Source organism: Dipodomys merriami, unplaced genomic scaffold, assembly GCF_024711535.1.
Source record: "Dipodomys merriami isolate MVZ:Mamm:240054 unplaced genomic scaffold, mDipMer1.0.p SCAF_143, whole genome shotgun sequence".
Classification (NCBI taxonomy): Eukaryota; Metazoa; Chordata; class Mammalia; order Rodentia; family Heteromyidae; genus Dipodomys; species Dipodomys merriami.
The window spans coordinates 3,310,407-3,372,696 of record NW_027202749.1 but is presented as its reverse complement, the minus strand read 5'-3'; the positions used below and the strand labels follow the sequence as shown (position 1 = coordinate 3,372,696).

Below are 62,290 nucleotides of genomic sequence, written 5' to 3'. Positions count from 1 at the left end.
ATGGTCTTCAAGGCCCTGCATGGTCGGCCTCTCCCTCCTCTCCTCTACAGTTACCACAGGACCTTTGCACTGCTAAGACAGTCTTTCCCCAGAATTCACAGGGCTCCTCTTGGATCTTTGCACAAATGCAGCCAGACCAAAAGGCTTCCACATCCCTGTGACTACCCTGCCCCATCTCCCTCCCTCCTCACCATTCCCCTAGGCATTCTGTTTACATCTCCCTGGCTTCCCTCTAGAGTGGAAGCTTCATGGGGGTCTGGGGTTGGGGTCTTCTGTCCCCCACTGTAGCCCACAGCCCCCCTCACAGAAAACACTGCTTGTTAAGTGAGTCTACCTGCATGTATCTGGTAACAAACGCAAACCAAACTACCACAAGTGTCGGGTCCAACACTACCAAACACTACCCAGCCACCCTCCATATGTAAAGCTGACCTGACTAGGGTCACTGGAAGTCCCACGCCTATGCAGCTGCGGGCTGACAGCAATGGTAACCCCACGCAACGCCCGGGCAGTCTTCCAGGCTCCCTGTCATCTCCCCCCAACTCCAAGCCCCTGATGGGCCAACCTTGTTTCTGATAAACACTGCTAATTGCCCAGCCTCTGGGGACAGCCCTGTGTTTGCTGACTGGCGCCCTGGGCCACCAGGAGGCCCCTGGAAGCCTCTGGGTCACATTCCTGGCAGGCAGTCCACACTCAGTGTGGGGCTCCGTCACCCACATGTCAGCACAGATTGCCAGGAGGCTCAGGAGCAACAGCAACCTGCCAATCGCATTCGGAAGCCCCGTGGGACTCATTGTAGAACCCCAATAGCTTGTGGTGGTAACTGTGGATGCTGGCCAAGCTGCCTCTGTATACAGCCTACCCAGAGCCAGGCGGAGCCTCAGGCAGTGGACTGGGGCGGGGGGGGGGGGGGGGGGAGGGGAGAGGGGGAGGGTCCTGGGAGCCCAAGACCACTGAGACCCACACAGCGTGGACAGAGCGGGAAGCACCTGAAGCCACTTAGAGGCACAAACCTGACACAAACCCAACACAGAAGTGCTCTGCACCTTGGTAACAAGGAGGAAGCTGGGCAGCACAGCCAGCACCAGTGCACAGCAGCCAGGAGCAGCGGGATCCAGTGCCCATCTGGCTTTACCACAGCCCAGCCGGTCAGTGTGTCTCCTGAGTGACGCACACTAGCAAAGCCCATCTGTAATGTATCTGCCTGTGCTTTCCAGACACAAAACAGAAAAATCTCCTTCCTGTTTGACAAACACAGTGGCCATCTTCTTCCAAGACAAGGCAATTTGGACACACACACACACACACACACACACACACACACACACACACACACATGAATGGGCTTGGAACTGGGCACTGGTGGCTCATGCCTATAACCTTAGCTACTCAGAGATCTGAGGATCACTGTTCAAAGCCAGTTCAGGCAGGAAAGGATGGGAGGTACTCTTATCTCCATTAACAATTAGAAAACCAGAAGTGGCGCTGTGGCTCAAAGTGGTAGAGCGCTAGCCTTGAGCAAAAAAGCTCAGGGACAGTGCCCAGGCCCTGAGTTCAAGCCCCATGACCAACAAAACAAAAGAAAAGAGAAAGAAGACTGGGCTTGCGCCAATGCCCAGCATGAGAAGCTGTCAAGTTTCCTGCATCTCTATTCCTCTAGATCCCCCTGTGCTCTCCGCCAAGATGCTCAGGCATGGGAACCGAGGCCTGGGCCTGGGCCACGTGAGCAGGGCACACCGCCATGCCTCCCCTCTCCTTGAGAGCCACAGCCACCAGCAGGCTTTTTTGTAAATGAATCCAGATATGTAAAATGTAGGCTGGGCCTAATGGACTTCAGAGAAACTTTCCTTCCTCCTGGACAGTTCCCAGCGGGCTGAAGGGGACAGAGGGGAAGCAAGGACTCTCACTTAGTCCCACCATACACACATGTGCACACAGAGCCCCTCCATGGAGTCAGCCTCAACCTGCCAACTCGCTTCTCAGTTCCTCAGCAATTCATCAGAATCTCCTGGAAAATGCAGCAACTTCTGAGCCCTGCTGGGAACTCTCAAAGAACCACCCACCCCACCCCCCGTCCTCAGCCAGCCCTGTACCTTCATGCTTATAGGTCATCTCCTGGCAGCCGGAGAAGTAGAGGCACACGAGGGTGCAGAGACACAGGAAGAAGGAGAAGTACAGCACAAACAGGATGTACTCCATGACGCGCCGGCCACACGCAGCGCTGCTATCTGGTGGGGGCAGGCTGGGCTCCCTCTCCAGTCCCCAGTCCCAACCAGGCGCTGACCCTCCAGAAAGCTTCCTCCTGTCCCTCACACCTGCCCCTGTCACCATGGCTTCCTGAGAACTCATTGGCTGCAGAGGCCTGAGGGCGGGGAGGCCCCAAAGGTGCCCTCTTGGTAACGGGTGTTGCACTGGGACAGCGCAGCACCTAGATGCCAGTGATGCCAGCTGAGAGCGGAGAGGAGCCCGTCTCCAGGGTGGCACACTGCGCTCGTCACAGAGGACAGCTTCCGAGCCAGCCTGACCCCTGGGACCTGCTTGGAAGGACTCAGCCTCCCTGAGCCTGGAGCTGGTGTCAATGGCCCAGCATAGGTCCTGGTACCCGGGGTGATGAGGCCCCCAGGTACAGCAGTGGCAAAAGAAGCTGGGAGAAAAACCTTCTGCTTCAGGACCAGAGCCCTAGAATGAGAAGGTGGCTCCAACCTCCATGCCTGGGAAAGGTCCTGGCAGATCCGAGACCACCATGCACACACCCTGGGCGCACCCACGCCATTGGCTCTCCTGCAATTGTTTACACAGACGAGGATCACCGCTGAACAAGCATCACCCATCCAACAGAGCCCCCAGGCCTCCAGCTAGGCCCACATCTGCTGGGGAGGGTCCAAGGCCTGACATAAAGAGCAAAGACCCTCATCCCAGGAAAAGTGCAAGTCTTCTACCACAAGAGAGCAAAGCTTCTGTGCTGTGGCAGACAGCAAAGCCACATCAAAAGTGCTGTCCAGGCACTAGTACCTCATGCCTATAAACCCAGCTATTGAGGATGAAATCTGAGGATCATGATTTGAAGCCAGCCCTGGAAATTCCACAACTTTTAGCACCAATAAATCACAAAATCAAGCTAGAAGTAGAGCTGTGGCTCAAGTGGTACAGTACTAGCCTTGAGCAAAGGAAGACCCAGGAACAGCACACACACAAAAAACAAAAACAAAGAGACTGCTCAGCAATTGGTCTCCTGAACACTCTACTGGGAGTTTTATGGGGTGCATCATGCCAACCATATCTAGTCAATAGGACAGGCTCTATCCATTCCCTTTAGATGTTAATGTCTGGGGTGAAATGGTACTCACTACAGGCTGCTGTACAAAATGACACAACTCTTCCATACATCAGTAGGGGGCGCTGGTGCCCTGGTCAAAGTCTGTTTCTCCCCATCCCTCCTCATTCCAGACACTCAGCATGCCATCCGTGGGAACAACCCAGCTAAAGGGACACAGCTTTCTGCACAAAGGACTTTGCTTTGGTGATATTTACAGATGCAAAAAGAGCAACACTGGTAAAGGGTAGCTAAATTATTGAATGATCAGTACGTAAAATGTCCCACAGTCAAGGCATAAAATATAGCTGGCCCCCAAAGGCCAGCTGTGTGGGCAGACACGCTTATTATAGCATTATTCCCAGCCCTGAGGAGCTGCAGGCAAACATGCCCTGCGGCTGCAGGACGGAAATCAAATCTAATGGCCCATCTACTCAGCACATTATACAGCCGTAAAAATTGGTATTTACGATGAAGGGCATATAGCACACTAAGTACTTAAGAGTCTAGTGTTAACCAGCAACTCAGGGTATCACAATGTCTTCTCCAGTCACAGCAGGGGGGATGCATCCAAACGCCAACACCCAGTGCCCAGTGGAGGCACGGGGTGGGGTTGGGGCACTTTTATCTCCCAGGTCTGGCTGTTATGGCCATGAGAAAAGCACAGAATTCAATAGACACTTCTGCCAGAACAACTTCCTGTTTCTGAGATGCCAAGGTTATTAGTATAGGTAGACCGGTTTCTACCTGGGTGTGGTAGACCCTGGGCCTTTCACTTTAAGTCTACACCTTAGTCTTCTGAGTGGGTCTTGCATTGCACACACCTGTGTCTCCTGAAACTGGTGCTGTGGACACTACAGTGGCAAGCTTACAAGGCAGCAGCAAGGATTAAACGGAATGAGGTAAACAGCCGGCCATTCGAGCACTGGGGACACCAAAAACCTCTGAGGGCTGACTTCTTCCTAGCAGCCCCAACCCCAACATGCCTCAGGAGCAGAAGGGGGCACCCGTGGGCAACATGTACCTCGCAGATACATTGTATTTGGCTCACAGTATTTGAGATGTTGGCACCAACATTTAAAAATCCTGAGATCGGGGCTGGGAAGGTGGTTCAGTGGTAGAGCGCTTGCCTTGCATGCCTTGAGGCCCTGGGTTCAATTCCTCAGCACCACATAAGCAAAAAGAAAAAAGCCGGAAGTGGTGCTGTGGCTCAAGTGGTAGAGCACTAGCCTTGAGCTGAAGAGCTGAGGGACAGCGCCCAGGCCCAGAGTTCAGGCCCCATGACCGGACCCCCCCCCAAAAAAAATCCTTAGATCCCAGGGATGGGAGGAGGGGAAACTGGGGGAAAGCAAAGGAAGAGGAGATACTGTCAAAAGAAAGCAAGGAAGGAAGGAAGGTATTCGTTACCTGACACATGAAATGATAATGCCTTGGTACAACATCTTTATAACAATAAAAGTATGTTTTAAAATCCTTAGATCTGGGGCTGGGAAGTTGGCTCAGTGGTACAGCGCTTGCCTTGCATGCATGAGGCCTGGGTTCAATTCCTCAGCACCACATAAGCAGAAAAAAAAAAAAAGCCGGAAGTGGCGCTGTAGCTCAAGTGGTAGTGCACTAGCCTTGAGCTGAAGAGCTGAGGGACAGCGCCCAGGCCCAGAGTTCAGGCCCCATGACCGGATCCCCCCCAAAAAATAAAAATAAAAAAATAAAATCCTTAGATCTTACATAAAAGTGTCTAGTTTTAGCAGGGCGCTGGTGGCTCACGTCTGTAATCCTTGCTACTCAGGAGACTGAGATCTGAGGCTCTGGGTGCAAAGCCAGCCTAGGCAGGAAAGCCCATGAGACTCTTATCTCCAATAAACCACTAGAAAACTGGGAGTGGCGCTGTGGCTCAAGTGGTAGAGTGCTCGCCTTGAGCTGAAGAGCACAGGGACAGAGTCCCAGCCAGAGGTTCAAGCCCCATGACTGACCAAAAAAAGAGTTTCTAGTTTGAATTGTGTCCTCCCAAAAAGAGTTGAGTCAGTTAGCTTATGCCTATTATTTTAGCTACTCAGGAGGCTGAGATGTAAGGATCAAGGTTCAAAGCCATCCTGGGTGGACAAACCACAGAGACTGTTATCCCCAACTAACCAGCAAAAATCGGGAAATAGAGGCGTAAAACGCCAACTTTGAGCAACAAAGACAAGCAGAAATACTCTATGTCCTGAGTTCAAACCCTAGTACCTGCACAAGAGAGAAATGGGCATGTGTACACTCATGTGCACACACTCACAAGATGTTGAAGTCCTAACCATAACTCTGCAGAACACAGCCTTCTTGGGAAACAGGGTCATTACAGAGGTGATCATTAAATTAATGTGAGTTCATACTGGAGAAGAGTCCAAATTCACTGACCCATCCTTAAAGTGACAGTCACATGAACACACACCACGGGGAACAGCCTTCCAACAAGTATGGCAGACCACAGTTATGCAGCAGCAAACCAGGGACTGCCAGAGATTGCTGGGAGGGACACAGAAGAGCTCTGCCACGGTCCTGATTTCAGACTTCAGGCCTCTGTGACTGGGACATACATCTCTGTCCGTCTAAGAGACACACTTTCTGCCACTTTGTGAAGTGAACCCTAGAAATCTGATCTACAGACTCAACTTGAAAGTATGATGTCAGACACCTGCTAGCCCACCTTCTACCAACCAGTATTCTAGGCGTGGTTTGGCCCAGCCCCCACCATTCCCTACAAGTCACCCTGGCTTCAAGGCTGTACGTCCTTCGCCATTCACTGTCCCAGCTATACAGCTGTGTTACCTACAGAAGAGAAGGACTACGCTGATACCATCTATCAGAAGAAAACACAGGTAGGAGCATGGTTCGGTACAGCAGGAGACCCATGTCATTTGCATGTGACATGACCCATGAAGAGGATTCCCTTCTTTCCCATTTCTTCCAGTCTGTTCCCTTCCACCCCAGATTGGCCCCGTGGGCATCTGAGCTCACAAAGCCCCGATTCTCCACTTCAGGACATCTGGACACCAACACTGTGAGATGGTGGACCTACATTCTGCAGAAAGAGAGCAGTTCTGGGCCCAGGACTAGTGGCTCAGGCTTGTAGACTTAGGCAAGATCAGGACTGAAGTTCTGGGCCAGCCTAGGCAGAAAAGTCTACAAGACTCCATCTCAAAGGAAAAACAGTGGCACATGCCTGTCATCCCAGCAACAAAAGGTAGCCCAAAGTAGACAGATCACACCTCAGGTGCACCCCGGCCAGGCAGCAGGACCTTACCCTAAAACTAACCAGTGCAAGAAAGGGCTGGAGATGTGGCTCAGAGGCACTGTGCCTGCCTAGCAGAGAGTGCATTTCTGCACTGTCCCAAAACACACAGCTCCTGGTTTTTCAGAACAGGAAATTAGACTGCACAAGCCAGTCCGAGTGTCCTGAAATCCTTCAAAAGGTCTGAAGATATATGTTTGCAATTTGGGTGAATACACCCAAAGCCTAAATACAGAATTGCACCAGTAAGTTTTCATGAATAAATTACCAAAACTGGGTCACATCACACAACCATAATTTATGCTTGAGAGATGGGGGTAGCAGGGCTTCATCACCCAATATGCCCCTATATGCCCCTACATGGCGCTCTCCTCGCCCTTCCCTTCCTTTCCCCTTCCTTCTCCTCCCCTCTCCTCCTGATGCCAGCTGACCCCACAGCTCCATGGTGTGGCACCGACCAGGCTCACCTTAGGCGGCTTCAAGCTTTTCCCTCGATGCCTCTTGGAACGCAGCAACCGTTCTCTCTCCTGAGAGACAAAACACAATTGCACCAGTTATGGCTGTCAGGCCACGCTAGCTCTCAGGGAGCGCTCCCTGACTGCTGCACCCGTCCACCTGCCTGGCTTGGGCGGGTCAAGGTCCGCAGCAATAAGCCCTTTACACAAGGCCCTGTCCCACCCATACCACGCAAGCCTGTTTTCTGTGGGGGTCCGGTGACCGTCCACCCGAGTAGGTGGACAGCCCCTCAGCACAGCAGCAAAGTGTGGGGCACCTGCGGCCTTCACCTGACCCCTCATAGTCTGGTTCTTCCTTTGTCACACAGGGCTGGACCCTGCCCTACAGAGCTGCCCCAAGAAAGAGACAGGAACCTGGGGCCACTAGTGGTGGAAACAGCCCCCGTGGGACAGGGACGGGAGGATGGCACTCAGACAGAACAGGGCTGTCCCTTCTGGCACAAACCCCACTGGTCCAGCAGGACATACCTGGCATGCAGCCTCAGCCCACCGTCCATCAAGTCTGTCTCTATCTTCCCTAGTCTTAATTTCATTTCTTCATCTAATCATCTCTTTAATGGAGGTATTTTTTCATCCTAAGATGCACCTTTTGTGTAATGAAGTAAAGAAAAAAATGAAGATAGGTAGGTAGGTAGGTGGGTGAGTGGATGATGGATGGATGATGGATGGAAGCAGGCGGCAAGGAAGGAAGGATGAAAGGGGCAGAGTTGACAGAGTGAACAAGGTAGTTCTGGACAAATCCTTTCCTACAATTCTGTTTACCTATTCTTCAAAAACCCACGGAGGGGCCTCAGGAGCCTCCAAGGCAGGCAGACTGCATTCTGCCTCTACAACCCAGCTCAGGCCTCCTGTAAGAGTACCCCGCCCACCTAGAAGAGGTCTACTCCCTGCTTCCCCTTCAAATATCTACACCCCAACTGTCATGAAACACCACACACAGCTTCAGCAGGGCCTTTCAGCTCTAGTCTGATCACAAGGTCTGGGTTTGCAGGCTCAAGTTTATGATACCTTGGTCATGAACTGAGTGTGGCTCAATGGTATTTTGTGCCTGTCTAGCAAGTACAAGACCCTTAGTTCAAACCCAAGGAAGGAAAGAAAAGAGGAAAAGGTGGGAGGGAAGTGAGGGAAGTTCATGCCTGTAACTGCTAAGTTAAAAAAAATGAATAAACTACAAGGTCAGTTGCAGGGCAGCTTGGGGAACATAGCAAGATTGTGTGTCTGAAAAAAAATAATTAACTAATCAGGAAAGTCAGGAATTCAAAGACTTCTCAGGAACAGATCAGGCTGGATTTTCTTAAAACCCTGGTGTCTCTTAACCGCAGCCAACAAGGAGACAATTGGAGAAGCAGGAGTTGCCATGGAAACTGTTCCCAGGTAGCCGTGGTCTCATTCTAGAGACGCCCAGGCTGCACCAAGTAGACGTGGGCACTGCAGGGAATGGGAGGGGGGCTGGGAACTCCTGATCGCACCTGGCTGCCCACTCCCTCTCCTGACCCAGACAGGCGCCCACGTACCAGTGAGAGGTCATCGATGATGTGAACCCCACGCCCTCATACAAGTGAGGGCTCATCAATGATGTGCCTGCCCCCCATTCCCCACAAGGCCCCCTCTCTCCTGAGCCCCATGCCCTTGTACCAGCGAGAGGTCTTCGATGACGTGCTGCTGCTCCAGCACCTGGAGCCTCAGGAAGGCGATCTCCTGCTCGTCCCGGGTCAGGCTGAGGTCGTCCAGCGACGTGTGGCGCCTCAGTGAGCTCTGGGCAGACAGCTTTTCCTTCTGCAAAGCATGTGGGGGGGGGGGTCAGCTGAACACACTGGGGACAGTGCTGAAGTGTGGGCTTCCGGGGTGGAGATGGGGTCGGTGACCCCGCCAGCCTGGAGATTCTGCCTCGTGAGGAGGAGGCCGGCAGGAACTTACCACTTCCACGTTCTCCCTGGTGAGGTTCTTGATCTTCTCCTCCATGCGCTGGATGCTCTGTAGCAGGTCCTCGTTCTTCTTGTTCATCCGCTTGTTCTTCTCTACCAGCGGCTTCAGCTGCACCTCTGTCTCTCTGGAGCGCTTGAGCTGCAGTGGGACACACACTGGTCAGGCAGCCTGAAGGCCCCGGCATGGCCAAGCTCCGGCCACACCTCAGAGACTCCACAGCTCCCCCAGCTCCCAACACCAGAGCTTATGTCCTAGACGGGGCAACCCCAGAAACACGGGACAGCGCCTCCCCAGGCTGAACCTTGCCACACCTCGATGACGATGATGATGATGGTGATGATGATGGCCTGGTCAGTGGTGACAGGAGCAGGCCGGTGGCCTACAGATGGGCTGGGGTGGCTGACCTGTCTGAGGTCGTGGGTCATACATAGGAAGGTCAGCCCTGTCACCTATGCTGACCTTCCTGGCCACCCAGCCCCAGTCATCACACACTGGCTGCGGCTCCACAGTCTTCAAACCACAGCCCGCAGTCCGCCAGTGCCAGGCTCAGTGCTGGGCAGTGCCGTCATGCCTCCTGTCCTGTGTCCTTCCAACCTCACGGCTCTACCCCCGGCCTCTGGAGCCCCTCTTGTGCCCCTCTTGGCTATCCTGCCTCCAGCCCAGCCCCTGGGGAGAAGAACCTGGTGGTGATGGATTCAACTTCTAGAACAACCCATATGGAGGACAGATCAATGAGACAGACTGGGGAAGTCATGGTTGGCTGCGGTGTTACACTCTTAAGGCACCTTCCTTTTCCTTCTGAGCACAGCACCCTTGGGGCAGGCTCCATTTCCGGCTGATTATGGTTGACTTCTCAGCCTCCATTTCCTTGGCTATAAAATGGCAGCACCCACCAAGATTGAAGTCAGAATTGGTGATTTTATGAGATTTTAATGGACAAGGTAAACAGCTCCAATGTCTAGTACTGTTGCAAACATCACAAGGACAGTCAAGGTGACACCAAGTCCTCATCACGAACCTGAATGGGCCCTGGCCCCTGCCTTGACCAAGGCAAGCCACACGCGACACTCCACAACCTGAGCATGGAGGAACACCTAGCAGGCTTACTAGAGCTCGTAGCCAGCATGAAGCTGGTTAGGAGCCGGCTGTGTTCAGACACTGGTTGTGAAACTGACGGTGTCTGAAAACTCAGAGTTGTGTAGACACAGTCCTGCATCTAGAAATCCACCCCACGCAGAGGAGGCCCCAGCAGCAGAGCCGGGCGTGGACTTCCCCGTGGGGGTGTTCACTGTGAGCACAGGAACAGGAGCAGCCTGGGCACTCCATGTGGGTTACAGCAGGTAGAACCTCAGGTCCCTACGCATGCAATGCAAGATGGACAGAGCTGTGCAAACCAGCAGGGAAGATGTCGCCACTAAGTCTGGGGGGAGAGAAGTAAACTGCAAAAATATGCAGAAAAAAATCCCTCGCTGCAAAACACAACAGCCAAACAAAAAGAGGGCTGGTGGGGGTCGTGTGGCCGCCCCCAGGTTGGAGACCATGCTACGAGTGTGCTGGCGTGGTCTGACTGCTAGAAGCTGCCAGTGTCTTCCCTGAGTCACCCAGCAAGCTGTCATTTGGCTTCTGAGTGTCTCTGTGCTGAGTGGAAATAGGTCAGATGTAGTAGTGATTAAAGCCAACCTGCCTTTAAAACCACTGGAGGGAAATGAATTTGTTTTTATCCTGTTAAAACCACAAAGAGCCAGTATAGGTGTGCATACTTGTATTCCCAGCTACCTGGGAGGTGGAGGTAGGAGGATTTTGGTCTAAGGCCGCCTGGGCAAAACCTCAAGACCCTATCCCCAAAACAAACTGAAAGCAAAGAGAGGGGTCATGGCCCCAAGTTCAACCCTCCGTAGTAGTAATGGTAATAATAATAATATAAATGTTATCACACCAACTATGAAAGGAATCTTCAATATTCGGATTTTTATTTTTGGGGTAGGTTCTCCTTATGTAGCCTAAGTTGCCTCAGGCTCCTGAGAACTGGGATTACAGACATGAAACACGGTGCCCAGCCCTGAAACTGAATTTCCCGAAACTAGCCATGCCCCTCCCTATTCTGGGCCTTACTCTGAGATACAGAGTGAGCTAGGTGGATGCTCAGGGGTTTCCTTCTAGATGGGTATCAAGGTGGGCAAGAGGGAACACACGAGCAATTTGTGTTTAAATATGCCTCTTCACTATCAGAGGAAAAGGAAGTGGGTTTGTAGGTCAAATCGTCGAGACCAGCGGTGCTCAAGGGCCCTCGGTAGGCCAGCCACTGATGACTATGGGGACTCCTACATTTCGCACCCAAAGGCTCATCGCTGCCACGCAGGGACCAGGAGGTACCACATGCTCTGCACGTGGGAGACCAATCACTGACCATGTAAGGCCCTGAGCCACGTTGGCCCCTCCCCCCTGCAGCCTCCCATCTCCTGGGCCAGGTGCGGCGGTAGCGCTAAACCTAGCCAGGGCTCCAGCCTGAGCTCTGTCCCTGGTAGTTTCCAGAATGATGGCTGTTAATCTTTGTTCTGAAAACTGCTTCCATCACTTAATATACTGGGTACATACTTCCTGCCAGCTAACTGCTCTTAAGGACTGACGGTGTGCAAAGCTTCCATGGTTCCTGGGCTCAGGGTCTGAGAATGGAGCCGCTGTGTGCTTAGTTGTTCTTGGTCTCCACTATAAACAGCGCTGTGGCAGACATGCTCACACTGCTCGCTGCCTTCTCTACCTGCTTTCTGAGGATGATGTCCTGCAGAAACAACAGGCCATGGCAGATTTCTTTTAGGACCAGGTGTTAAGACTTTCTGAATCAATAGGAAAGCAAGCAAGCTAGGAGGCCTCTGCGTTCACATCATGTTTGAGGCGTTTCCTGGCCCCAGAGCCCCTCCCTGGGTCCCTCCATACACTACCAGTCTTGGCCTGGTTACCAGTTCACTCCTCTCGTCTGCCAAGAGGGTGTTTCTGTCTTCCAGCTTCCGTATCACAGAATTCAGTTCAGCGATTTTTAGCTGAAATCGCCTCACGTCTCGCTCATCCAGATGTTGATCCTAAAAAGAAAAAATTAAAAAGCAAGATTCATGTGTGTTTTGAAGAAGCTGAACTGCTTCGAAGGGCTCTGTGGAGCCTTCCAAAGCCCACACAAGGTGTGGCAGGTGACACACATTGAGAGGCCGTGTGGGGCGGGAAGGTAGAAAGCACTCCAAGCCTTCTCACGTGCTTGTGGGGTATGCTTTGCCTCCAGGTGACAGAGATTTGAAATCCTCCTAAGGCTTCCCAAACACCCAGTCCCTGGGGACCTCAAGATGAAGCCCCACCCCCGCTCCTGCATCTCCTACAGAGGCCCAGCACATGCCAGAATAAGCCGGGATCCCTCCGTGGCAGATTGTCTACACTAGAATGCCCACCCCTCCTGCAACATGCAGCACACATCATTCACTAAAGATGCCCCAGCAGCAAATGAATGAACATGGATGAATGTTCCTCTGCAACTTTGCCCCAGTGCCCCTGCATTTGCTGCTGGGGGGGGGGGGGAGCAGCTTCTACTGGTCTTCAGGACTCTGCCATTGTCCCTCCCTGTCCTGCCTGGGTTCCCTCCAGAACGCCCATCATGTGCCCCTCCTCCGAGGGCACCATGTCTTCCTCGGCAGCTGAGCTGTGGCCACAGCAGGCAGAGGAGGTCTGCCGCTGGTGCTGCATGCTGGGCCTGGCCCACACTGAATGCCAGTGAGCATGGGAAGAAAATGTACCAGAGAAAGGGATGGATGGGAGGACAAGGAAGCTCAAGGATGGAGGAAAGGCCAAAGAACGGCAGGCGAAGGAGGCAGGAGGAAGCGGTGGCTGAGCAGTCCGCCCAGCAGCCCGGACACGGTGGAGGCCCGGGCCCTCACCTGGCTGCCCATGAGCTCTGCCATGTCCCCGATGCCAGGCGGGAGCTCCCTCTTAGGACTGCTGTGGTGTCGCTCTGCCTCTTTGACCTGAACCAGCTGCTCATCCAAAGCCTCTTTCTGCATAAGCAGCCTCTGCGTCTGCCCGGCCTGCACGCCCAGCTCCTTCTCCAGGGCCAGGATCACTCGATCCTTCCCTTTGATTTCATCCATCTGAAAGAGAACAGGCAATGGGGAGCAGGCTCCTTACCAGGAAACTGTGCTCAGGACCTGGAGCCTGAGGCCAAGTCAGGTGAACTGGGCATGCTCAGGACCCATAGCTTCTAGAGCCCACAGCCCAGGCCTGAATCCCCTTTATTCCCCTGAGGACAGAGAAGACAGAGCTCTGGGTCCAAGGATCTATGCAGGCAACCAAACCCAGCCTGGATCTCACCTTCCTCCCCTTAACAACTCACGTGAGTCCTGACCTCTCAGTCTACTTGAGCTACACTGGCTGTTGTGTTACTTTGTTCATTTGCACTCACTGACTTCAGGATACTGCATCAACCATTGTATTCACCAAACAAATTCAGTCGCAGTTTACTGGCTTTCTGTGTTGTTGCACTTGATAGCTTCTTATATTCTCACATCTGTGTTTATGAGAAATGAGTCTGCATTTTCTTTTCTTGTAATAACAACGGGAATCAGTTGTGTTGACTTTATAAGTAACTTAGAATGTATCAATATGTGAGAAAAACTCTTTTCTACAAAAGCGTGTTTCTTAAAAGTTCCTACTTTGGCCTAGTAGCTTGGCTCTCTGTAAAGAAAAGAAGAACTGCTACAGGATAAGGAAGAAACTTTGAAATGTAAGTTTTGCCTTAAACTGGTTTCTTTAAAGATGGAATTAAGACCTCAGACTGTTCAATAAATAGCAGAGGGTCACTGTACAAAAGGAAATGTACTATTACCTGACTCAGGTAATAATAATCCCTCTGTACATCACTTCTATAAACTAAATATGATGGCAGAGGGTGTGAGTATATTGAGATTGTGTACAGTTAGTCTTATTTCAAAGTCACCTTATGTAAATACATTTTACTCTATTCAAACTAGGCAATCATGAGCAGACTGTGAACCTGAGCTCAACCAATCAGAGCAGAGGGGCGGGGCCTGCTGCACTGAGGATAAATATTGGAGCAGCCCACTCTGTGTGCTTGCTTGGCTGACAGCACACCCTTCTGCAGAAGTAAGTTTTGCCTTCCTGAGACAATGCTTTAATTTCATGTTTACCATTGTGACTCCAATGGCTCCTGGAGAGCTATTTATAACAAATATTGCTCTGTTTTCTGGAAGATTTGGGCTTAAAATCTTGGCAAAGGACTCTGGGTCTAGGCTTCTCTTTGTTTAGAAAAGTTATTGCAGACTTAGTTGGTGGGTAACTATAGGACGGCTCAGGGTTTTCTCTTTCTTGTGTGTCCGTTCTGGAAAGTTACACTTGTTGCAGAAGAATCCCCATCTCACGCACTGTCACATCATTTGTTGGTGACACAGCCTGATGTCCCCACTGCCTGTAGGGGCTGTGGCAACCCCCCCTCCATTCCTCACACAGGGACCTGCAGTCACTGCCGCCTGCATCAGTGTTCCCAGGGGCTAATTGGCTCCTGAAATTACAGATTGTCTTTCTAGAGTTCATTGTGATTCTTGCTGGTTATGACTTCCTTCAGCCTTACTCTGGGAGTTTAACTGGCTATTCTTTTCTTTCATCCTGAGATGGTGGGAAAGCAGCCAACTTTGATAAAAGTGTACCACGTTCTTTGAAATGCAACAGTCCCCAGTGCTGGACTGCAGCTTTCGGTCAGGGTAGACCACGAAGCTTAAATCTCCATGTCTGTATTCACTTGCTGTGCACATATTCCAATGCTAGCTGACAGGAGTGTGCTCATTTCCAACTCTAATTGGCGCTCCACTTCTCCTTTTAGTTTTTTTCTTTCATACATTTTTAAGCTCACTATTATTACTATTGGTGGTGGTACTGGAGACTGAACTCAAGGCATTGTATTTGTAAAGCAGGTGCTCTACCTCTTGAGCCATGCCTCCTATCCTTTTTTCCTTGGATATTTTCAAGACAGGGTCTTGATTTATGCCCAGCAGAACTTGGGCTGCTACTTGTGCTTCCCTGTATCTCTGAGGATGACACCATACAACCCCCGGCCTCTGGCTGACGTCAGGGCTCCCCCATGGCTGCCTCCCATGCAGCTAGGACTACAGGTTGGAGCCACTGTGCTCTCCTACTAAGCTGAGCTCACTCTTTCTTTGTAACAAGTATCCCCCCCCATTTGTCTCTAGGGAAAGTGGCATGGACACAGCCAAATGCCCTTTACTGCCATCTGCTCGCAGCCTTCTCTGCTTCCCCTCACGACCCATCCTCCACGGGTAGCTCTCACTGCCACCACTGTCGAATCTCAGCTCACCTCGGTGGTTTCTGCCTCCAGCACCACGCGCCTTCCATCTGACCAGGGTGGCCGTGTGTGGCAGGCCCTCCTCTACTGCACTGCCTCCTAAGTCCAGTAACGCAGTGGAGACGTCCCCCTGCCTACGCAGCCAGGCTCACTGGCCTACGAGAGTACCCCACGACCCACAGAATACTCCACGGAGCAGGCTGGCCTAATCTGGGGGATCCCCTTCTGAGACGGCATAAGCATCGGCTGACCTTCAACCCTGGTGGAGCCTGGCCAGGGGAAGGGTGATCTCCGCCCTGCCCAGGGGGCCTGGCTGTGACCTGGTTCGCCTGGGGAGGGCTCCTGGAGGGCTCTGAAGAAGCCTGCACTCCACATTTCCTCCCACGTGCTGCGGGCACCACAGCCCGTCCCAGCCTGCCCCACCGTACCTGCAGGAGTATTCTGCTCCTGACTGAACATCCAGAGGCTGGGACCACAACCCCGACTCCTTCTTACAACACTTCTACCGTATCTACCATGACATTGAAGCCACACACCAAGAAACAAGGGCCGTGCCGGCGTTGGCGGGAACCCCATGCCCGGCTTCAAGGTCCCCGTGTGTTCGAGGAGAGGAAGAGTGCTGCAGGGGGCGAGGAGAGGGCCTGTGGCACGCAGAGCGTGTGGAGCAAGTAACACACGGGCGCACGCGCAGAGAGGGCAAGCGCGTACCAGCGGACATGCCCACGGGGGGGGGGGGACGTACTACGTGGGGACACGTACCACGTAGGGCGCGCAGGGAGGGCCCGAACCAGCTGGGGCGCACGCCAGCAGGGCACGTGCCACACAGGCCGCGCGGGGAGGGCACGCGCCACGCGGGGTGGGGGGCGCGCGGGGAGGGCACGTACCAGCCTGCGGATGTCGCGCTCGCACTCGCGCTTGATGCGGTGCACCTCGTCCTGGTGCGCCTGGTGGGCGGCGCGCAGGTCGGCGGCCTTGGCCCGGTCGGCCTGCACGCAGTGGCCCAGCGCCTCCTCGGCCTGCTTGCGCGCCGCCTTCAGCTCCAGGATCTCCTGCTGCAGGCGCTGGCGCTCGCCGTCGAAGGCCCTGCGCGCCTCGTCGCGGGCCTCGGCCAGCAGCGCGCCCTTGACCTTGTCGGTGGCGCCGTCGCGCAGCGCGCCGAGCGCCGCCTGCAGCCGCAGCAGCTCGGCCTCGCGGACCTTGGCGGCGCGCGCCGCCTCCTGCTCGTGCTGGCGGATGAGCGCGTCGCGCAGCGCCTGCAGCTCCTTGGTCTTCTCCTCGTGCAGCTTGGCCTTGAGCTCCGAGATGTAGGCCGTGTGCCGCCGCTGCTCCTGCTCGCGCTCCAGCTTGGCTTCCTGCAGCCGCTCGCGCAGCTTGCCCACCTGCACGGGCGCCCGCGTCAGCGTCCCCGCCGGGCTCCCGCCCCGCGCCCAGCGCCCTCCCGCAGCCCCGTCTAGCCTTTCTCACTGCAGTGGTGTTTTATTGGTTTGCTTTTTCCCGCCTTAATGTTGGAATAACAGGGGAGGGGGCTGCGGGAACCCGTGTTGGAGCCCCTTCCATTCAGATCCACGAGGAAGGGCCATCCGTGGCCCCCAAACACCCGAGCAGACTGTCAGCCAGCCAGCCAGCCAGCCCTGCACCCGGCCACGCACTTCGCCCCTCTGGTCCTGCTCCCTTGTTTATAACCTACGCAAAGCTGCCCCTGACCTCGCAGGTCGGTGCAGGGTCATGCACCGCTAAGGGACCCGGTGCTGTCTGCTCTGTGGACACAAAAATGGCTGCACCACTGGCTTGTGCCTGTAGTCCTAGTTCCTTGGCAGGCTGGAATCTGGTGGGTTACACAGTTCAAGACCAGCCCAGACAGAAAACGTCTGTAAGATTCTTCAGAATAACCAGGAAATACTGGTCAGAGGCATGCTCAAGTGGTAGAGCACCAGCAGAGCAAGCAAAGCTGAGCGATCATGACTCCCTGGGTTCAACCCTGGTACTGGGGGGCCAGCATCACCAGCAGGTACTGCTGAGGGAGGCTAGCCTCACAGGACCTGGACCCCCAGTGCCTAGGGCTGGAGGCATCCGTGCCTGAGCTCTCAGCCTTGTCTGTGCCCTTTACAGAGGTACGTGCCCAAGCACCAGGCTGGGTCAGACAGCCCTGGCTGGCTCTGCCCTGAAGTGAGCTATGCCAAGGAAACGGCACAGTGGTGCCAGCACACTGGACACCATGGGGCTTTCCACTGTTTACTTCTGGGCAACCCTGAACTGGACCCTGACCAAGTGTGGCCTGAGCTGAGAACACGGGCGTTCTGACACTTCTAGTCGCTTGTCTGAGGTCCTGAAGCCAGGCAGGGGCCAGCCAAGCAAGGGCAGACACCAGGTCTACACAGTGTCCAAGCCCAGGCTCCACCCTGTGACAGCCTGTGCCCTGTGCCCAGCCCTCAGCCCCGCATCGTCCCCACTGGCTCCAAAGCACAAGGTAAAAGCGCTCACAGCACAGAACCAGGCCTGTTCCCAAATGGCCCAGCCCTACGTCCCGACCCAGCCCTGCTGGGGGGTCACTCCGCCTCATCTCGGACACACTAAGACTCTCAGAGCCTGAGATCACAGCCATCGCATGGCAGGCCGTGAGTAAGCCCCGCAACCTCTGCCATGCTGCCTGTGTCCTCAGAATGGATGAGGCGCAGGGCATAGAGACACCCTGGACCAGGCTCTCCACACGGCCCTGTGATGGGCACAATGGCCTCTCAGTGTGCCCATCCCCGCACCCCACCCTACCCCACCCCACCTTGCTCTTTTCCTGCTGGAACTCGATCTGAATGCTGGTCAGCTTGGCCCGCAGCTCCTCGTTGGCCATCTGCACCACATCCGTCTCCATCTCGGGCTTCTCGCCCTTGCTCCGGCTTTTCTTAGACATGCTTCCTCTGGGGTTGAGCCACTGGGGTCCTGAGGTTCACACCCGCCCTCCAGCAGGCTCAGCTGCCAGCTCTGCCGTGCTAAGCAGTGGCACAGGGCTCCACTCCTCTTCTTTGTAACCCACCATCACTTGAGATTCTGGGAGAGGGAGGGAGCAAAAGAAGAGAAGGAGGGAGGGAGCTGTGTTAGCAGAAGGCCTGACGTCTCCCTGGAGGATGCTTCTTGCTTGAGCAAAGAATCCCCTGAGGTACTAACAGGCAGGGTCTTCTCCCCCCACAAGCCAGCCTGCACTTCCTGGGTAACCACACCAGGCCTGGGTCCGCTCCCAGCTCTGCTCCATCCTGCCTCAACAGGTGAAGACACCACAGCTACAGCTATGTGACCCGCGGGCCATGGTCTGTGAACATCTATGAGTGGGCCTGGTCTCATCCTAGACTTGAAGGACTTGGGGACAGGGAGTCTTCTTGCACATGCTCCGTCCACACCCCCAGCTACTGGGGCAGGGTCACAGGTCAGAGAACCACACTCTGAAATGGACTCGAGGCCTCTTAGGGTGAGTGATCTCTCCCCTGCCAGGTAGATGCCACCAGGTTACAGATGAGGAAACGGAGATGCACACAGACTGAGAGATAACCATGGCACACAGCTAATAAGAAACACTCTGCGTGGCTGAGTGGTTCCATCTCTGGTCCCAGTCTCCTTGCCACAGAGCACTGTACTCTGTGTCATTTGTGCCACCTGCATTTGTCAGTTTTCCCTCCTCTGGGACGTCAGTTCCAAGTCCCTAAGACCTGGGTTTGTACCGTTCTGTCCTATCTCCAGTACCTAGGACAGAGCCTGGCCTGTAGGTGGCGCTACCGTACATGTTGAATGTTGACAAGAAAAGGTCATAAGGTGCCAGTCCTGGGCCAGGGGCCAGGGATCCTCTCCTAAAATCCTTGGAACACCCTTGAAGGTAGTTGGAGATGAGCACTTGGAAGCACAGAGATGTCAAGTACAGCTGCCTAAGGCCACACAGCTAGAACGTGGAAGAATGTCAGCCTTCAGGGCCTGGCAGAAGAGATAAGACTGAAAAAGAAGTCTGGGTTTGGAGCCCTGGGAGCCCAGGATGCTGGGCAGAGGCAACGCAAACAGCAGCAGCAGCTCCTGTGCACCCAGAAAGCCTGGAAATTGGTCACTGGATACCGGAGCGAGAAAGCCCTAGGCTTGCAGCTGAGCGCTCAGCAGATCATGAATGTGTTTTTCCATTTTTCTTTTTTGTATCATTACGTGGGCCTGGACTAAGGAGAGTCTGGACGCTGACCTTGAGGGGCTTTTTTTGCTCAAAGCTGGTGCTCTACCACTTGATCCACAACTCCACTTCCAGCTCTTTGGTAGTTAATTGGAGGTAAGAGTCTCACAGACTTTGTCCTGTCCAAGCTGGCTTCAGATCTCCATCCTCAGAGCTCAGCCTCCTGAGACCTAGGATTACAGGCGTGAGCCTCTGGTCCTTAGTGAATGTGCTTTTTACAAGTGGAAAAAAATGATTAGATACTATCTCCAGATGAAGCCCAGCCTCAAGAGCTAACTGGCAGCCTGGGCCCGCCCCTCCATTCTCCCTGCCACTCAGTCCTCCCGTGCACCACCCGAGGCTACCAGAAGACCAAGGGTGCCCTGTCTGCAGGGCACTGGCATCCTCTTGTGCATAAAATTCACCCTGCAGAGGAAGGCTGCTGCCACTCACTCTTCCTCATCTCTGGAAATTGCACTGGTGGCATCTTAAACATGGCTAGGGAGGTGTTGATGGACTTTACTAATGGTGGTCATTCTTGCTCCCAGAAAAGCAGCATGGAACCAAAACACATGCAATATGAAGGGCCCGGTGACAAAGTGACTGTTGGTGTCCCTGAGGACGGTGCGTCCCCAGGCTGGGGAAGCAGGGAATGCACCCAGTTATCTATCTACCAGAGATTCGGAGGCATAGGCCTGCCTGCCGCTCCAAGTTTGGAGGGGCAGACAGGACTATGTGAAGAAGCATGACTTCCTTGACCTCCACAGAACACAGTCAGGTATGTTCCACCAGCCAGGCATAGTAAAAGGTGAAAACACATTGAAGATTCACAGCAAGGATCACATTTAGACTCAGCCACCCTAGTGATACTGAGATGATCAGACTGGACTTTAAAATAACTGTGACTAGCCAGGCGCTGTTGGCTCATACCTGTTCTCCTAGCTACTCAGGAGGCTAAGATCTGAGGAACATGGTTCAAAGCCAGCTGGGGCTGAAAAGTTCCTGTGAGACTCAAACAAACTCCTTAGAAAAATCCAGAAGTAGCATTGTGGCTCAGTGGCAGAGCACTAGCCTGAACACAAAGGCTCAAAGACAGCATCCAGGCCCTGAGTTAAGCCCCAGGAAAAGCAATAAAATAAAATATCTGTGACTGACATGCTAAGGGCTCCAGAAGAGGCAGGTAACATGGAAGAACAAATGGCTGATAAGGGAAGAGCTGGAAGAAGACCCCTGTGACAGGAATGAAAGTCTTCGATGGGCTCATCAGTAGACTGGACACAGCTGGAGACATCCAACAAAGCATTTCCAAGCCAGAATGCAATGGGAAAAGATGACTGAGAGAGAGGGAGAGTGAGAGGGAGGAGAGAGGAAGGGGGAAGGGAGAGGGAGAAAGGAAGGAGGGAAGGGAGAGGGAAGGGATGCAGAGGACAGACTAGTCCAAACTGCAGAACAACAGCAAAAGACATAGCACACACAATGGGGACAACAGAAGGAGGTGGAAATGCTGAGGAAATATTTGAAGCAAAGTCTAATGTTTCCCCCTTATCAGACACAAAATCATAGATCCATGAAACCATGAAAGAAAGCAGGAAAGAGCAATATTGAAATAGTTACAGTTGAAAGAGAGAAAAAGAGAGAGAGAGACTATCAATCTATAATTCTCTATCTTGTGAAATTATACTTCAAAAGTGAAAGACAGACACAGGGGCACACACTTATAATCCCAGCAGAACAGGAGGGTAGTGAATTTGAGAAAAAAGTAGAGACATAAACACTTCTTCATATAAACAAAAATGGAAAGACTTGGGCATGTAGGCTTGCCTTGAACAACAACAACAAAAAAAAGGTTAAAAAAACTTCATTGGAGAAGAACAAGACAGGTTAAAAAAAACAAAAAACAAACAGAAGGAACAACAAATGATAAAAATTTTAAATTTAGATCCACAAAGCATTAACTAAAAGATAAACTCTTGCATTTCTCACTCTTCACTAATTTGCCAGATTATTCAAAGCAGTAAGTGCAGCAAGGTGTTTGTGATTTAATTTATGGATAGCTAAAATGAATAAGAGCAGTTTTATCCTGGCTAAGAGACCCAATACGTTACACATGAACTAGTATACTGCTATTTGAAAGTGGACTTAGCTAGTTATAAATGTATTTTGTCCACCCTTGCATCACCCTAGGGTAAGGAAGTTTTTAAAGATGTACAAACTCCTCATAAAGAAAAAGTGGAAACATTAGGACTACAGAGGCAGGAAGCAGTCAAAGACAAAAACTATAACAAAGAACAAATAGCAAATAGTATACAGCATCAGAGACAGTAATCTAAGCACATCAATAATCACTTTAAATGTCAGTGGTCTAAATGTATCCAAAAAAAAAAAAACAAAAAAACACCAGAATCTCAGAGCAGATCAAAAGCAAAAGCCCAAGATTCACTGTAATAAAGCACTGAATTTCCAGACTTGTATGCACTAAAGCCAGACAACTCATGCACATGCACAGATAATTAGCAAGATGAAAGCACAAAGTAATTTCTAGCCACTGCTAACTAATCTGTCATTGATAAAGTCACTAAACCATAAGCAATCCAACAAATCCTTTCCTTCTGGGGTAAAGGAACTACATTTAAAAAGTATACTGAGAGCTGGGCACCAGTGGCTCACGCCTGTAATCATAGCTACTAAGGAGGCTGAGATCTGAGAATCACTGTTTAAAGCCATCCCAAGCAGGAAAGTCTGTGAAATTCTTATGTCCAATTAAGCATCAGAAAAGCTGGAAGTGGTGCTGTGGCTCAAGTGGCAGAATGCTAGCCTTGACCAAAAGAAAGTCAGGGACAGCACTAAGCCCTGAGTTCAGGCCCCAGAACCAAAAAAAAAAAAAAAGAAAGAAAGAAAGAAAGAAAGAATCTCAGTATGTAAAATTATGAAATACTGTAAAACACAGAATAGAATACAATAGAACACAGAAAAATCACAATCACGAATCTGAAGGAAAATCTCAGAGGCAGGGATTGTTCTCCCAGGGATTGTAATTAGCTGGGCAGGAACTCTAGTCAGTTGGACTCTTGAGTATTTAGGAGCCCCCACTCCCAGCTACTCCTCCCTCAAGGCCAGCCCCCCTCCTCTGCCATCAAGGGAACAGTGGCTCTGCTCCCAAGTTCTCTGTAAGGCTCACAGGACAGATTCTCTCCCCTATTTGTTTTGTCAGTCATGGAGCTTGAACTTAGGGTCTGGATACCGTCCCTGAGCTCTTTTGCTCAAGGCTAGCACTCTACCACTTTGATCGCAGCTCCACTTCATTTTCTGAAGGTAAACTGGAGATAGTAGTCTCACAAACTTTCCTGCCTGGGTTGGCCTGGAACTACAATCCTGAGATCTCAGCCTCCTGAGTAGCTGGGATTACAGGTGTGCGCCACTGGTGTCCTCTGTAGACAATGCAAGATCGATGCAACAACTTGTACCTGTAGCCTCCAAATATCCCTTACGAGAACATCCTTAGCGCCGGGTCCCTGAATGTTTCCCACGCTGCCATCTGGCTACAAGACCTGCTCCTCTTTCTAGCTAGTGGCTAACGGGTCAGAAACCCTTTGCTTCTGAGACCCCTGGGCCTTGAGTTACTGCCACAAGCACCTGCTACCTGATTCCAGCCTGCTCCCAGCTGACACCTGACTTCAGGATAATGGCTCCATGGCTTCCAACCACAATCCTCCTACCTATGTCGCTCACATAGCTGAGATCATAGCAGCATGCCACCACACTTAGATTATTAGTTTATATGGGTTTGGAGAGTTCAAAAAAGCAATGCAGCTCTCTAGAACACACACCCAGGAAACGGGGCCAGGGTCTGCATTTTGCCCAACTGGACTCTGGAGAGCTGTGGGATGGGGCAAAAGCTCTGTCCATGGGCATCTAGGTCCTAGTCCCTCCCCCCCCACCAGCTGCCTACAAAGCTCCAGCATTTGGAACAGGTTGAGGCTCTGGTCCAGCCACAGGCTGGAGCTCCTGAGCAGTCCCACACCTGCCCCTAGTGGGCCAGGGACCAGTGGGCAGGGGAGAAAACCAAGCGGACTGCTTATCATCATCTGAATAACCTCCATGATGATAAAAACAAAATCAGCCAGGTTTGGTAGCCAACAGCTCTAATCCCAGTAATTGAGGCTAAGGAAGGAGGCCAGCTCAGGGTCCATGAGACCTTGTCTAAAAAAGAACCAACAATAAAATCAGGGGGGGACTGGGAAGGCGGCTCAGTGGTAGTGCACTTGCCTTGCATGTCTGAGGCCCTGGGTTCAATTCCTCAGCACCACATAAGCAAAAAGAAAAAAGCCGGAAGTGGTGCTGTGGCTCAAGTGGTAGAGCGCTAGCCTTGAGCTGAAGAGCTGAGGGACAGCGCCCAGGCCCAGAGTTCAGGCCCCACGACCGGACCCAAAAAATAAATAAATAAATAAAATAAAATAAAATAAAATCAGGGGCTGACACACGGTAGTGAAGAACTGGCCTGGCATGTGTGAGCTCCCAGATTCAAGTTCAACACCCCAAACTTTTTTAAAGCCTCACATATACACAAAATCATGGAAGCTGACAACAAATACGAGTGGTACGCAAGACAAATTCAATTCACAATGCCACCTCCACGTGTAACCGTGGGTGTAAGGGGGGTCTTGATGGGGAGGGGAACAGCCAGCAAGGGACAGACTCCCCCTCCCGGCGCCCACCCCATTCCAGCCCTCCCACAGGCCGCTCTGCCTGACGCTCCTGCCTCAAGTCTCAGGGACTCTCAGGACACACAGAGGCAAAAGTCAAGCTTTGGTGAACTGAAGCCACAGAACTCCAAACCCCAGGGAGGAACTACGTTAAAGCTGTAGAAAGAGACCTGATTGACTGGGAGCTGGCTACACAGACAGAAAGAATGTCAGCTTCATCTGCGTCCCAAAGATTGAAATACAGGCAGAACTTTAATGACTTGATTATATATGGAAATACATACAACCATGACAACTAAAGTGTAGTATATGCGGAGGGTGGAGAGGACTGCAATGGTGAAGCTCCTCTGAACTAACTTACAGTGTATCAGTCAGTATCAGGAAGCTGGAACGCATGCTGGGCGGGGAAGGGAAGGAGACAGATGAATGGCGAGAGGAGGGGTGGGCCAAGGCAGTCATAATTTCAACATACTTACGTGAAAATGGAACCAGGTAAATGGAGGGAAGGGGCGGGGTTGGGAGAGGTGGGTCGGATGATGGAGGGGTGACACTGGTGGAGATATACTATACCCACAAACTGACATGTTCATCTGAACCCCCCTTCATATGACTATTGAAGGGTTTTTCTAAAATAAATAGTTGTTTAAAAAAAAACAGTATCAGCCGGGCACCGGTGGCTCATGCCTGAATCTTAGCTACTCAGGAGGTGGAGATCTGAGGATCACTGTTCAAAGCCAGCCCGGGCAGGAACATTCGTGAGCCTCTTATTTGCAATTAATCACCAGAAAACCAGAAGTGGCTCTGTGGCTCAAGTGGTAGAGTGCTAGCCTTGAGCTGAAGCACGCAGGGACAGTGCCCAGGCCCAGAGTTCAAGCCCCACAACTGACCAAAAAATTTAAAAGATCAGTATCCATATCTTCTAACAAACTCCAAAACTTGTATTGAGTTGTCTTTCTTTTTTTTTTTTTTTTTCAGTCTTGGGTCTTGAACTCTGGGCCTGGGCACTGTCCCTCAGCTCTTCAGCTCAAGGGGAGCACTCTACCACTTGAGCCGGAGTGCTACTTCCAGTTTTCTGGTGGTTCATTGGAGATAACAGTCCCATAGACTTTCCTGCCCGGGCTGGCTTTGAACTGTCATCCTCAGATCTCAGCCTCCTGAGTAGCTAGGATAACAGGCGTGAGCCACTGGTGCCTGGCTGAGTTGCCTTTTTATCTTTACAGTTTTTTCCCCTCAACTTAGGCAGCAACCTGCACCTCCTACCACCAGCTCACCACCACAGCCACCAGCAGGCGCTCTTGACGCCCAGGCTCCCAAGCCCCACCTAGAACCCGAGTGACAGCCTGAGGCTGGCAGGCACGATCCTACGCACGCACGGCTCAGCCAGCAGTGTTCCCAGAAGCCAGCCATTCTGTTCCCCAGAACATCACCGCGCTCTTCCTGCAGCTCCACACCCCTCCACCCCAAATTGTCCCAGGCCAGGTACACACCAGCAAGTGTGGGGAGCGGCTGCCATCCACCTCACCCTGGGGATGGCAGAGAAGCGAGATGGGCAGTGCCAAGTGCTGCTTTACCCGGCCAGCAAGTCCCCCACACTGGGGAGGGCACGGGGCAGCACGGATACTGCGTGCTGCACACATACTGGCTCAGACTCCTCAGGATGCGTCCAGATCCATGCTGTCATTCTCTGCAGCCCACGCTTAGCGACAAAATGGCCAGAAGTGGCCTCACAAGCCAGGGCCACTACCTGCCACAGGCTCTGTTTAAAACCCATCTCGGCTTTACACATCCAGGTGGGCAGCATCCAAGGCCCGCTGGGTCCCCAGGGCCCTGCCCGGAGCCTGACACAGCAGTGTTTTGACACCCAGGAAGAAATACCTGCTTCACGTGGTGCCCGCTGCGCTCAGCCAGCCTGGGCGTAATGAACAGACCCGCCGCAGCACAGCACCCGCCACAGCCTCTGCCCGCCTGCCCCGCCCGACGTCCCCCAGCAGACTCCCTCTGGGCCCAGGAAATCGCTCTGCTGCCACTGAAGGGAAGAAAAAGTCTTTCAAAGTGTCTTTGAAGATGCAGGGCTCTCAAGTCAGCTTCCTAGGCCAGCACAGAGAAGAGCTTCTGTACAGAGCCGCACCCCAGCGCCCTCCATCCCAGCAAGGCAGCTCCACCATCTCCACACAGAAGTGGGCAGGAGCCAGGAGCAGGTGCCCTCAGCGTGCTCCGGACACCCACTCACAACTGTGCCCTGGCCCTCCTCCCTCCACCAAGCCTCGGACTGATGGGATCTGCCCAGCCCCATCTAATACCGTTCCTACATCCCGACATCTCAGAGCCCTGGCCCCAGACTACTGCCTACAGCGCCCCCTTGTGGGCCTCCAGCTCTGCCTCTGCTGGCCTCACCTGGAGGTGGAGGCAAACATGCGTGCCCAGTGAATGTCAAAGACATCTCTCCAGTGTTGGCTCTAGAAACTCCCACCGTGCCTCGCTGTTCCCACAACCCTCCAGTCCTCCTCCACCTCGCCTTACACTCTTATGTATTCTGAAGGCGGAAGGTAAGAGGAGGGCTGGACACAAAATGGTTATAGCACAGAGCCAGACAAGAAGGGAAAGGGAAAGAAGGGGAAGGAAAAGGAAGGGAGGGGAAGGAAGAGGAGGGAGAAGGGGAGAGGGAAGAAGAGGAAGGAAAAGGAAGAGAAGGGAAGAGAGGGAGGGAGAACAGGAGGGGGAAGAAGGGGAAGCACCAGTTGGGGAGGAGCCAGGTTCTCAGTGACCATCCTTTGTCCAGTGTGCAAAGGAACCTTTTTTTTTGGGGGGGGGTCCAGTCATGGGGCCTGAACTCTGGGCCTAGGCGCTGTCCCTCAGCTCTTCAGCTCAAGGCTAGCACGCTACCACTTGAGCCATAACACCACTTCTGGCTTTTTTTTCTGCTTATGTGGTACTGAGGAATCGAACCCAGGGCCTCATGCATGCAAGGCAAGCGCTCTACCACTGAGCCACCTTCCCAGCCCCTGCAAAGGAATCTTGTTCACCCCAACAGTGGAACAACCAACACACCCAGGCCCAAATGGTGGGGACAGCCCCCTGGGAAGGGTGTGAGGTACACAGAAACTGGACCTGGGACAAAAAAATTGGTTCACTATCATCAAATACCCACGGGTGCCTGACCGCCCTGCCACAGTAATCCTGGAGGACCTCACAAGGTGTGCCACGCTGACTGAGGAGAACACGGCCTTCCTGACTCCACAGGCAATGTCCTTTAGTCCCAGCACCAGCACCATGGTGATTCACCCAACCCTGCCACGCATCGGCTCTGTCCCAACACTCTACATTTAATTCTTCTAATAGCCTAAACATAGAAACCAGTCTTATTTCATGTCAGGAATTAAAAAATGACAACGGGGCAGAGGAACTTGCCCCAAAGTACTCTTTTCAGGTTATTAGAGACAGTAACACAGGCAGGCTGGCTCCAGGTTGTGGCAGAGGTGAGGAAAGCTAGAAAACTCCTACTTACCCATAGCAACCCACCTGAAGCTCAGGGGACCCCAGTGCCAATCAGAGGACCTAGGACTGGGGCCCAGGACATGGAGCTGGGGCTCAGGAAACGGAGCTGGGGCATGGGAAGTGGAGCTGGGGCACAAGAAGTGGAGCTGGGGCTCAGGGTGATAGAGCACTAGCCTTGAGCAAAAGAGTCCAAGGACAGCGCCCAGGCCCTAAGTTCAAGCCCCACAACAAAAACAAAAACAAAACAACCAGGGACCTGCACATGTGTATGTCTGCAGAGACAAGAGGGAAATCAGAAGACACCTGAACCAACCACAGATCCATACACGGAGACATGTGAACCTTCCACAGAGCATCCACACAAAGCAGACACGGGACCACCACGGAGCCTCCACACAGGGGGACCATACCACGTCTTCACGTCTACAGTCCTGGTTCTGTCCATTGGTGATTCAGCGCCCCTGTCCCTGCCTGGCTGGCAACCTGAGTTTCGGCACCATGAGAAGTGGCACTGTGGCTGGGATGGGTGCCCCCCTCCAGGAAGAGTGCTCGCTCCGTGAGGAGCTTTGCCCACTGCGGCCTCACAGGAGGCCTCCCGAGTGAGCGGGCGATGCACAGGAGTGCTGGCGCTTCTGAGCCGTCCTTGCGCGTCTTGAGAGCCAACAGGTTCAGCAACGTCTAATGACTCTGCAGGGCCATGGGGCAGGCAAAGCACAGGGCCAGCTGGGAGAAATGGCCTACCGATAAACACAAGGGCAAGCTCACTGCACAGACCCCACCCAGCACATTTGGCTCCTTCTGAACACGCATGCTGTCAGGTGACTTATCACTGACTGACAGCTTTCCCCTTCCTTTAGGAGGAAAGCACTGATGTGTCTCTAGTAAGTGAAGCCATTGATTTAATGAAACACAGTGCCTCACACCGTTCATAAGTCTAATTCAAAATATAAATGAGAGCCAAGCACCAGTGGCTCAGGCCTGTAATCGTAGCTACTCAATGAGATCAGAAAGTTCAAAGCCAGCCTGGGCAGCAAAGCCCACAAGGCTCCATCTACAAAATGACCAGCAAAAAGCTAGACTGGTGGTGTGATTCATGTGGTGAATACCATCCTAGCAAGCATGAAGCTCTGAGTTCAAAGCCCAATACGCGCGCGTGCGCGCGCGCACACACACACACACACACACACACACACAAATCAGGTATCAGTATAGCTAAGAGATTGCTGTGCACTTCCTTCCTTAGGATTTGCAAAACTAAATCCAGCGCCAGCTGCCAGGAGCTTTCCCCTCATCCTGTTGTCTAGGTACCCAACGCCCCTCAACTGAGATGCAAATCTCAGACCCAAGTCAAATGAAGGGCTCTTGTTGTGTCTTCCTTGCTGGTGTTTCTGTATGCTCTCCTTCCTTGAAGCCAAAGGCACCGCGCTAGGGGTACGCCCCAACTGCACTGTCCCTGAGGTCTGACCTTGGGGCTCTCAAGGCCATGCCTGACACCCAGACTTCAGTCTGTATGTCCCTGACAGCTGCTGGCCAATGACCATAGCCCCCTTCCTGTCACTGGTCCCATGACCAGCTAGCCCCACAGTGCTCTTTGGGGTGGGAGTTGAGCTGAGGCTAGGCCAGGAATGTGGCCCAAGACTCGGGAAGTCAATCCCTGTGTGAACACAGGTGACTCATGATCATTAAGCAGCTACAAACACAGAACTAACTACGTCCCAGAAGCCTCAAGTCGCCCCTTGGAACCCCAGCCTTTTCTTCCCTAACCCTTAAGTCCTCATTAACCCCAGAAGCCAGGAGCTGGGCAATGGAAGCGGCGGCCCAGCAACCCCTTCTCACGAGCTGGGTGCCCCCCTGTGTGGTTCTGGGCATCTCTGTTCTCAGTCACTGTGCCCCCAGGCCAGCTCTCAGGGAAGAGCCAGCCCTTAAGTGGCCTGTGGAGGGGATAGAGACACCCTCAGGCTTTGTGGTCACCCACAGTGCTGGTCCTCCTTGAGGATCATTTTGTCCCTTGAAAGAACAGAGCCACGGAAACGACTATAAGCTTCGCAGGAATTATCTGGGCCCTCGATGAAGAACCATGCCCCAGGCAGGGCTCTGGCATCCAACTCTTTCCCCTGGGTGGCCCTGGTCATGTCACCCCGGCTCATCTGCCTCCCCATCTCCCTGGAGGTCCAGGGAGCGGAGGCCACACAGTGTCCCACATAGCCAGCTTCACCCTGCGGATCCACCAGCCCTCCTGGTGGTCAAACAGCTTCTACCATGGGGTCGGGGCAGAAGGTTGCAGGGCAGCTGCCACCACCCTGCTTCCAGGAAGAAAGCACACAGGCTTCCCAGCGAGCGCCTGGAGATTACGGCCTCTGGACACAGGTCTCCAAACTCACACACACCCGAGTGTGCATGTGCCACTGAGCAAGGGCCGCCCGGACCCCCAGGAAAAGCTCTGTCTCATCAAATTCTTACTCGCAACATTTGCCACATAAAGTAATATTCACAAGTTCCAAGAACTAAGGTCCTACCGTGGGGGGAGGGGCATTATTCAGCTTCAACAGTTACCAGAGTTAGACACCTGTCTCCACCGGGGTCCTATCAGAAACTTACGCAGCTGCCCCTCTGCAGTGGCCCTGCCCCCCTCCGCCCTGGTACTGGCCAGCCATCCCCTCGCTCATCTCCGTGCCCCTCCACAGCCACCTTTGCCTGTTGCCAGCAAGAAATTCTTCAGTACTTCCCAAAAACTGTGTAACTGCTCCTAAAGACACAGCTTCAAGGGGCAGAGGTCCTGAGCCCCGGGGCTCCGGCCTCTGCCAGCTCACTCCACCAGCGAACACAGTGCGCCCTCAGTCTGCAGGGTTTGTAGTGTCACCTGCCCGAGACACACAGGTTCCTGGCTCAGATATCTTCTTTTTCATCAATGAAGCACAAGCAAGCTGGCTTGAGGACTGACCGCTAACTAAACACAGAATGCTCTGGTTTAGAGCCCGCCCCAAAAGAGAAGGGCAGAGCCGTGGCCCCACCCAGCCAGATCCCTGACACCAGGGGGGCCTGATCTCCACACACCCCTGGGGGCTCCCAGGGACCAGGAGAGGGGAAATGCAAACCAAAGCCCCCACGGCCGGCCGACTGCCTTCAGTCCTGCCAGCTGGCTGTTGACGAAGACAAGGTCGAAGAAACCTGACCCCAGAGCCAGCGCTGTGAGTGGATTGATCGGGAAGTGCTGTTTTGGGAAATGGTTTGTCCCTACCTTCGAAATGTCAAACCCTGAGTTACCAGGTGACTCAGAATAACTCTAGTGAGCCTATCAAGTAAGGGCTGGGCACATGTGCACACACAAATGCCTAGGACAGCACTATCCTTAAGAGCCAAAAAGTGGCAGCAGCCCAAAAGCCCATCAACTATGAAGGGACAAAAAAAATGGTATCTAATGTTCTATATGATGGAATATTATCTGCATGTGAAAAATGATGACTCCTAATTTCATGCTACAACTTGGATTAAAATGTTAAGCTAAATGAAGAAAACTAGTCATAAAAGCTGATATATTTACATGATTGCATTTTTACTAACTGCCAGGGCCCATGGGGAAGGAAGGAGGGAGGTGACCGCCTAGGGGGTGGGGGTTCTTTCTTCAGAACAATTAGACTGTGAGCAAATGAGACTCTAACGAGACTGTGATGTGGCTGCCCAGTCCTGCCAGCGCACACAGCACCCTGATTTTTACACTTTACAAAGGCACATTTTATGAGATGTGAATTCTATCTCAACAAAGCTACTGTGTAGGAAACTACAGTCGTACATTTATTGGGCTGAGTAGTATTTCCTCCAAACTCCACATCCTTCCTAGCACCTCCGGTTGTGATCTTATTTAGAAACAGGATCACCTCAGGTGTCCTTACTTAAGGGGAGGAGCGACGGTTTGGGGAGGCCCTTAATTAACCAGTGCGACTGATGTCCTAAGAAAAGAAGAGGCCAGGGCAGATGAACCATGGTAACAGGGACAGAGACTAGAATAAGACAACCACAAGCCAAGGACCCCATGTGACAGGAAGGGCACCCCCCCTCAGAGTCTTCCGAGAAACAGGGTCCTGCCAACACCACAACTGTGAGAGAACACACTTCTGTCGTAAGCCACCAGAGGAAACCTGTGCATGTGCATGTGTGTGTGTGCATGTGGATGCGCACATGCAGATGGATGGATGATATATACACACATATATTATGAGTCAACAAGTTGACTTGTGATTATCAGACAAATACACCAAACAAAAGCCAAGGGCTGTCCAACTGGAGATCTGAACTAAGGTTCAGAAAGAAGCCTGGGATGCAGGAAGAAGGCAGCATGTTTCATATTCGCCTATGTTTGAGTCCTGGGTGTCCTGTTCATTTGAGCACATGTGAGAACGAAATGCGCCCCCTTTCCCTGCCCGTCCCGGCCTGTCAGCGTGAAGCCAGGCCACTCACAGGCCACAAGGAGTGAGCAGGCCAGAGTTAAACGAGCCTGGGCTCGAGGCTCACTCGGCTGCTGAGGGCGGGCAGTGCAGGAGAGCCTCCTGGCCGGCACCCTGCCTCTCCTCTCCTGGCTCTGATCCCAGGGATGGGCCCAAGAATGGCACCGCCATCCACTTGCAGGTGATGCCAGGCCACTGCTCCCCAGATCATGCCGCAGGTAATCCTGGCTCAGAGGGGCTGTGCAGCCCCAAGTCTACAGTGCGCCAACTGTGGGGCCTTCCGGGGTCTCCCCTAGATATGGGGTTAACAATGATGTCCTCCTGGTAAGTGATTACCTGACAGCAATAGGGTTCACTGAGTAACTACAAGGCACCCTGCAATTTTACAGGTTTTACTATCACCACCAATACCATCACCCCCTTGTCCATCAGCCCCTGCCTCCTGACCACCAGACTCACCACTGTCATGTCAGAATCACTACGACCACCTCTGCTACCACCACTATCACCACCATTATCACCATCACTACCACCCACCACCATCGCTACCATCCATCACCACTATTAGCATCATCACCACACCACCATCATCAATATCATAGGCATCATCACTACCATCACCTCCACCTCCACCGTGATCACCATGCTCACCACCACTATTATCACCACCATCACTATCAATAACCATCATCACCATCATTACCATATCACCTCCACTATCACTACCACCATCGATATCATAGCCATCATCATCGCCATTACTACCATCACCACTAGCCATCATCATCACCTCCACCATCACCACTACCATTACCAACATCACTATCACACCGCCACCATCACATCAAAACACCACCACAGTCTAGGTGGAAAGACAGGAAACAGAGAGGGCTCTGAGCCCCGACTCCTTAGGCTCTGTTCAGTATAGAAGGCCAAGAGCACAAGAACAAAACAGATGACACCATCTTCATACATGTTCTTTCTTTTCTGGTACAGGGATTGAATCCAAAGCCCTGAACTTGCTAAGCAAGTGCTCTGCCATTAGCAATAATCCCACTACCTCTATCTTTGTTTCTGAGATAGTCTCACTACCTTGCCCAAACTGGCCTCACACTCACAATTCTCCTGCCTCTGCCTCCAGAGGAACAGGAATTATAGGCATACCCCAACACACCTACTTGTTCATGTGTCTTGAAGGTTGACGATTTTAACCTCCAAAAACTATGCAGACCAGGAGGTGCTGGTGGCATGATGGGCTTTGCCCATCTCAGATTCCATTTGCCAGCTGGGCAGGGCTCATCGGGTGACTACAGTCGCTGCCTTGAGCAGTCCATCACTCCATTAAGTGGAGTCACAATGCTTGTCTGACATCTCAGATATGCAAGTTCCCATAAAGCCACAAGCAACAGGGAAGCACAATGTCCTCTTTTCCTGAATGACTCTGATGACATCTGCCAAACAGGCTCTGCCCAGAGCCCAGCTAGGACCTCGTCCCATGCCCCTCCCTGAAGGAAGAGCTGGGAAGGCTCGGTGGATAGAGTGGGCCACGCCCCCAGGGCTGACTGGGCAGGGAGCTCAGGAAAGCTGCTCAGAGCAAAGGATGAAGACTGGCCCAATGCACTGACCAAGACGCCAGCCCTTGGCTGCACATTGGCTGAACTTTCCACTTCCCTGGTCCCTTGACACTGACTAGATGATCTGCAGATAGCATTGCTAAATCTCAGCTGTGAAAACAGGGTCTCTGGTGAGGAAGGAGAGGGGCTGTGGACAGAAGACATGAGGCCAGACTCACACCTAGGTCCTGGCCCACTCCTTCCTGTCATCCTTACAACTCCATGTGGATCCTGGAGAGGGGACGAGACCCAGCCTGGCCCATCTATCTGTAGGCAGCTCATGGACACCCACCAGCCCAGTCCACATAGGGTATTCGTGCCAGGGCATGGGTGGCTGGGACAGCAGTGGGCACACTGGCCAAAATGACTTTCTTGTCCAGGTTCTCAGGCACTTTGAGATGCCGGGCAAGAAAGCTGCTTTTACACACCCACATGGTTGCTCGCTCAGGCCGGCTCCCCCTCATGACACATGCTGACTGTGCCTCTCCTGGGCCCCCAGCTCCAGCAGGGGCGTAGAGAGAACAGCTGCCCCCCACCCATCACCTGAGCGCTGGCAGAGGAAGTGACGCAGAATCAGATGGCTGCCCTGGGAAGAGCTAGTGTCTCGGGGCCTTTAGCTGAGCCCTGAGCTGAGTCTGGGGAGGCCAGTCAAGGTCACAAAGGGCAAAGAAGAGGCCCAGCTCATGCCCTAAGATGCACATGTATTTTAGTAAGTGGATTTGTCGTAGGCAGAGCCTGGGCAAAGGCAAGAAGGTATGGAGGCCTGCCAAGCCCATGGATAGGTCTGGAGGGCTGAAGAAACAAAAGCCTGTGAATTTCTCTATCCCCCCTCTCTAGCTGAATGGTTTCAACAATAACACCTCTTTAGGAATACTAAAAGGCAATGCAATTAAGAAAGATGAAGTGGAAGGGAGGAAAGTTGGTCTAAACAGAAGCGTTTGAAAGACGAAGGTCTCCAGGGAAGTGGATTTTGTCAAAAGCCTCAGCCTTCGGCTCAAAACCAGCCCCAAGTAGCTGCCGGGAAAAACTGGGGGTGTGTCCCCCTCAAGGCAAGAGTCATGGAGGGGCTGACCACAGAGGGATCAGGAGCACAGCCGCACACTCCCGTGGATGCCACAATTATTAGCGAATGCATTTTTAAAACGTTATCTTGCAAAGCTACAGAAACGCTCCAAGAATAGCACAACGAGCGCTCATCTGGATTCACTAACTGCACCAATTTTCCCCCACCTGCCTTACCCAGTCAGAAAGACACATTTCCATATAGACGCATCTAGTTCTACAGAATTCCACGACATTGCACGCCAAAGGCTATGACTTTGATGTCTTAAGACCAAGGACCTTAGAAAAATCACACACCCAACGGTGCTCTTTATCTGTGGGTTCCACATGGATCAAGCGTATTTTTTAATGCTTGCATCTGTACTGACATATAAACCTTTGCCTGACCCTCATTCTCTAGGACTGCAGCCCCGGGCTCTTCACACAGCTGGGTGTGCCACATGACCTGGACATAATTTGAAGCACACAGAGGCACTTCCCTAGGTTGTAGCCCAATGGTACACACCCTTATAGGCAGGACCACAGGAGGCTTGAGGTTGGTCCTGAAAGTTTTCTGGAACTCATCCCCTGTGGATACCAACAGAGGACTGTACAGGTATCAAAAATCAGAAATTTTACATTGATCATTTGTCACCATTCAAATGTCACCACCTATCACAACTGTCCTACACAGCAGAATGATTCCTCTCCATGTTGCAGGTCCAAGAGCGCTACTGAAGAGCAGCTGTACACAGGATGCAGGTGTCTGCCAGACTCACTCAGAATAGCTAAGTGTAAACGGAGAACACAATTCGATCAAGAATGACCACCGCCATCGGAGAAGGCACTGTCCTTGGTAGGAAGAAGGGAGCCTGGGACAGCCACAGAGAGTTAGGAATCCTCCACTGATGCTAGGCCTAGTCTTTGGCTCAAGTTTAGGAAATGGGAAGCCAGGAGACGTCAGGCACGACGGCCTTCCATCCCTGGGAACAGAGAGAGTGGAGCAAAGCAGGCCCACAGTACAGACAGCTAGGGACTGGGCTCTCACCTCTTCCTGCTGAGTCACAGTGGAAAGGCCGCACTTGCTGTGAGCCTGTGTCCCCATCTGAAAAGCCACAGCTTTACATCCAAACCTTTTGAAGCAGCGAAACATGCTTCCAGTTAGCACAGACTCTGCTGACAGTGTCCTGTGCCCATCTTCATTTCTCTGGTCCCTTAGCACCCATGAACTAGACCCTTACCACCCAACACCCAGGAGGCCCCAGCCTGTCAAGGATCAGTGCTTTCTGTGCTCCATTCACAGGCCTATGTGGTCCACAAGTCCCTGGCCACTCCCTCTACCTCGTCCCTCCCTACCCAGCCCCACGTGTCCTTGACCTTGACAATCCCCACAGCTTTTGCAGACTAAGCCTGGGCCCCTTGCTGCCCTGAGGTTAAGGATGAGGCCTTCCTTCCCTCCACTTCCCTTACCATAGGCCCACACTCTCAAAGTCTTCCCTGCTGCCAAGACAGTCAAGACGAAAGCAATACCAATAGTGGGTATGGGGCATTCTGCAGCAGACTCCTGAGTCCACAAAGCCTCAGAGAAGGCAGGGCACTTGCCCAAAGTCACATGTGTGATAGAACCTATTAAGCACAAAGTATTTGACCAAACACTAAAGTCATAGATAAACAGCAGGCTTGTCCACCTGAGACCTAGTGAAGAAGATTATTGAATACTGACCTCCCACCCAGGAGAGGCCAAGAGAAAAGACCAGTTTATTCAGAGCAGTAGCTCCAGGATCTACATGTTGAGCTGCCTGGAAGGGAGTATGGGGGCAGAGAGCCAGGAGGAGGCCTGAGTCTTTGATGGGAGATAAAGAATATGGTGAAGCTGGATATGAACGTTGTAGGAGGTGGTTTGGAGCCCACCAGAATGGGGACAGGCAAATTCCTATGCTTGGGTTAAGTTGCATTGTACATCATTATCTTTCTAAGATCCTTATCACCCCAGCCAGGGGTGACTCTTTCACAGAAAGAGGAAGCTGCACCCTTTCAACTCAGGATGGGGTAGCAGGGTCAAAGAGATCAGAAGCTGGCAGAGGAGATACTATCTCCATGGTTACCAGCAGAGAGAATGAGGCTCACAACAGGGAGATGATTCCACTAAACCCAGCCTTTAAATACAGATGTGCCAGGCAGCAGAGCTCCGTGGGTGGCGAACCCACTAGGTGAACTTCAAAGCAGTACTGACAGCCAGGAAGGCTTGGCCCATTTTTAAATAGGCAGCAAGAACTCAGGCCTTGTGCTCACGAGTGGCTGCCCTGCCTGGGCACTCACCAACATCCTGAAACCACAAAGGGAACTAGCCCTGGGGAAGGTACCGGAAGACAGGTGTCAGTCTTAACAAAGAGGGAATTACTTTAAGAACCAGCAAGGAACAGAACAGAGTTGGAGGGGATTTTAAGAAAAGCCCAAGTTCTGCTCTGTACAAATGGTCATGGAGGCTGAGGTAATGTCTAACACCAAATACCCAGAGAAGCAGGATTTGAACCCAGCCTCTGAACTCCCATTGTTCACACTGGTCTTCCTCATACCTTGTCTTGTGAAGGGCATTATCACTGACCCGTGCAGCAGAACAAGGACCTGGGACTTCTGTGCGGGAGGCAGTCAGGGCCCATCCACCCAGCCTGCCCTTAACAGCTGTGAGGCTCTCATGAGTGGTGTGGCCTCTGCGTCCTGAGGGCCTGCTCCGTGACAGCCCCACAGCCCAGGCTGGGGCTGCCACACTGACTGCTGGGCTCCGTGGACAGCAGGGACCCCTGGGTTCTACCTCAAACGTCACAACCTACCTCCAGGCCCCCATCTTCACCAGACCAGACAGCCAGGCTCTGACCTGCCTCAGGACGCCACGTACCAGCCACACCAGGACCTTCTACCCACGCCGCCTCAACCCCAAAGTCAGTCACAAGCACAGGACGGAAGATGACACTGAGACACCACGTCCACTTCCCGTGCACGTGCCCACCCCTAGACACCAAAGTCACTGCAGCCCTGCCCCTTCCGCCTCTGGCCCCGCCTTGAGCCCATGTCCTGGCCCCTCCCACTTCCAGGGCCCGCCCACCTCCTTGCCTTCTAGCCCCACCCTTTGGCATAAATAGCCATGCCCCAGACAGGGACTAAACTCATGTTCTTTATCTTTGTGTGGGTGAGTACCTGTCCCCTGCCTTGGACTCAGGGCCTGGGCACTGTCCCTGAGCTTTTGTGCACGAGGCTGGTGCTCTACCACTTGAACCACAGCTCCACTTCTGGCTTTTTGCTGGTTAGTTGGAGATAAGAATCTCACAGACTTCCCTGTCTAGCTGGCTTCCACCTAAGAGCCTCAGATCTCAGCCTCCTGAGTGGCTAGGATTACAGGGAGCACTAGCACCCAGGTATACCTTATTTTTTAATTGAGAGAACTGGTTACCGTCAGGTAAGCAGCTTTTACTACCACACTCTCCGGGGAGACCTCCACTCACCTCGCCTCCACCCAGCTCACATGCCCGTCTCCTGCCTCCAAGCTCCTTGTTCTGGACCCTAGTTCCTTCCTATCATGAGGGAGGGGCTGTTCATAGATGCCCCCTCACTACCTGTCTGGGATTGGAGAGGCCACTCCAATTATCCATTGGTTATCAGTTGTTAATTCAATGAAATCAATAAATCATCAATACAATCAATCAATGAAAACCTGGTTTTTCAGGCCAGAAACCCATCCCAAGCCAGCCAGCAACTGGTGAAGACTCCAGAATGGTGCCTCTTCTAATCAGGTTACCAAGTTGGTACAGTGTGTTACCAGGAAAAAATAAAACCAGAATGTATATTCAGAGGATTCAACAAAAACGAACATTAAAAAGGTGTTTTAGAAACCTTTTGATCTTTTGCATGAAATGAAATCTTGCCAGGAAATGCCCACAAAGCTGCCTCCCCCTCCTTTCCATTCCAGGCTCACTGTGACCCTTCCACAACCATCGAACCTCTCTGCCTGCTGGCTTCCTCCTCCTGACCCTGTGTGTGAGAAGCTGAGGAAGTGTGCACATACACGCAGGCAGATGCGTGTGCGCACACATACAATGCTCAGTAAACTCAACATCCCGGAGGGGAGGGATTGTCTGAGCCCCAGGAGTGAGGCCCCACCCATCTACCACTACCTGCCCCCTTGCCCTTCTTGAAACCCCACAGACGCTGACAAGAAGACAACATGGCAAAGCCAGAACCCCACAGGAAACTAGGCCTCTCACCAACCACCACTGCATACACAGCCCACCCCTGCTCATTGTGCCAGCGACTAGGGACAAGGAAGTGGCCCAGGTCAGGTAGCATGTGTTTCCTAGGCCCAGAAGTAGCAGCTGAACAGAGAGCTGTCATTTAGAAGAGCCCACTTTGTGCCAGGCATGTGCTGATCATGCTTCATCTCACTAAGCCCCCTTGTAAAACGGGTCCCCATTGGACAGATAAGGACACTGAGGCTCAAGAAGATGAAGTCACGGGCTGGGAAGGTGGCTCAGTGGTAGAGTGCTTACCTTGCACGCATGAGGCCCTGGGTTCAATTCCTCAGCACCACATAAGCAAAAAAGAAAAAAACCAGAAGTGGCGCTGTGGCTCAAGTGGTAGAGTGCTAGCCGTGAGCTGAAGAGCTGAGGGACAGCGCCCAGGCCCAGAGTTCAGGCCCCTCGACCGGACCAAAATAAAAAAGAAGAAGAAGAAGAAGTAGATGAAGTCATTTGTCCAAGATCCAAAGCTTGAAGTAAATGGCATGGTCAGAAATTTAAGGTCTCGCCGGATGCCAGTGACTCACACCTGTCATCCTAGCTACTCAGGAGGCTGAGAGCTGAAGATCATGGTTCAAAGCCAGCCCGGACAGGAAAGTCTGTGACATTCTTATCTCAAATAAAATCAGAAAACTGGAATTGATGCTGTGGCTCAAGTGATAGAGCGCTAGCCTTGAGCTGAAGAGCTGAGGGACAGCACCACGACCCAAAAAATAAAAGAAAAAGAAAAGAAATTTAAGGCCACTTCCTAGCTGCCCAGAAAAGGGCATCTGTTCTGTTTTCCATCCCTCAGAGTGGCATAAGGGCTGATTTGCCAGAAGATTTCCAAGAGTGTGCACAGCGGTGACTAGCCAGGCTCCTTCCTGAACACCAAGCCCAAGCCTCCAAAAATGAAGCATATTGTCAAAAATATCTGTAAATCAAGAGTTTCGCCATATTCCAGTATCATCAAAAAACCACCCACTCCAACTCCCCACCACAAACACAATTTCTGATAAGACTGCTACTTATCACATGTTCAGAATCCACATAAGTTCTCAACAAATAAAGAAGTCAGAGTTGTTTATCAACACTCAAGAGAACACAGTGACACTTCCTTAGAACATGCTGTACATATAGAATGCTGTGTGTGTGTGTGTGTGTGTATGTGTGTGTGTGTTGGTAGAGGAGCTTGAACTCGGAACCTCAATGCCTTCTCTTAGCTTTTATGCTCAACTCTTGTGCTCCTTGTAGCACACCTCTACCTTTGGCTTTTTGCTGGTTAATTGGAGATTAAGAGTCTCCCTGACTTTCTGCCCCAGTTGGCTTCAAACCATGATCCTCAGATCTCAGCCTCCTGAACAGCTAGGATTACAGATGGAACCATCAGGAATTTTGTTTACTTTCTTGAGCTTTTCACTGTAAAATCTTACCCAGTGCTGAAAGGGAGAGACACCTTGAGGTTTGGATGGGCAAGAGCTCTCCTGCAAGAAGAATTAAGTGCCATGATAGAACCTATTCCCTCAGGGCACTGAATTCCAACAGAACCTAACACAATTCCACAAACATGTACCAAGCAACAACAGTCACCACTGGTATAGCTCCTCAAATTGCTCAGAGCTCTGCAGCAGGGCCCACAGGAACAAGTGGCCCCTGGTCGTATCGTGGCAGGAAGGGGAGAAATGCTTTGGGCAACAAAACACAACTAGCAAGAGGTAGCAGAGGGCACAGTCAGGCAGCAAGACTCTAGGGTCTGTGACTCACCTGCTCTACTCTGTGGCCTCCAAGTGCCAGCCAGGACTCGAGGACAGAGCCACAAAGGTGGCCCAGGTAAGAGGCCAAAGTAACTACATTACAGACCATCAAGTCCCAGCCGTTCTGCATACCTGGGGGTAGGTGGCCGGCCCTTCCCAAGTGCTATGACATCCCGTGGGCTCATACACATGAATTTAGCACGCCCACTACCAACTTTCTCCATTCCATCGGAAGAAATGCCGTTTCCAGCCGCTTTAGAACTTGTTCTGAACACAAAGCTTTTGCCCTTTCACTGCTGCTTGCTGGCTCTTGGCGAACTGCCTGTGCCATTTAGGAATCTTCTTTTGTTTTACTGGGCAAAGGCCCCTTAAGAAATCTCCAAAACAGTCCCAGCCATCAGTTCATTTCTGTCTCATCTTATGCCGAAATGAGTCATGAGGCTGTCAAGTAACCACTGTAGAGGACAAGCTGAAGTTGTTTGGTGACTTCCAGGAAAAGAGCCGTTTTGTTGGCTTCCACATGGTCCTGACACCAGCATGGCCTTGTGAATTCGTGTGCCGGGGGCAGTCATCGGCGGGTACCTGCCAGGCACCTGCAGTGGACCCGAGCTTTGTGGGACGTTCTGAGATGGGAGCACTTGAAGAGAGCCCTGGCAGAGCAGAGCTGCGTGGCGGCCTCAGGCCAGCCTCCTAATGTCTGAATTCATCCCGATGTGGTCAGAGTTCTCTTCTTTGTTTCCACTGCTTTAACTCTATTGGGGCTGAATGAGGGGACCTAGTGCAGAAATGTCCTGGAGAATGGCTCCTGTGTCACTGGGGAAATGTCTCATCTGGAGGGGTTAGTGCTCCTCAAGTTTTCTATGTCCTTGCAGTCCCTCTGTCCAGATGTTCCATGCACAACTGATACTGAAGACTAAGCTGAGGGTCCAGCTCTGTGCCCCCAATCCTACCTAGCATGGGTGAGGCCCAGGACTCCAGCCTCAGCGCCGCAAATCAGAGACTGAAATATCCAGGTATTGTTGGAGTATCTATATTCCCTTTGTACTCTGTCAGGTTCTGATTTGGGTATTCCGGTGCTCTGTCAAGATGCAAATATTTTTACAATTGCTAAGAGTCTTGTATTGACCCTTTTCTTTTGACATTATTAAATGTTGCTCTTTATCTCTCCTAACATTTCTTGTTGTTGTTCAAGGTCTTATATTGTTTCTAGCTGTATCACTTGAGCTACACCGCCAGTTCTTTTTGCTGGCTAAATGCAGATAAGAGATTCTCAGATTTGTCTGCCTCAGTGGGTTCAAACCTCAATCTTCAAATCTCAGCCTCTTGAATAGCTAGGATTACAGGCGTGAACCACAGTGCCCAGCTCACTCTGGCTTTCTTATGGTGCTATTTGCATAATCCATCTCCATCACTCTAGCTGCACTTTGAATCTAAGTGCACCTCCTGTATTTTGGTGCTATGGTCTGATATCTTTCTCCTCACAGAGTCTGTGTGCTGAGTCAAATCACAAGTGCCATGGCATGAAAGGTAGAACTGTTGGGCTCCACCCCTTTAAATGCGATCAGGGAGAGGCCCTTCGGCAGACACTGAATCTGCTGGTGCCTTGGTCTGGATTTTCCACTTCACAACTGTGTGAAACAAATTCCTGTTGTTTATAACCAACCGCCCAGTCTACCATGGGTTTGCTATAGCAATCCAAAGCTGGATCCAGTCTGACAATATCGACTGGATTAAAATCCAGTCACATTTGGGGTTTGGGGGAAGGGTGGCTTTTCTATGGTTGTTTTGTTTTGCTGGCACTACAGGTTCCAAACTCCTCACCTTTTACCTGCTAGGCAGGCACGCTACCTCTTGAACTACGTCTCTAGCACTTTTGTCTTTGTTCTTGAGACAGAGTCTTGCTAACTTTGCCCAAGCTGGCCTCAAGCTCATGATCCTCCTATCTCTGACTCCTGAGTGGCTGGGATTATAGATGTATACCACTGTGCCCACCTATTTATTACTTTCTTTTGCATTAAATGAATTGTGTATTTCATCTGGATTTTAATTCAAGGACACATACTTCCAATGAGCTATTTCTATTTGTTTTAGATAGAAAAAAATGCCTCCCTAACAATTTTAAGCTTCTGAAATGGCTCCTTTTCAAATCAATCATTCTTTTTTCTCTCTGGCTCCAGTAAATGGAAGTTAATCGATTATTCATCTCACATAAGACAGCACGTACAAACTGGAAGGCAGAGGTAGGTGAGAGGATGGGGATCCAAGGCCAGCCTGGGCATAAGTGCGAGATTCTTATTTGAAAAATAAATCAAAGGGGGGGGTGGGAAGCATGGTTCAAGTGGTACAGCATCTGCCTAGCAACTGCAAGGCCCTGAATTCAAAGCACAGTATGGCGCATACAAAGATACTAACCACCACCTTCCTGAGGGAGGATGAGAGGCCTTACAAGTGGCCACTCTACAAGGTGGGGGCAAGATGGAACTCCACGAACTCGAGTCCTGACAGCTTTGTGCTGCAGACCAGGCAGGAGGGAAGGTCCACTGCTGCCTTCCACAGCCCCCGGGGGCTTGTGCCACTTTATGAGGGCACAGCCACCTCCCATGACCCCCTGGAGGGGGCACAGTGCTGGACACCTGCAGGCATGTGTTGGCAATTAAGACCAAGAGGCCAACACCTCCTGACCCTGACAAACTCAGGATCCATCCTCCTTCAGCATCTCTTCCCTGGAGGCCCGGCCCCCAAGACACCCCAGAACTCCAGAGCACCCAAGGTGAAGGACCGCTACTCTCCCTCACAGCTCAAGGCTGGATGATGGAAGCAATCCTCTCCAGTAAGGTAGGAAGCAATGGAATAAGGGTCTTAAACAGAGAAAGAGCATAAAGTAGCAGAACAGCCTTGCCACGCCTTAGAACCAGCTGGGCAAGCCAGGCCAGAACAGCAGCAGTGATGCCTGTACTGGTAGGTCCTGCAAGAGGTCTCTGGAACTCAGAACCCACAGAAAGTGAGGCTCAAACTCCTAAGACCTGGTGCAATTTGTACTGCGGGAGGATGCATAAGTTGGGGACACCAGCAGGAGCCACTACAAGCAGAAGTGGCCAGATGCTCCTGGATCATACCGAAGTGAACGCCTTGGCTGTAGGCTGGTGAGAAACAACTGCACGACCTCCCCGATGGCACACAGAGAGAAACCTGGCTGTCACCAGCAGGTGTGCACACAACCCCCTCCCTCAGAGAACTCACACCAGCTTTAGAAACAGACTTCTTCTTTATTTAGATGGTGTGGACAGCATGTCTCCCTCCCTAGGAAAGTAAGCCACTGCTGGGGCAAGCCTGGACCCCCTCTCTAAGCCCGCCATCTGGGGCACCTGGGGCACCAGGCCCTAGCAGGACATGAGGAGCTCTGCTAAGAACAAATGTACCTTGTCACTGTTGGACAGCAGACTGAGCTTCTTTACAGAGGAGAAAAGTGAAATGCAGAACACATGCAATGGAGGGCAAAGCTGCAGTGTGAGCCCTACCAGCCACCACTGAGCCTGGCCCTGCCCACGGGGGGACAGCCCCCCACAGTGCTGCCCACAGGACTGTCACATAAGCCAGCATAAAACTGTGCTGATGGAATTCAGGGCCTTGGGCATGCCAAGCAAGTGCTCTACCACTGAACTACACACCCCCAGCTGGTAATGTGAAGTTTTCTAGTAGTCATATTAAAAAAAACTTATGTACAAGTGCAATTCAGAAGCCTGTGACACACAGATCCTCTCAAGGTCGCATCCCAGTCTCCATCCACAGTCACACTGGGCAGCTCAGGACAGGCACCCGAGTCACCAAGCTTAGCGCCATATCTGGGCTCCAGATTACTGGGGCAGGGCTGGGAAGGTGGCTCAGTGGTAGAGCGCTTACCTTGCATGCATGAGGCCCTGGGTTCGATTCCTCAGCACCACATAAGAAAAAAGCCAGAAGTGGCACTGTGGCTCAAGTGGTAGAGTGCTAGCCTTGAGCTGAAGAGCTGAGGGACAGCGCCCAGGCCCAGAGTTCAGGCCCCATGACCAGACAAAAAAAAAAAAAAAAAACCAGATACCTGGGGCAAGCTGCAGTCCTGGCCTCAGGGCACTCACGGTCACCACGGCAGAGCCTCCTACACCTCCCAGATCAATGCCAGGGAATTAGCGGTCACTAAACATGACCCTGCTTTCGGCCCTCTCCTATGCTAATTCATGTGTTACCCACACAAATCCCATGGGCACAATGTCCTCTGGATTTCACACGAAAAAGTGGAAAAAGGCTCAAGCCCTGTGCCTTGGTGGCAGAGCGAGTCACATTCACCTGCATGCAGCAGTTAACTGTGAGCTCTCAGGGAGCACCTATTCCCTGCCTGGTGCCAGGAGGCAGGTTCATGATGCTTTGTTTTTCTGGTGATATTGGGGCTTGAACTCGGGGCTTGACAGTTGCTAGACACATGGTCTACCTTGAGGCCCTCTCCCCTTTGTCTCAGTCATATTTCACATAAGAGTCTTGTACTTTTGCCCAGGCTGGCCTTGGAGCTCGATCCTCCCACCCACCTCAGCCTTTCAATGATTACAGGTCTGTGCCACCACACCCAGCCCCTCAAGGTACTTTATTCTAGTTAGGGAGGAGGGGGAGCTGGTGCTAAATAAGGAAATAAAATCATTTTGTCACTTGCAGGTGCCCAGGGCAAGCGGAAAGTAGAGCCCCTACCTGGAACAGCAATTCAGGTTGATGTGTGGAGATGGAAGGGAGCCAGGCAAGTGAGAGCATGGAGCATTTCGCCTAGTAAACACAAAACACTAAACCAAGAAGAGAGTCAGACTGTTCCAGGAACCCGCAGAAAGGAGGCCAGGGCTCCCTGCTCATGCCAGCTGCCTCCCTCAGCCAGTCCCTCGGCCCCCACTTTGTCCCTTCTGCTCTGGGGCGTTCCCACGCTCTTACTGGGAAACAAGAGCCAACAAACCAGCCTCCAGCTCTGAAGAAAAGTGTGGACGAGTATGAACGCTCCCAGCACAGTGCCGGCACAAAGGGGGTAATCACAGCTGTTTGATAAGTGGCCGAACTGATGAATGAATGAGCAAAGAGCGAAGGAAAACTAGAGCACTATAGATACCAGTCATCATAACCAAGGGTGGCAACAGCCCGGATGTTCGCCAAGGGATGAATAGAAACCACACACCATGGAATATTAGTCAGCCACCAAAAAGAATGAACCCCAAACACCTGCTAGGATTCTGATACACCTTGGAAACATGATGCCCAGAGAAAAACTGGCCAACAAAAGCCATGTAGTGCACAGTTCCATGTTTATGAAACACACAGCAGAGGTCAGTCCACAGAGGATGAACACAAAATAGGCCCAGTGTTTCTGACAAAGAAGGATAAAAATGTTTTTGAAACTAGATAGAGGAGAATGTGAATGTACTAAGTGCCACCATGCTGTAAAATGGTTACGTCTTATGTTAATTTCAACTCAAGTGTTTTTTTTTTTTCAACTCAAGTTTTTAAACAGAGGAAAGAAGGTCAGGTGTGGTGGTTCACACCTCTAATCTCAACCCCTAGGGAGGAGTAGATTGGGAGGATCGCTGTCTTGAAGCTAGCCCATGTTAGAGGGTTAGAGGCTCCCCTCAGGAACTAGTGGAACTCAGAGCACAGGGCAGCTTCCCCCCACCCCGCCACACACACACCCTGCACACAGTCCTCCATGCATCAGGCATGGTGGTTACATTCCTGTCATCCCAGCTACCAATGATCTCTGCATAGAGGTCAGAAGGATCTGTTTTTGGCAGCCAGCCCTGGCAAGAAGTTAATGAGACCCTATCTGAAAAAATAATTAGAGTAACTAAAGCAAAAAAGGTCTGGAGCTATGGCTCAAGTGGTAGAACACTTTCTTAGTAAACCCTAAGTTCAAAACCAGTAGAGTCCCCGCCCCCCCCCAAAAAAATAGGGAAGTAGAAAAAGAGAATCAAAGAATGCTTTTGTGGAAGACAGACTGTGACCACACTAAATAACACTCCAAGTCAGAGCAAGCAGACACTGTGCCCGCCTCCAGAAGCATCAGAGAAATTGAGAGAAGACAGAGGTCCTGGGCTCAAGAAAGGTGAGCCACATCACCAGGTCCCTCCGAGGCTCCACGTGTGCTTTCCCCTCCCCGGCAGCGGGCACCTCCAGCCTGGAGGAAGGGACCAGAGCCGGTCCCAGGCCAGTGAGTGGAGCCAGCATGCCTCTGACCTGGCATACACAAGAGCATTAGGCCACAAAGAACAGCCCTGCGGCGCACACAGAGCCCCTTTCTCTCCCGACAGTGGCCCTTCAGCCAAGGCTGGGCCAGGGGAGCGAAGGATGGCAGCCTGCACCCAAGCTTCAAGACACAGGAGGGGTCCTGAGCACAGATGTACACAGTTGCTGAGTAAGGCTGGCTTCCTCAGAGACCAAATCTTGTGGCTGCTATGGGGGTAGGGGTCACCCCATTCCCCAAAGAGGTGTGAGGGGCATCTGAGGGCTACAGACACCTGACAGCTTAGCTGGTACCCAGGAAGGGGAGGAGAAGAGATGATATCATCACCTTGCTGGCCCAACCAGGAGGCCTCAAATTTGCTTTGCTCTGGAAAATTCCCACCAGACAGCAAGAGGCAATCGATGATGAAGAGCCTGAGCTGCCAGACTGGGATGATGGAACGTTCTAGAGATGGATGGCAGTGATGCCACTGAGCTGTGCACTTAAAGGGGGTTGCTATATGAGCCATTATTAAATATTAAATACACACATAAAAATACATCTAAAAATTGGTCAGATGCTAGGCCATAAAGAAATCGTCAACAATATTTGTTTTAGGTAGACATTATGCACACTACGTTCTGAATCTAGCAAAACTCAATTAGAGATGATAAGATAGACAAATCTCCGGGATTGGAGGCAAGCTTCTTGCCTTCACATCCTTCTCTGGAACTGACCAGCTGTGCTGCCCTCTGCAGGCTTCAGACCTTCTCTAGGCCCATGGCTTAGAGGCTCCCCTCAGGGACTAGTGGAACTCAGAGCACAGGGCAGCTTCCCTCCCACCTCCCTCCCACACACACACACACCCTGGACACAGTCCTCCTCACCCCCCACCTCCATGCATCAGGCAGTAAACATTTGGAGCCTCACAGATGCCTGCCACCACTGCTGAGTTCTATCAAGATGATGCAAAGCATCGCTCAGCCATTCAAACACAAGCGGGTGTGGCTGTGTTCCAATAAAACTTTATTTACAAAAACAGGCAGCAAGCTTTAGCTTTGCCAGCCCCTGGCAAAAACTTCAGTGCTGGGTAAGCACTTTACCAATGGAAACTGATTTAGAAAGACCACATTTCTCCATTCGCTTCTGCAGACTTAAAAGAACCAAAATATCTCCTGGGGTAGTCTTGTAAATAAATACTCCAAAGGCCAGATCAGAGCTCTGTTCCCTTCCCTCCCCCCCAGAATGCCCGCCCCACCTACTGCCCTAGGAGTCCACCTTTTTTTTCTTTTTTTTCTAGTCCTGTAGCTTGAAATCAGGGCCTGGGCACTGTTCTTGAGCTTCTTTTGCTCAAGGCTAGCACTCTACCATTTGAGCCACAGCTCCACTTCTGGCTTTTTCTGTTTATGTGGTACTAAGGAATCAAACAAGGGGATCATGCATGCTAGGCAAGCACTCTACCCCTGAGCCACATTCTCAGCCTCTGACTTTTTTTTGTCAGTTGTGGGGCTTGAACTCAGGGCATGGGCGTTGTCCCTGAGCAATTTCACTAAAGGCTAGCACTTTACCACTTTGAGCCACAGCTCCACTTCCAGTTTTCTGGTGGTTCACTTGACATGAATCTCATAGACTTTTCTGCCCAGGCTGGCTCTGAATCATGACCCTCTGATCTCAGCCTCTTGAGTAGCTAGGATTACAGGCGTGAGCCACCTGTTCCTGGCAAGCCCATCTTCTCCCTTCTGCTTTCCAACAGGATCCTGCCCCGCTCCAGTGTTTCCTGGACATTCCCAGTCAGGCTCCAGCCCCAGCTCCAAGAGGGAGGAGCCTCCCAAACCTGCACAGCACAGAACCCCAGACCATTCATACGTAAGTGGAAGTGTGCCAATAAAACTTTATTTACAAAAATAGGCAGCAAGTCCTGGCTGGCCGGCCCCTAGCAAAAGCCCAGGTGCTGCCAAGCACCAGTGGCTCACGCCCGTCATCCTAGCTACTCAGGAGGCTGAGACCTGAGGATCGTGGTTCAATGCCAGCCCAGGCAGGAAAGTCCGTGAGACTCTTATCTCCAATTAACCACCAGAAAACCAGAAGCGGTGCTGTGGCTCAAGCGGTAGAACGCTAGCCTTGCGCTGGGTAAGCACCCCTCCCAGCCTAGCCCCACCCCTCCTGCACTGCCCCTGTCCCCAGAAAGGCTGGAGTAAAGAACACCTTCTCCAAAGGCATAAGGACCAGAGACAGGACAGGACAGGAAAGACCCACTGCCAGTCCGGAAGTGGGGGGGGGGGGTCCCCCTCTGGGCCTCTGACTGCGGCAGCCCCAGTGGCCGTGGCCTAGTGCACCCTGCCTGGGGTACCAGCAGGTGCACTGCCTAATCTCACATGCTGGCGGCCTCGCAGGAAGGTGCTTTTCACTGTGGGTGTGGGCCATGGCAGTGAGCCAGGGAGTGCCTGCCGAGCACTCTGCCCTGCAAATGCTCCTCCCTCATCAGGTGCTCCATACCTCAGCGGCTGTGCCACCGTGCCTGGCAGGAGTGGGAGGTGAAGCAATGAGCACCACAACTCCTTGCATAACCCCAGCTCCCTTCCTCAGACAAAGCCACTGAACACAGACAGTCAGGCCCTGCCACTCTGACCCAGCCCCACTCTCTGGGCAGGTGGCTGCTGCTATGTCACTAGCTCCACTGTTGGCTGGAGGACAAAGGGGGACCTCCAATGTGGCACTCGCTTCTGACAAAGTTTAAGGAAGTGTGTTGTTACCACTCATCACACACTTCCTCTTCAAAAGAGCCACCCATGCCCAGCCAGACCACTGCCCACTGGTTTAGGAAATGAATGCTCAGAGAGGCCAACCTTCTTACCTAAGACCACACAGCAGTCAGAAACAGGACACAGATTAGTCTAACTTCAGAAACCTTGCAAGTTGGTCCCCTACTGTGGAGGAAGAGGCTGACCTAGGAGAATAGGGACATGTGGCAGCTACCCCCAATTCCTCCAAGGGAAAACCCCCATTGGGTTAGAAAGCCCAGAGGACAGGCACTCCACAGGTAAGTGAGAGCAGGGTCTGGATGTCATCTCTAGCTGGTCTGCAGATCCGGTCCTCAAGCAGCCAGGAAAGAAGGGTAAAGCCCACCGTGTCCCTCTCTGCAGCCATGACACTGCTCATGACTGTCTACAGAAATCAGAGGATTCCCACAAAGGCAGGCTCGGGCCTCCGACCTCACTGTGTCCCCAGACACTAGATCTGCTTAAGGGGGGAGGGGAGGAGCAGATGCATACTATGCTGTATCTATGTGTAAAGTTCTGACAGGTACCCGTGAGGGAACCACCAATCTGGCCCACTCAAGAAAAACTGAGTGTGGGACCTTACTGTATGAATAGGAGTTCTCCATACAAACAAAGGAAGAGACAACCATCCCATGTATGTGAACAACCAGTGTAAGGACCCATCCAGGAGCCTGCGGGGAGAAGGAAAGGGTGGCCCTGGGAAGCCAGGATGTGGTACATGCCGCATAGATTATGGGCAGTGTGAGCTAGGGATGTTTTATGCAGAAGTGAATTGTCTCACTGTGCTCAAGCATGCTTGCGGGCTCTTGCTGGTTAAGGACGCAGGTGAGAGCTCCCTCCAACTCTGGAGCAGGGCGCCTGGCACTGGGAAGCTTGTAGGAGCATGTACAGCAGCATGCGCCCGGGGAGGGGTCCTGACCACTAACCCCGCCCCCATCCCGGAGCCCTCATGGGGGAGGTGACATTCGCCGTGCGTGGAGAGGGGAGAGGTCTGAAGCTGCTCCTGGCAGAGCTTCTGACCTGGGAGGCACAGGCCAAAGGACATTAGTGCCCCACCCGGTCAGATGTACGAAGGGAAGCCGTGGCCTGGCGAGGGACACTCCCTGACCTTGGCCAGGTGAAGGAAAGGCGTTCCCACGGAGGGGATCTACCGTCCAAGGCCCGGGGGCAGTGTGCCAGTGTGTGCACAGGGGGAGGGGGCGGAGGAGCGCCCGCCCGAGATGCCGACGGTACCGGGGAAGGAAGGGCTGGCGCCTGCTGGAGGCTGAGCCGCGGCGGGCGGGCTCTGGAGCAGGGCGGCCGGTGAGGGTGGGCTGGGAGGAGGCTCGCAAGGCGAAGACGCCGGCCTGGCCGGAGCGGGAGTGGGGGGCGGGCGGCGCGGGCGCGCGCAGGGCCGCGGAGGCGCCGGGCTGCGCGCAAGGTGCCGGGCCGCGCGGGCCGCCCGCCCCCGCCCGCCGTCGCCGCGGGCCCGGGTGGAACCCGCCTTTCTCCGCATCCCGGCGCCCCCTCCGCGGCGCCCACGTGGGCGGAGCAGCCCGCGGGCGGCGGCGGCGGCGAGGGCCGTGCGCGCGGTGCGGGGCGGCCCGCACCGTTCCCGTCCGCCACCCCCCCCCCCGCGGCCGCCCCCGGGCTCCACCCCCGGGGCACCGGGCCCGGATCCCACGGTCCTACCTACGGCCGAGCGGCCACGCCCCCCGCGCGGAGGCCGGGGCGCGTGAGGAGAGCGGTGGAGACCGGGGTGTCGTGAGAGGGGCGGGGCGGGGCCGGGGGTAGGGGAGCGGAAGGGCGGGGCCGGGGGGCGCGGGGGGGGGGAGCGGCGGCCCGGGGGGCGACGGCCGCGGCCGGGAGGGTGCCCGGACGGCGGGCGGGCCGGGCGGGCGGGCGGGCAGGGCGGCCCCGCCGCGGCGCCTCCCGTCGGCCCCGAGTCCGCGGGCCCCGCCGCCGCTCGCCGTCCCCCCGCGGCGCCCCGGCACCTACCTGCTCGGCGCCCCGGGCCGGGCCGGGCAGCAGCGGCGGGCGTGGCGAGCGCAGCCCCGCGCCGCATCCTCCGGCCGAACCGCCCCGCCCGAGCGCCCGCCGCCGCCGCCGCCGCCGCCTTACGAAGGACTAACCGGGACGGAAAACGAACGCGTGCAAAACATCAAATAAGATGGGCGGCGGCAGCCGAGGAAAGGCGGGCGGAGGCGCACACGCTGGGCGGCGGCGGGGGTCGCGAGCTCGCGCGGGCGGCCGGCGCGTGCCGGGCTCGCGGCTGCAGCTCCTGAGGCGGCCGGGCGCCGGCTCACCGCGCGGCCCCGCCCCTCCCCCGAGGAGCTCCTCCTATTGGCGCGTCGTCCCGCCAGTCAGGGAGGGAGCGTGGTTCCCGCCCCGCCCCGCCCGGGGCCGACGCCGGGAGCGGTTCTGCGCGAGGACCCCGCGTCCGGAGCGTGCGCACTGGGTCCCGGCGGGGCCAGGGTCCCGCCGCCGAGCACCCCCCCCTCGGGTTCCCCGCGCCTCGTGTGTCCACGCCGTGCCCGGGAGGGACTTCCAGAAAGGCCCACCGCGGGAGTCTCCCGGGTATGTTTCACGCGGAGTGCCCGACCTGGGCGGGGACTGGAACCTCGAAGGACCCGAGGTTAAGCGGAGAGGTTCGAGGACACGGGAACGAGCACGCCGTGGGCCTGAGACGCCGTGGACGCTCCCCGCGTGGGCCTGGCCGGGAGGGGCGTGGCCGGGAGGAGGGGCGTGGCCGGCCCCCGGGCTGGCAGGTGCGGGGAGGAGCCTGTGAGGGCTGACTTGCCCGAAAGCAGCACCTGTATCAGTCAGGGTAAGCCGCGTGGAGCCACAGTAACAAATAAGCCCCCAGCGTTCCAGGCTTGCTTCTTGCTTACACTCCTCCTCCTACCTGGGCCGGTGGGTCTCTGTTCCCCAAAGTCAATCTGGGGTCCACCTTGGGGGGGGGCGCTCCTCCAGCCGAGTACCCACAGTCCTCTAGGGCAGTATGGAGGGCAGGGGGCAAGTTGCACTGGGTGGGACGCACGGTGCAGGGCGTACGCTTCATTCCTCCAGGCAAGTCACCTGGCCATGGAGAATCACCGCCGGCCTCCCTCGATCCGAGGCTGGCGAACTGATGCCCTGGCTGGGTGGGGCGTGCGGGCCGGAGGAGACTAGCGTGGACCCCGGGGGAGCAGGAGACGATGGTGAAGGGGAAGCAGAGCCACAGAGGAGGTAGGATCTGCAGGCCCTGCTCCGACCTGGACCCAGCGGGAGGGAGAAGGCCTTGGGGATGAGGATTTGCATAGGTGTCTCACTCTCTCCCATTGAAGGAATACTTGTTGAAATCCTAACTCCCCGAACCTCACAATGTGACCTTGTTTAGAACTAGAATTACATTGCAGATGCAATCAGTTAAGAAGATGTCATACTGAACTAGGTGACCTGGACTCCAGCTTCTACAAAAATAGGGAATTGGATCCAGAGGCACATAGGAGAAAACGGCCATGTCACACGCAGGCCGAGGCTGGCTGTGTATCAACTAGTCCAGGAACTCAAGAAGACTAGCAGCAGCCATAAGAAAGAAGCTGGGAGCCCGGCTTGCAGCAGAACTTTCCCTGCACCCTCCCAGAGAGCCTGCACCACTCAAGACAGTAAGTTTCTGTTACTGAAACCACTGGGTTTGTATTACTTTGATACAACTATCAGTTAAGGATTGCATTTGGCTGTGAGTCTTAGAAATCTCCTCTGCAGTGGCTGGAACAATCCCCAAGTCCACGGTGGCCATTCCTCACTTTATCTGTCAGTCACTCCTTTGTCTACAGCATGTAATTTTCTTCCTTCTGGTGTCTTCAAGGTGCCAAGATGGCTGCCTGCCTTCCAGCATTCATTGTTATTCCAGTCAAGGAGAAAGGTCCCCTGTACCCCTGAGTCAGCTGGTTTTAACTGCTTTTCTAGAGACTTCTGTCTGGTTGACCAAATAGCATTAAATGGTCACCTCTCACTTCACAGGCAGCTGAACAAAACCATTTTTTTAACTGGAGAGGCATTTTTCAGATAGATTAAAAATTAGAGAATTTTGTTAGTGAGGAAGAGAGGAAAAGTTGGTTTCCAGCAGGGAACTGTGTTGGATCAGGGCTTCACAGAACCTGGCGTTTCTAAGTCTCCCTCCTTGAGAAAAGGAATTTTAAAAATCACAAGCCGGGCACTGATGGTTCATGCCTATAATCCTAGCTACTCAAGAGCCTGAGATCTGAGAATCGCAGTTCAAAGCCAGTTGGGGCAGGAAAGTCCATGAGGCTTATATCTCCATTTAACCACCAAAAAATAAAAAGCTAGAAACTGATCTGTACCTAGCATTGTGCAAAAAAAAAAAGGCTCAGGGATAGCACCAAGGCCTGAGTTCAAGCCCCAGAACTCACACACACACACACACACACACACACACACACACACACACACACACACACACACACACACACACAAATTACAAATAAAACTTTGGTATACAATGAATACATACTTAGAATAACAATAAAACGTAACAAATTTTAAGTGTTTCAAGTTGACAAATATCTCTGTCATTACACAATTCAGAAACAAAATTATTTATGAACTAGTAACTTGATGTCCACATTAATACTTTTTTGTGTCTATTTTTATTGTTTGTTCCTTCTCTTACATCACTTCTTGCTAGGAAAAAAATGATTTTATAGTAATTATTTCTCTGTGGAGAAAATAGGTAACTCAGAGTTACTAATGATGGGGGAAAAGTAATGTATGTGAAGAAAACTTCCTCATTTTCTTCACCCATCGTACCACCTACATTTTCAACATCGTCTTCAAGTTGGGGAAAACATCCATCTTTCATAAATGGAATGCTAAAATGATAAGAATTGCATTTCATTGATCTTGTCTTTTTTGTGGTGCTAAAGTTTGAACGCAGAGCCTTGCGCTTGCTTGGCGAGTATTCCAACATTTGAGCCGTGCTCCCAGCCCTCTGTAGCTTTAGTTAGTTTCAGATAGGGTCTTGTGCTTTTGTCTGAGGCTATCCTTAGATCATAGCCTGGGCTAACTTGTATGCACCACTATGCTCAGTTTTCTGGTTGAGATGGAACTCTTGTTTCCCTAAGTAGCTGAGATTACAGGTGTGTACCCCAGGTTCCTCCGTCTTTCTTACTGTGATTTCATGAATATTCATGATAAACGGCCGATGTGAAATTTCAGTTCAGCACAGCACTTCTTGACCTCAGTACCCACGTTGGACTCCCTGGGGGACAGCTGGGGGAAAACGCAGAAGTCTGGGTTCCTCTCCATCCAGCTAAAAGGACCCCCTGAACAGCAGACCCAGGAACTGCCTTCTGCTGAGTGTTCCCCTTGACTCTCGCACCTGCCTGAACCCAGGACTTGGCGGATTCTAGATCAGCTTGCACTTCTGAAGATCTGCAGACCCCACGCACACTTGGGAACCCTGTGCCTCTTCCTCCTCATGTGCTGCTAGTGCTGAGCACTGTGGTGCCTGCTTCCAGATGCTCCCTGTGGGCACCGCTGGCAGCCCTAGCACCTGCCAGTGAGCACTCACTGGACAACACCAGTTGGGTCAACGCATGCACACATACCCCACAGAGGCCGTGGAGAAGCCCCAACCCCACTTCCATTCACTACACACCCCAAACACTCTGAGCCACTGCGGCTCCCACTGTGAAAGGAAATAAGACAAGGTTTTGGAAGGAAAGGGACACAGTTGTGCACTGCCCCCCCCAAGTCCCCTCTGTCCAAGTGCTGCTACATCTCAGAACATGACCATGTTTAGAGATGGTGCTCACAGAAGCCGTAAAGGTAACATTGATCATCAGAGAGGTCCTCATGCGGCCTGCCTGGGGTCCCCAGAACAGGTGATCATGACACACACGCAGACCCTGGCAGGCAGAGAAATGCCATGGCAGAGCAAGGAGACCCCAACGAACCCCCGATCTTGGCCTCCCAGCTTCGAGACCCATGAAACAAAAAGGCTGGGCTGCACGAGCACCTGCTCTCCAGTGCTTTCTGTGGCAGTCCTGGTGGCAGCTAAGTCAAGAGTGGCTCAAATGGCTTACTTTTGCACAGTGTCCCCAAATATAGGACCATGTGAGCCAGAGCTCTGACCTTCCCAGCCTCTGAGCAAGTGTCCCGGCTGGCAGTGCACTCCGCCCCCCTCCATGAGCTCACTGGAGAACCCTCGGGACCAGCGGCACTGCGATGTCCCTGCCAGGGTTCGACCAGCACACTCTGGAGTGTCTGCGTCCAGAGCGGCCTCCCTGACACCACATGGCCTGGGTGTGCCCTCCCCACGTGACCCAGGCCCCGAAGGCCAAGCAGGTGCGCCTCAACCCACATGAGGCAGTCTTCTGAGGGAGGCCCCTCTCCACAGAGTGGGGGGCACTCCCTCCTGGGGCAGGATGTCCACTTCTGGGGGGCAGGGAAGTCATCCTCCATTTTGCTGTGTTACTCGGCTCTGCAGTAACAGGAAGCTCAAAAGTGAGTTAAGGTTTGGATCTGTGTTCTTTTCCTAGGGCTGATAATAAGTTATCACTTACTAGGAGGCTGAAGACAATAGAACTTCATTCTCTCAAGCTTTTGCAGGGCAAGTGTGTGACACCCGGTGTCAGAAGGTGGCATCTCCCCCAGAGGCAGAGGAGGCCCTACCTGCCTCTTCAGCTTCTGAGGGTGCCAGGCCCCCGCCTCCGTCTGCCCACAGCCTTCCTGCTTCTGTCGTTTGTAAGGACATTTGTGACTGGATCGTGGAAGCACTCAGATTGTCTTCAGTGATCTTGTCACAGGCCTTACCAACATCTGCAGAGAATCTTGGTCCAAATACATTCCTCTATCCCAGGCTCCCAGATGTGGATTCTTTGATTACTTTAGTTACAGTTACTGATCCACAGCTGGGATCATTCCAACAGAAGAGGAAAGGGGTGAGAGGCGCCAAGTTTGGCCCGGCCTGAGGGGCAGGCATCCCCTGGAGGTTGGCTTGGGTATTAGCCAGAAGACGAAAAGAAAGAATGTGTCAGCAAGAGGAAATGTGGCTTGAAGTCCCAGAGTGTGGATTCAGTTTTCCGTCTTGAGAAAGAACGGAGTGGCAGGGTGACGGGTTCTGGTGGGCATGTGGGGAGGGCTGGCATCTGGGCCTGACTAAGTGAAAGGAATGGGAACAAACCTGAGAAGCAGTTCTTTCTGCCCTCTAGAGCTCATGGATGGGGAAAGAGGGAAGAGAAAGAAAAAGAGAGGTGGGGATGGAAGAGAGAGAGATCATTGTGATGGAAGCCCATGGTTGCAGAGGTGTAGATAAGGATCTGTCGGAGGGCTTCCTGGAGGAAGAGCACTTGGACTGAGAAAAGACTGGGTAGGGAGGAGGCAGGCACCTACGCAGAGAGCTCAGCTCCTTTGGAGAAACTGGAAGCAGCAAGTTCCCACGGACATCTCCCATCACCGCCCCTAGGGGGCAGGCAAGGTGAGCCCAGCTGGCCAGCCTGGATGCCAGCCTTGCAGGCTGCATTGGAGCCCTGGTGGGTGGGTAGCGTGGTTTGAACCTTGTGGATTTGGCTGGGTCTTCGCAAGGGAGCTAGGTGGGAAGGTGGAGGGAGGCTGGAGGTTTCTGAAGTACAGGAGGTGAGAGAGGCTGAGGACCAGAGCCAGGGTCGGCCTGGTGTTGGGCTGTGATTAGCAGTCATATCTGCCCAGCCATAGACAGATAGACACACATCCTGCAGGCAGCAGCCTCAGGAACAGAGAAGCTAGGGAACCTGCCCATAACCACACAACCAGCAGAGACTGGATCGGAACCCTGCAGGATAACTGAAGATCCCATCAGACAACAGTAGCATTTACTGAGCACCTATGAAGTGCCAGGTTCAGGGCTGAGTTTCATTTTAATCCAACTCCATCCTCGGGATGGTCAGATAGCTTTATCAGGTCACTTTTTTCAGCGACCTTAATCAGGTCACCAGCAGGTGAAGGCTGAGCAGGCCCACATCTGCTCAGCACCTGTGCACCAGGTCCCTGCTTCTCAGCTCCCAGGAAGAAGTGCAAAGAAGACCGGCCCCTGAGGCTGTGGAACCCCGAAAAACCAGAGTCGAAGTTGAAGGGATGAAGAACTGGGGTTCCAGGCTCGATCATGGCTAGGCCCTGAGTTGTGGCCCTGGGACAAGTCCCTTCTCTCCAGTGAGCTGCAGGCTTCCCCGTCGAGGCGACACTTCACCCCCACCTCCAAACAGGCTGGACTTGAGCTCTATTCCACCCTTCATCCTCTCTTCCTGATGTCACCTCAGACTTCCTCTCCTGCTCTCTGTGATGGGAAGAGCAGCACTGGTCCTGGTCCTCCTCTCCATCACTTCACTTATAAGTCCAAAAAGACATTTATAGAATGTTACAGGCCTAGGAAACAGATGAGTGACCTCCAGGCATTGAGGGGGAGGGAAGTGACCAGGTCTGGTCCTTGACTGTGGAGACTCACTGTTGTACGTGTGAGCAGATTCAAAGGCATGCACTCACAGGTGACTGCAGGTTGCACCACCAAGTGTAAGACGTCTGGGTCCCATCCATGATTACTTCCTAGTGGGAATGCTTGCAGGGTTTTTCCAGATGTTAGCATCTGGGGAAAGAAGAAAGGTGTAGGGGACCTGTCTGTGTTACCCTTTACAATTGCATATGACACTGAAATTACCTCAAAATAATTTTTTAAAAGACAAAGGTGGCCAGGCACTGGCTGGTGGTTCACACATGTAATCCCAGCTACTTGGAAGTCAGAGATAGGATCATGGTTTAAAGCAGGAAAGTCGATGAGACTCCTATCTCCAGTTAACCACCAAAAAACCAGACGAGGAGGCATGGCTCAAGGGGTAGAGTGCTAGCCTTGAGCAAAAAGCTAAAGGACATGCCAGGCTCTGAGTTCAAACCCCAGCAATGGTGCATGCACACAGATGGGCACACTCACACACATACACACAAACACACGACAATGATAAACATTGTTCATCCCACAGTCTTGAGATAGCTAAGCACACTTGTGCACTGCACAGGACCAGGAGCAGGGAGGTGAGGACAGGGGCTGCTGAGGTTTCCTCCACAAACAGCAGCAGGAGGAACAGGAACAGGGTGGAGGCTAGAAAGCCCTGGGTTCTTCTGCATGCATTTCTTTGTGCCTTCCTAGGAGTGGGGCTTTCTGTGAGCTCTGCCTGGTTCCAGACACCATGTAAAGAATGTGGTAAAGAACTCAGTGCACAGGCTGGGAAGGTGGCTCAGTGGTAGAGCGCTTGCCTTGCATGCCTGAGGCCCTGGGTTCGACTCCTCAGCACCACATAAGCAAAAAGAAAAAAGCCAGAAGTGGCGCTGTGGCTCAAGTGGTAGAGCACTAGCCTTGAGCTGAAGAGCTGAGGGACAGCGCCCAGGCCCTGAGTTCAGGCCCCATGACCGGACCCAAAAAAAAAAAAAAAAGAACTCAGTGCAGCCAGGAATAAAGAAGACAGTGAAGGTCACCTTGAGTCTTACCTTTCTGGCTAAACACAAGCCTATTCCTTATGTGAATAGGCCCAGAGGGCTTCGCCTTAGGGCTCTGTCACACAGCGCTTGGGGGCATGCTTCCTCTCTGCTCCCACCGCACCCTGCAGGTGGCCTGTCGTCTTGGCCTGCTTTAGTTTGGTCTGGGCCATCTTCCTGTAGACATGGAAGTATGTAATGTGCTGCTCACTCCACTCATCCACACCTTGGAAGTTTCTCCTAGTGCCTCGGGGTCTCCAATTGACCCCTCTGAGAAGCCGCTACCGCACCATAGCAGCACCACAGTTCACTGTGCCATCTCATTCACCAACACCCAGCAACTTGCTTGTCAGGTAAATTTTATTAGGAGCTAGGTGTGTATGGTGCTGGACCTGGAAGGTCTTTCCTATGGACTGTGGGCATTTGCTTCTCCTGGACTCCAGGGGGCACTATCAACCTTTTTTAACAGTGTCATAGATGTTAGGTTTTTAAAAACAGGTAGCCAAGTAAGAACAGCACCACACACGTGGTATTCAGGTAAGAGGTAGGTTTATTGATCGTTCTGGCTGGCACCAGGCCATCTTGGCCCTCCACACAGTGGGGAAAGGCCTGGGAAAGAGCTGGGAAAGAGAGACAGCTGGGAAAGAGAGGTGGGAAAGAGCTGAGAAAGAGCTAGAAAAGAGAAGAGAGAGCTGGGAAAGAGGTGGGAGAGAGCTGAGAAAGAGCTGGAAAAGAGAAGAGAGGTGGGAAAGAGAGCTGGGGAAGAGGGCATCTGGGCCTGGGCTAGGCTTTTTCTAGGGTATGGGCGGAGAAAGGTGTGGCCACATCAAATTCAGATGTGACCTCAGCGGATGCAGATGTGACCTCTTCCAGGTGTGCCAGTTGCCTAGGTAACGCAGGTACTGGGTAGAGACTTTGCTGCAAGGAGAATGGAGTCTGCTCGCCATCCAGGAACGGACCTTAAAATAGGTGACATTTCTTGACCTTGGGGAAATACACATTTGAACCTCAGGCACACATTCGAGCAGTCCTCTGGCTACAAATTCTCTGGAACGGCAGTCATGTTGCACGTTTCTGCATACGGAGGCAGGGAGACGGATGATTTTATCACTGGTCCTCACCAGCCCGAGTGCTCCACACGAGGATCCCCCTGTAGCTCTGATGCGGAGTCTAGATGTCCATGCCTCCGCTCCGGTGTGGACCCCCAGCTCCCCTTGTGTGGGGAGGTGGGGGCCTTGGGTGACTTGGGGGCTCCCCTGTGAGGTGTGCAGACACACCACATCTGCCGGCAGTTGTAGCTGATGGCACTGGTGGGCTGCCAAAACATCTTATTAGATGTTGACCATTCTTTGTGTGTGTGTGTTTTTAATATAGAATCTCTTTTCTGTTTGGAATAAGACTGGAGTCCTTTCCCCCTTTTCTAATGCCCACACAGTTTATCTGTAGGATCATCTCTGCTGCCTCTGCCTCATGTAAAAACATTTGTTATCTCAAGAGGTAGGGCAGTGGGGGGGGGGTGGGTTTCACCAAGGGCCTCCCTCCCTGCAGCCACAGCAGCATACTGGTAGAAAGAACTGTCATGGAGAGCCGGGCGCCAGTGACTCACATCTGGAATCCTAGCTACTCAGGAGGCTGAGATTTGAGGATCCCGGTTCAAAGTCAGCCCGGGAAGGAAAGTCCATGAGACTCTTATCTCCAATAAACCACTCAGAAAATCAGAAGTGCACTGTGGCTCATGGTAGGGTGCTCGCCTTGAGCTGAAGAGCTGAAGGACCAGAGTTCAAGCCCCACAACCGACAAAAAAAAAAAGAGCACCAAGTATGAGTAACAAAATTGATCAAGAGAGCAAGGGGCCCTGAGTTCAAGTCACACTGAAAATTCAAAACACACACAGGAGTGCCTGAGCTCCAAGATGACTTCCAGGTTACTGAAGTTCGAGCGCAGGTGTGGACACCTTGCGTTGGCAGAGGAGATGGGGCCGGGCTGTCTCCAAATGTTTAAACAGGCCTTCAGGGATTACTATCAGTTTCAAATATGAGACACCAAAGGGTAAACGGCTGGCTGGCTCTTCAGAGGACTGCTGCTCTGGCGTCCTGAATTTGCCCCAGCGCATGCGTCACGTATCCGCGTGCGATTTGGAAATATTACAAGACGGAACAAATAATTGAGAAGAGGAGCCTTGGCCAGGGGGCGGGGCCTCCAGGGGGCGGGGCCTCCGGGGGCGGGGCCTCACGGGGCGGGGTCTCTCCGGGGGCGGGGTTCTCCAGGGGGCGGGGCTCCGCGCCCTTGGCCCCGCCCACCCCGCTGTACGGGAAGCCGGGAGCCGGCACTAGGCTGGCACCCACCTGCGTCTGGGCCAGAGTCCGGGCCTGGGGAGGAGGGCGGGAGCCGCCTCCTTCACCGCAGCTGCGGACTCCTCCCCCGGTGCGCGGCTTGGGGCAGGGCGGAGGCCCAGGCCGGCGGCGACCTGGCCTACTTGGATAAGAGAGAGTTTTGCTAACTTTTGTTCCTAGGTAACCTTGAGCCAACATATTCCAGATCTCCACCTCCTGAATAGCTTGGATTACAGGTGTGGGCCACTATCCCCAGCCTCTGTGAAGTCTTTTTCTCCTCACTGACAAGGAGAAGGAAGGATACACGTGAGTCTCTGCTGCATCTCACACCCTTTCACAAACACTAGCTGAAGTGTCCCCACGGCTGCCTTTGTCCTTTTGAACGCCGCAGGGGTGAGGAGGCACGTGGCAGGGCTGGGGCCGGGCGTGCTAGCACCGGAGTCTCTGCTGACTCACCATGGGGTTGTATTTGTGAAACAGAATCCTGTGTGTGAGGCCAGATGTCCAACATTCTCTGTCAGCAGCAATGTGAGCCAGACAGGTCGATACAGGCAGAGAATCTTCTGGAATGTAGCTTTTTCTTGAATTTTGCCCCTTAGTTGAT

General features: G+C 52.9%; 1 protein-coding gene and 1 long non-coding RNA gene across 2 annotated transcripts; one reads left to right on the top strand and one right to left on the bottom strand.

Moving 5' to 3' along the window:
* Positions 1–2,345: 2,345 nt before the first annotated feature.
* LOC138826481 (janus kinase and microtubule-interacting protein 1-like) lies at positions 2,346–18,417 on the bottom strand. The gene is made up of 9 exons (XM_070021616.1): positions 18,151–18,417; positions 16,259–16,753; positions 12,940–13,149; positions 11,980–12,099; positions 9,014–9,160; positions 8,732–8,872; positions 7,049–7,108; positions 6,042–6,118; positions 2,346–2,448 (listed from the first exon to the last, which is right to left on the bottom strand). The coding sequence occupies exons 1-9, from the start codon at positions 18,277–18,279 to the stop codon at positions 2,346–2,348; spliced, it is 1,482 nt and encodes a 493-aa protein (XP_069877717.1). The 5' UTR covers positions 18,280–18,417.
* A 33,897-nt stretch (positions 18,418–52,314) lies between these two features.
* Positions 52,315–55,113, top strand: LOC138826476 (uncharacterized). The gene is made up of 4 exons (XR_011371728.1): positions 52,315–52,423; positions 52,916–53,074; positions 53,280–53,493; positions 55,067–55,113. It is a non-coding gene; the product is annotated as an uncharacterized lncRNA (long non-coding RNA).
* Positions 55,114–62,290: the final 7,177 nt, after the last annotated feature.

Excerpts from the sequence above, each read along its gene's own strand:
- LOC138826481 (XM_070021616.1), bottom strand. The coding sequence starts at position 18,279 with ATGTCTAAGAAAAGCCGGAGCAAGGGCGAGAAGCCCGAGATGGAGACG. Across the intron at positions 9,161-11,979 it reads CAGACGAGAGGAGTGAACTG|CTCAAGCGCTCCAGAGAGAC; the intron begins GTAACCAGGCCA and ends GTCCCACTGCAG. Across the intron at positions 6,119-7,048 it reads AAAGCTTGAAGCCGCCTAAG|GTAACACAGCTGTATAGCTG; the intron begins GTGAGCCTGGTC and ends TCTCTTCTGTAG.